This window comes from Ambystoma mexicanum, chromosome 12 (genome assembly GCF_040938575.1).
Source record: "Ambystoma mexicanum isolate Mex_15411 chromosome 12, UKY_AmexF1_1, whole genome shotgun sequence".
In the NCBI taxonomy this organism is placed as follows: Eukaryota; Metazoa; Chordata; class Amphibia; order Caudata; family Ambystomatidae; genus Ambystoma; species Ambystoma mexicanum.
In genome coordinates, this window is record NC_090936.1 from 337,395,920 (window position 1) to 337,468,008 (window position 72,089).

Sequence of the window (72,089 nt, forward strand, 5' to 3'; positions counted from 1 at the left end):
AGACCCGTCCTATACTATGAGATGTTATATCTCAATGCTTCTAATACCAAACCTGAGACTGTCCTATAACATGAGATGTGATATCCAAGTCCTTCCCAATCCAATCCTGAGACCCTTCCGATAGCATGAGATATGATATCTCAATGCTTCTAATACCAAACCACAGAACCGTCCTATAACTTGAGATGTGATATCCAAATCCTTCCCCTTCCAAACCTGAGACCCTTTCTTTATCATGAGATGTGATATCCAACTCCTTCCCATTCCAATCCTGAGACCCTTCCTATAGCATGATATGTGATATCCAACTTCCTCCCATTCCAATCCTGAGACCCGTCCTATACAATGAGATATGATATCTCAATGCTTCTAAAACCAAACCTGAGACTGTCCTATAACATGAGATGCGATATCTCAATGCTTCTAATAACAAACCTGAGACCCTTCCTATAACATGAGATGTGATATCCAAATCCTTCCCATTCCAATCCTGAGACCCTTCCTATAACATGAGATGTGATATCCAACTCCTTCCCAATCCAATCCTGATACCCTTCCGATAGCATTAGATATGATATCTCAATGCTTCTAATACCAAACCACAGACCTGTCCTATAAATTGAGATGCGATATCCAAATCCTTCCCCTTCCAAACCTGAGACCCTTCCTTTAGCATGAGCTGTGATATCCAACTCCTTCCCATTGCGATCCTGAGACCCGTCCTATACCATGAGATATGATATCTCAATGCTTCTAATACCAAACCTGAGACTGTCCTATAACATGAGATGTGATATCTCAATGCTTCTAATAACAAACCTGAGAGCCTTCCTATAACATGAGATGCGATATCCAACTCCTTCCCATTCCAATCCTGAGACCCTTCCGATAGCATGAGATATGATATCTCAATGCTTCTAATACCAAACCAGAGACTGTCCTATAACATGAGATGCGATATCTCAATGCTTCTAATAACAAACCTGAGACCCTTCCTATAACATGAGATGTGATATCCAAATCCTTCCCATTCCAATCCTGAGACCCTTCCGATAGCATGAGATATAATATCTCAATGCTTCTAATACCAAACCTGAGACTGTCCTATAACATGAGATGCGATATCTCAATGCTTCTAATAACAAACCTGAGACCCTTCCTATAACATGAGATGTGATATCCAAATCCTTCCCATTCCAATCCTGAGACCCTTCCTAGAACATGAGATGTGATATCTCAATGCTTCTAATAACAAACCTGAGACCCTTCCTATAACATGAGATGTGATATCCAAATCCTTCCCATTCCAATCCTGAGACCCTTCCTATACCATGAGATATGATATCTCAATGCTTCTAATACCAAACCTGAGACTGTCCTATAACATGAGATGTGATATCTCAATGCTTCTAATAACAAACCTGAGAGCCTTCCTATAACATGAGATGCGATATCCAACTCCTTCCCATTCCAATCCTGAGACCCTTCCGATAGCATGAGATATGATATCTCAATGCTTCTAATACCAAACCTGAGACTGTCCTATAACATGAGATGCGATATCTCAATGCTTCTAATAACAAACCTGAGACCCTTCCTATAACATGAGATGTGATATCCAAATCCTTCCCATTCCAATCCTGAGACCCTTCCGATAGTATGAGATATGATATCTCAATGCTTCTAATACCAAACCTGAGACTGTCCTATAACATGAGATGCGATATCTCAATGCTTCTAATAACAAACCTGAGAACCTTCCTATAACATGAGATGTGATATCCAAATCCTTCCCATTCCAATCCTGAGACCCTTCCTATAGCATGAGATGTGATATCCAACTCCTTCCCATTCCAATCCTGAGACCCGTCCTATACCATGAGATATATCTCAATGCTTCTAATACCAAACCTGAGACCCTTCCTATAACATGAGATGTGATATCCAAATCTTTCCCATTCCAATCCTGAGACCCTTCCTATAACATGAGATGTGATATCCAACTCCTTCCCAATCCAATCCTGAGACCCTTATGATAGCATGAGATATGATATCTCAATGCTTCTAATATCAAACCTGAGACCCTCCCTATAGCATGAGATGTGATATACAACTCCTTCCCATTCCAATCCTGAGACCCTTCCTATAACATGAGATGCGATATCTCAATGCTTCTAATAACAAACCTGAGACCCTTCCTATTACATGAGATGTGATATCCAAGTCATTCCCATTCCAATCTTGAGACCCTTCCTATAACATGCAATGTGATATCCAACTCCTTCCCAATCCAATCCTGAGACCCTTCCGATAGCATGAGATATGATATCTCAATGCTTCTAATACCAAACCACACAACCGTCCTATAACTTGAGATGTGATATCCAAATCCTTCCCCTTCCAAACCTGAGACCCTTTCTTTATCATGAGATGTGATATCCAACTCCTCCCCATTCCAATCCTGAGACCCTTCCTATAGCATGATATGTGATATCCAACTCCTTCCCATTCCAATCCTGAGACCCGTCCTATACAATGAGATATGATATCTCAATGCTTCTAATACCAAACCTGAGACTGTCCTATAACATGAGATGCGATATCTCAATACTTCTAATAACAAACCTGAGACCCTTCCTATAACATGAGATGTGATATCCAAATCCTTCCCATTCCAATCCTGAGACCCTTCCTATAACATGAGATGTGATATCCAACTCCTTCCCAATCCAATCCTGAGACCCTTCCGATAGCATGAGATATGATATCTCAATGCTTCTAATACCAAACCACAGACCCGTCCTATAAATTGAGATGTGATATCCAAATCCTTCCCCTTCCAAACCTGAGACCCTTCCTTTAGCATGAGATGTGATATCCAACTCCTTCCCATTCCAATCCTGAGGCCCGTCCTATAATATGAGATGATATCTCAATGCTTCTAATACCAAACCTGAGACTGTCCTATAACATGAGATGTGATATCTCAATGCTTCTAATAACAAACCTGAGAGCCTTCCTATAACATGAGATGTGATATCCAACTCCTTCGCAATCCAATCCTGAGACCCTTCCGATAGCATGAGATATGATATCTCAATGCTTCTTATACCAAACCACAGACCCGTCCTATAACTTGAGATGTGATATCCAAATCCTTCCCCTTCCAAACCTGAGACCCTTCCTTTAGCATGAGATGTGATATCCAACTCCTTCCCATTCCAACCCTGAGACCCTTCCTATAGCATGAGATGTGATATCCCAATGCTTCTACCAAACCTGAGACCCTTCCTTTAGCATGAGATGTGATATCCAACTCCTTCCCATTCCAATCCTGAGACCCTTCCTATAACATGAGATGTGATATCTCAATGCTTCTAATAACAAACCTGAGACCCTTCCTATAACATGAGATGTGATATCTCAATGCTTCTAATACCAAACCTGAGACCCTCCCTATAGCGTGAGATGTGATATCAAAGTCCTTCCCATTCCAATCCTGATACCCTTCCTATAACATGAGATGTGATATCCAACTCTTCCCATCCAATCCTGAGACCCTTCCTATAACATGAGATGTTATATCCAACTCCTTCCCAATCCAATCCTGAGACCCTTCCGATAGCATGAGATGTGATATCAAAGTCCTTCCCATTCCAATCCTGAAACCCTTCCTATAACATGAGCTGTGATATCCAACTCCTTCCAATTCCAACCTGTGACCCTTCCTATAGCATGAGATGCGATATCCAACTCCTTCCCATTCCAATCCTGAGACCCTTTCGATAGCATGAGATATGATATCTCAATGCTTCTAATACCAAACCTGAGACTGTCCTATAACATGAGATGCGATATCTCAATGCTTCTAATAACAAACCTGAGACCCTTCCTATAACATGAGATGTGATATCCAAATCCTTCCCATTCCAATCCTGAGACCCTTCCGATAGCATGAGATATGATATCTCAATGCTTCTAATACCAAACCTGAGACTGTCCTATAACATGAGATGCGATATCTCAATGCTTCTAATAACAAACCTGAGACCCTTCCTATAACATGAGATGTGATATCCAAATCCTTCCCATTCCAATCCTGAGACCCTTCCTAGAACATGAGATGCGATATCTCAATGCTTCTAATAACAAACCTGAGACCCTTCCTATAACATGAGATGTGATATCCAAATCCTTCCCATTCCAATCCTGAGACCCTTCCTATAGCATGAGATGTGATATCCAACTCCTTCCCATTCCAATCCTGAGACCCGTCCTATACCATGAGATATATCTCAATGCTTCTAATACCAAACCTGAGACTGTCCTATAACATGAGATGCGATATCTCAATGCTTCTAATAACAAACCTGAGACCCTTCCTATAACATGAGATGTGATATCCAAATCTTTCCCATTCCAATCCTGAGACCCTTCCTATAACATGAGATGTGATATCCAACTCTTCCCATCCAATCCTGAGACCCTTCCTATAACATGAGATGTTATATCCAACTCCTTCCCAATCCAATTCCGAGACCCTTCTGATAGCATGAGATGTGATATCTTAATGCTTCTAGCAAACCTGAGACCTTCCCATGGCATGAGATGTGATATCAAACTCCTTCCCATTCCAATCCTGAGACCCGTCCTATACTATGAGATGTTATATCTCAATGCTTCTAATACCAAACCTGAGACTGTCCTATAACATGAGATGTGATATCTCAATGCTTCTAATAACAAACTTGAGACCCTTCCTAGAACATGAGATGTGATATCCAAGTCCTTCCCAATCCAGTCCTGAGACCCTTCCGATAGCATGAGATATGATATCTCAATGCTTCTAATACCAAACCACAGAACCGTCCTATAACTTGAGATGTGATATCCAAATCCTTCCCCTTCCAAACCTGAGACCCTTTCTTTATCATGAGATGTGATATCCAACTCCTTCCCATTCCAATCCTGAGACCCTTCCTATAGCATGATATGTGATATCCAACTTCCTCCCATTCCAATCCTGAGACCCGTCCTATACAATGAGATATGATATCTCAATGCTTCTAATACCAAACCTGAGACTGTCCTATAACATGAGATGCGATATCTCAATGCTTCTAATAACAAACCTGAGACCCTTCCTATAACATGAGATGTGATATCCAAATCCTTCCCATTCCAATCCTGAGACCCTTCCTATAACATGAGATGTGATATCCAACTCCTTCCCAATCCAATCCTGATACCCTTCCGATAGCATTAGATATGATATCTCAATGCTTCTAATACCAAACCACAGACCTGTCCTATAAATTGAGATGCGATATCCAAATCCTTCCCCTTCCAAACCTGAGACCCTTCCTTTAGCATGAGCTGTGATATCCAACTCCTTCCCATTGCAATCCTGAGACCCGTCCTATACCATGAGATATGATATCTCAATGCTTCTAATACCAAACCTGAGACTGTCCTATAACATGAGATGTGATATCTCAATGCTTCTAATAACAAACCTGAGAGCCTTCCTATAACATGAGATGCGATATCCAACTCCTTCCCATTCCAATCCTGAGACCCTTCCGATAGCATGAGATATGATATCTCAATGCTTCTAATACCAAACCTGAGACTGTCCTATAACATGAGATGCGATATCTCAATGCTTCTAATAACAAACCTGAGACCCTTCCTATAACATGAGATGTGATATCCAAATCCTTCCCATTCCAATCCTGAGACCCTTCCGATAGCATGAGATATGATATCTCAATGCTTCTAATACCAAACCTGAAACTGTCCTATAACATGAGATGCGATATCTCAATGCTTCTAATAACAAACCTGAGACTCTTCCTATAACATGAGATGTGATATCCAAATCCTTCCCATTCCAATCCTGAGACCCTTCCTAGAACATGAGATGTGATATCTCAATGCTTCTAATACCAAACCTGAGACTGTCCTATAACATGAGATGTGATATCTCAATGCTTCTAATAACAAACCTGAGACCCTTCCTATAACATGAGATGTGATATCTCAATGCTTCTAATACCAAACCTGAGACCCTCCCTATAGCGTGAGATGTGATATCAAAGTCCTTCCCATTCCAATCCTGATACCCTTCCTATAACATGAGATGTGATATCCAACTCTTCCCATCCAATCCTGAGACCCTTCCTATAACATGAGATGTTATATCCAACTCCTTCCCAATCCAATTCTGAGACCCTTCCGATAGCATGAGATGTGATATCTTAATGCTTCTAGCAAACCTGAGACCTTCCCATGGCATGAGATGTGATATCAAACTCCTTCCCATTCCAATCCTGAGACCCGTCCTATACTATGAGATGTTATATCTCAATGCTTCCAATACCAAACCTGAGACTGTCCTATAACATGAGATGTGATATCCAAGTCCTTCCCAATCCAATCCTGAGACCCTTCCGATAGCATGAGATATGATATCTCAATGCTTCTAATACCAAACCACAGAACCGTCCTATAACTTGAGATGTGATATCCAAATCCTTCCCCTTCCAAACCTGAGACCCTTTCTTTATCATGAGATGTGATAACCAACTCCTTCCCATTCCAATCCTGAGACCCTTCCTATAGCATGATATGTGATATCCAACTTCCTCCCATTCCAATCCTGAGACCCGTCCTATACAATGAGATATGATATCTCAATGCTTCTAAAACCAAACCTGAGACTGTCCTATAACATGAGATGCGATATCTCAATGCTTCTAATAACAAACCTGAGACCCTTCCTATAACATGAGATGTGATATCCAAATCCTTCCCATTCCAATCCTGAGACCCTTCCTATAACATGAGATGTGATATCCAACTCCTTCCCAATCCAATCCTGATACCCTTCCGATAGCATTAGATATGATATCTCAATGCTTCTAATACCAAACCACAGACCTGTCCTATAAATTGAGATGCGATATCCAAATCCTTCCCCTTCCAAACCTGAGACCCTTCCTTTAGCATGAGCTGTGATATCCAACTCCTTCCCATTGCAATCCTGAGACCCGTCCTATACCATGAGATATGATGTCTCAATGCTTCTAATACCAAACCTGAGACTGTCCTATAACATGAGATGTGATATCTCAATGCTTCTAATAACAAACCTGAGAGCCTTCCTATAACATGAGATGCGATATCCAACTCCTTCCCATTCCAATCCTGAGACCCTTCCGATAGCATGAGATATGATATCTCAATGCTTCTAATACCAAACCAGAGACTGTCCTATAACATGAGATGCAATATCTCAATGCTTCTAATAACAAACCTGAGACCCTTCCTATAACATGAGATGTGATATCCAAATCCTTCCCATTCCAATCCTGAGACCCTTCCGATAGCATGAGATATGATATCTCAATGCTTCTAATACCAAACCTGAGACTGTCCTATAACATGAGATGCGATATCTCAATGCTTCTAATAACAAACCTGAGACCCTTCCTATAACATGAGATGTGATATCCAAATCCTTCCCATTCCAATCCTGAGACCCTTCCTAGAACATGAGATGTGATATCTCAATGCTTCTAATAACAAACCTGAGACCCTTCCTATAACATGAGATGTGATATCCAAATCCTTCCCATTCCAATCCTGAGACCCTTCCTATACCATGAGATATGATATCTCAATGCTTCTAATACCAAACCTGAGACTGTCCTATAACATGAGATGTGATATCTCAATGCTTCTAATAGCAAACCTGAGAGCCTTCCTATAACATGAGATGCGATATCCAACTCCTTCCCATTCCAATCCTGAGACCCTTCCGATAGCATGAGATATGATATCTCAATGCTTCTAATACCAAACCTGAGACTGTCCTATAACATGAGATGCGATATCTCAATGCTTCTAATAACAAACCTGAGACCCTTCCTATAACATGAGATGTGATATCCAAATCCTTCCCATTCCAATCCTGAGACCCTTCCGATAGCATGAGATATGATATCTCAATGCTTCTAATACCAAACCTGAGACTGTCCTATAACATGAGATGCGATATCTCAATGCTTCTAATAACAAACCTGAGAACCTTCCTATAACATGAGATGTGATATCCAAATCCTTCCCATTCCAATCCTGAGACCCTTCCTATAGCATGAGATGTGATATCCAACTCCTTCCCATTCCAATCCTGAGACCCGTCCTATACCATGAGATATATCTCAATGCTTCTAATACCAAACCTGAGACCCTTCCTATAACATGAGATGTGATATCCAAATCTTTCCCATTCCAATCCTGAGACCCTTCCTATAACATGAGATGTGATATCCAACTCCTTCCCAATCCAATCCTGAGACCCTTATGATAGCATGAGATATGATAGCTCAATGCTTCTAATATCAAACCTGAGACCCTCCCTATAGCATGAGATGTGATATACAACTCCTTCCCATTCCAATCCTGAGACCCTTCCTATAACATGAGATGCGATATCTCAATGCTTCTAATAACAAACCTGAGACCCTTCCTATTACATGAGATGTGATATCCAAGTCATTCCCATTCCAATCTTGAGACCCTTCCTATAACATGCAATGTGATATCCAACTCCTTCCCAATCCAATCCTGAGACCCTTCCGATAGCATGAGATATGATATCTCAATGCTTCTAATACCAAACCACACAACCGTCCTATAACTTGAGATGTGATATCCAAATCCTTCCCCTTCCAAACCTGAGACCCTTTCTTTATCATGAGATGTGATATCCAACTCCTTCCCATTCCAATCCTGAGACCCTTCCTATAGCATGATATGTGATATCCAACTCCTTCCCATTCCAATCCTGAGACCCGTCCTATACAATGAGATATGATATCTCAATGCTTCTAATACCAAACCTGAGACTGTCCTATAACATGAGATGCGATATCTCAATACTTCTAATAACAAACCTGAGACCCTTCCTATAACATGAGATGTGATATCCAAATCCTTCCCATTCCAATCCTGAGACCCTTCCTATAACATGAGATGTGATATCCAACTCCTTCCCAATCCAATCCTGAGACCCTTCCGATAGCATGAGATATGATATCTCAATGCTTCTAATACCAAACCACAGACCCGTCCTATAAATTGAGATGTGATATCCAAATCCTTCCCCTTCCAAACCTGAGACCCTTCCTTTAGCATGAGATGTGATATCCAACTCCTTCCCATTCCCATCCTGAGGCCCGTCCTATACCATGAGATGATATCTCAATGCTTCTAATTCCAAACCTGAGACTGTCCTATAACATGAGATGTGATATCTCAATGCTTCTAATAACAAACCTGAGAGCCTTCCTATAACATGAGATGTGATATCCAACTCCTTCGCAATCCAATCCTGAGACCCTTCCGATAGCATGAGATATGATATCTCAATGCTTCTTATACCAAACCACAGACCCGTCCTATAACTTGAGATGTGATATCCAAATCCTTCCCCTTCCAAACCTGAGACCCTTCCTTTAGCATGAGATGTGATATCCAACTCCTTCCCATTCCAATCCTGAGACCCTTCCTATAGCATGAGATGTGATATCCCAATGCTTCTACCAAACCTGAGACCCTTGCTATAGCATGAGAGGTGATATCCAACTCTTCCCATCCAATCCTGAGACCCGTCCTATACCATGAGATGTTATATCTCAATGCTTCTAATACCAAACCTGAGACTGTCCTATAACATGAGATGTGATATCTCAATGCTTCTAATAACAAACCTGAGACCCTTCCTATAACATGAGATGTGATATCTCAATGCTTCTAATACCAAACCTGAGACCCTCCCTATAGCGTGAGATGTGATATCAAAGTCCTTCCCATTCCAATCCTGATACCCTTCCTATAACATGAGATGTGATATCCAACTCTTCCCATCCAATCCTGAGACCCTTCCTATAACATGAGATGTTATATCCAACTCCTTCCCAATCCAATCCTGAGACCCTTCCAATAGCATGAGATGTGATATCAAAGTCCTTCCCATTCCAATCCTGAAACCCTTCCTATAACATGAGCTGTGATATCCAACTCCTTCCAATTCCAACCTGTGACCCTTCCTATAGCATGAGATGCGATATCCAACTCCTTCCCATTCCAATCCTGAGACCCTTCCGATAGCATGAGATATGATATCTCAATGCTTCTAATACCAAACCTGAGACTGTCCTATAACATGAGATGCGATATCTCAATGCTTCTAATAACAAACCTGAGACCCTTCCTATAACATGAGATGTGATATCCAAATCCTTCCCATTCCAATCCTGAGACCCTTCCGATAGCATGAGATATGATATCTCAATGCTTCTAATACCAAACCTGAGACTGTCCTATAACATGAGATGCAATATCTCAATGCTTCTAATAACAAACCTGAGACCCTTCCTATAACATGAGATGTGATATCCAAATCCTTCCCATTCCAATCCTGAGACCCTTCCTAGAACATGAGATGCGATATCTCAATGCTTCTAATAACAAACCTGAGACCCTTCCTATAACATGAGATGTGATATCCAAATCCTTCCCATTCCAATCCTGAGACCCTTCCTATAGCATGAGATGTGATATCCAACTCCTTCCCATTCCAATCCTGAGACCCGTCCTATACCATGAGATATATCTCAATGCTTCTAATACCAAACCTGAGACTGTCCTATAACATGAGATGCGATATCTCAATGCTTCTAATAACAAACCTGAGACCCTTCCTATAACATGAGATGTGATATCCAAATCTTTCCCATTCCAATCCCGAGACCCTTCCTATAACAAGAGATGTGATATCCAACTCCTTCCCAATCCAATCCTGAGACCCTTATGATAGCATGAGATATGATATCTCAATGCTTCTAATATCAAACCTGAGACCCTCCCTATAGCATGAGATGTGATATACAACTCCTTCCCATTCCAATCCTGAGACCCTTCCTATAACATGAGATGCGATATCTCAATGCTTCTAATAACAAACCTGAGACCCTTCCTATTACATGAGATGTGATATCCAAGTCCTTCCCATTCCAATCTTGAGACCCTTCCTATAACATGCTATGTGATATCCAACTCCTTCCCAATCCAATCCTGAGACCCTTCCGATAGCATGAGATATGATATCTCAATGCTTCTAATACCAAACCACAGAACCGTCCTATAACTTGAGATGTGATATCCAAATCCTTCCCCTTCCAAACCTGAGACCCTTTCTTTATCATGAGATGTGATATCCAACTCCTTCCCATTCCAATCCTGAGACCCTTCCTATAGCATGATATGTGATATCCAACTCCTTCCGATTCCAATCCTGAGACCCGTCCTATACAATGAGATATGACATCTCAATGCTTCTAATACCAAACCTGAGACTGTCCTATAACATGAGATGCGATATCTCAATACTTCTAATAACAAACCTGAGACCCTTCCTATAACATGAGATGTGATATCCAAATCCTTCCCATTCCAATCCTGAGACCCTTCCTATAACATGAGATGTGATATCCAACTCCTTCCCAATCCAATCCTGAGACCCTTCCGATAGCATGAGATATGATATCTCAATGCTTCTAATACCAAACCACAGACCCGTCCTATAAATTGAGATGTGATATCCAAATCCTTCCCCTTCCAAACCTGAGACCCTTCCTTTAGCATGAGATGTGATATCCAACTCCTTCCCATTCCAATCCTGAGGCCCGTCCTATACCATGAGATGATATCTCAATGCTTCTAATACCAAACCTGAGACTGTCCTATAACATGAGATGTGATATCTCAATGCTTCTAATAACAAACCTGAGAGCCTTCCTATAACATGAGATGTGATATCCAACTCCTTCGCAATCCAATCCTGAGACCATTCTGATAGCATGAGATATGATATCTCAATGCTTCTAATACCAAACCACAGACCCGTCCTATAACTTGAGATGTGATATCCAAATCCTTCCCCTTCCAAACCTGAGACCTTCCTTTAGCATGAGATGTGATATCCAACTCCTTCCCATTCCAATCCTGAGACCCTTCCTATAGCATGAGATGTGATATCCCAATGCTTCTACCAAACCTGAGACCCTTACTATAGCATGTGAGGTGATATCCAACTCTTCCCATCCAATCCTGAGACCCGTCCTATACCATGAGATGTTATATCTCAATGCTTCTAATACCAAACCTGAGACTGTCCTATAACATGAGATGTGATATCTCAATGCTTCTAATAACAAACCTGAGACCCTTCCTATAACATGAGATGTGATATCTCAATGCTTCTAATACCAAACCTGAGACCCTCCCTATAGCGTGAGATGTGATATCAAAGTCCTTCCCATTCCAATCCTGATACCCTTCCTATAACATGAGATGTGATATCCAACTCTTCCCATACAATCCTGAGACCCTTCCTATAACATGAGATGTTATATCCAACTCCTTCCCAATCCAATTCTGAGACCCTTCCGATATCATGAGATGTGATATCAAAGTCCTTCCCATTCCAATCCTGAAACCCTTCCTATAACATGAGCTGTGATATCCAACTCCTTCCAATTCCAACCTGTGACCCTTCCTATAGCATGAGATGCGATATCCAACTCCTTCCCAATCCAATCCTGAGACCCTTCCGATAGCATGAGATGTGATATCTTAATGCTTCTAGCAAACCTGAGACCTTCCCATGGCATGAGATGTGATATCAAACTCCTTCCCATTCCAATCCTGAGACCCGTCCTATACTATGAGATGTTATATCTCAATGCTTCTAATAACAAACCTGAGACTCTTCCTATAACATGAGATGTGATATCCAAGTCTTTCCCATTCCAATCCTGAGACCCTTCCGATAGCATGAGATATGATATCTCAATGCTTCTAATACCAAACCACAGACCCGTCCTATAACTTGATGTTAGGAAAGATTTCGTTATTGTAGGGAACTTTCCTTCCATGTGGCAACCCCTAAACTTTTTGCTATTGTTTTCAACCTGTTTTCTTGACTTTGCCAGAGAAGTGCAGCCTTCTGCTGTACTCCTCTGGGCTTTCGCTCCTTTCTTACGGGGAAACTGACATGCCCTTAAGACAGTCAGTACCGGGGAACGCTGTTTCCCGTAGTTTCTTTTATCGTGTCGCCATTTTAGTGCAACACGACACAAGAGGGCACTGTAAGCTAAGTTACAGCTCTCTTGGGTCTCTAGCCTTCTACAGACCCTAGACACTCTTGTAGGATGGTTTTTGGATCGGTGCAAGTCATTCAGGGACTGGGCTGGTGGCAGCGATCATTTGGTTTATTTTGAGCTCCTTTTGCCGTTCTAAGCACCTTTTTGCCGCGAACACAAAAGGGTGGCCCGGCTACCCAAAATGGCCGGACCACGAGGCTCCTTTGTCTCGTCCACTGTCCGTCTTGCTCCCTTTACCTTCCCCCGGGTCAGGCGACCCGGGGCCTTCCTTATTTGGGCATGTAGTTTCCCGCGAAACACGGTTGCTTTCGCGGGCTTCTACATGTCGTTGGAGTGCCCCCAGGATGTGGGCTGGGCTGTCTGGTCCCAATACACATCCTGGGTGCCAGAGAGTCTAGGGTGGTGTGAATGCCTGGGACCACTGTGGTCCGTGATTGGTCCACGTATGGTATGTGTGTTGATGAGCGGATCTCCCATTGGCTCCCCTCCGTTTTGGCGCGAAGGGAACCGTGGATAAGAGGGAGCTGGAAACACCACTACCATGTCGATCTCCTGAGTTCTTACGAACCCAGGGATACAGGAGCCAAGTATCCTGCGAACACGAGGCTGGACCGAGGAATCACTGGTGACCCCCTGAAGAACTTCTGCTCCTCATTGCTGTCGTCCGGTGAAGCCCTTTCCACCTAAGATCGAACAAGAAGGCCTGTACTGGCGCTTCGACCTATTGGAATAGCAGGACCAGCTATTCCCGGCACCTTCATCAACTCCTGCTGTAAGCCTTCGGAAGTGTCTCTGGGCCATCCAGTTGACTGACCAGCTTACTAAGGAGGTCTGCTCTGTAATCGCTGACAGGTTGGGTGGTATTCTGAGTCCGGGGCATGCTCACACGCTTCGTTTGCTTAGCAGTCCTAAGCTAGAGGTGAGCGGTGCTCGTTTGGCTTGAATACACCCGGCCGTTCCGTTGCCCTGCTGTGGCGACAAAACTGTGCTTGTTTCTTCGATCGGGACGTCTTTTTACTCTGCACGACGACGAGACGTTCCCTGCTCTTCAGAACCTGCCAGAAGCTGCATCTATCGAGGAGAAGCTCGGGCCTGCTTGCTTCGGGGACCGGTGAGTAGATTAGCTAGGATCTGGTCGCCCTCCTGCAGTGCCCCTTGCTTTTCCCCGCTGTGAATACAGCACCCCTTGTCCGTACTCGCGCCCTGCTTCTGCCTCACAGTGGAGGCTGCGCTAGAGTCGCGGACCGTGTTCTCCTTCATTAGAGCTCCCTACAGAGCTGTTCAACGTCCTCCGAAGAGCTTCACCTTCTGCCCATTGGCACCGGCGTGTGCAGGTACTTTTGAGCGCTAGGCTCCACTCTTCGTAGGGATTGGACTACCATCTAGTTAGGGGCCTCAGAAGGCGGACATATCACACGCATTGGTTCGCACTGCCTGTTTTCCTTCCCCTGCAGGTGGATAACATATTTCGTGCTGCTAATGCTGTGAAACTGTGTATTCTGTATATATATTGGGTGGATAGTGTATGTGTTGGTTTAATATCGTTGTATGTTGCTGCTTTTACTGTGGTCATTAGTTTTGAGGCCTTATAATAAATGTGTATCTATTTTTGATATAAACAACTGTTTGGAGTAGTTTGTAAGCGCTCTTGCTTTGTGTGCTCATTGCGGGCTTTCAGTCACCCTCACCCCTCTTGAGACCTAGTCTTGACCGCCGCGATCGCTACCTTGATTGGTCTGGCTTGTCCAGAGGTTACCCTGTTCCAAGTAATTAGGTTGGCCTTCTGAACCTCTGCGCCACCAGGACAGAGTTCAGAAATCCGTCTTAACAAATTGGTGTACAGCGGTGGGATACGACTGAAGGTATCCAGTGTTGCGCACGAGCTAAGGCGTTTTCAGGTTATTCCAACCAGGACACGCAGTAAAGTATTGAATATAACGTTAAAAAGGCCATAGTCCTATCGACAGTATGGAAACGAATACTTTATTAACCTTAAATGCTTCGAAATCTGAAACATTGAAGAAGATGTGTGCGGAGAGAGGGGTTTCCTCTCAAGGCACTAAATTGGAAATGATCCAGAGAATCGTGGCGTGGCAAGAAGCGCAGCTTGACGCTATAACTTCCGAGGACAGTGCAGAAGGTGGTGGGGCTGCTCTCACTGGCAGAACCGACGGTTCTGCCGCTGCACTGATCCATCACGACCACGAGGACAGGGAGGATGTAATGTCTAACGTTTCCTCTGCCAGTGTTGATGGGGAGGCTATGCTTGAATTCAAGAAGCAAGAGCTGCGGTTTAGGCAGCAGGAGCTTGAATTCAGCATAGCCAAACTGAAAATCGACCAGGCAGAAAAACAAAAAGACAGGGATCACCAGTTGGAACTGGCCAAGCTTCAGTTCGCAAATGGGTCCAAGGGTCCTGGACATGGTTCTGGGGCTTCCTCTCATCCACGGTTTCCAAAAGATCTGCTCAGTGTGTATGAGGAACGAAATGACATTATGGACTGGTTAAATGCGTTTGAGTATGCATGCGAGGTTCAAGAGGTTGATAATGCGGATAAGATTGCATGGTTACTCAGCAGACTGCCCCATTCTGGTTCCAGTGCCATTATGGAAATGTCGAAGGCTGAGCGCGCTGATTTTGCAATGTTGAAGCAGACTCTCATTTTAAAGTTTGGGAAGACTCCGACCCAATATTTGAAAAGGTTTAGAGAGTATAAGAAAAAGGAAGGTGGTACTTGGGTGTCGTATGTAGCTGAGTCCCTGAAAAACTTGACTGGCTGGGTTGAAGGTTATAAGGTTTCTACCTTCGAAGGCATGATCAATCTGGTCATGCTGGAACACATTTTTGCTTCTTCTTCCCCGGAGCTTAAGCAGCATTTGGCCGATTCGAAGGAGATAGATCCTAAGAAGCTGGCCATTGCAGCAGATTTATGGGTGTCACATCGAGTGTCCCATAAGGACAAAACTCATCCTGGTAAGCAGGAGGAAGGGAAAAAGTCCAAAGATGTGGAGGGTGGGGAATCTGCTAAATCTTCTTCCCATAAGGGCCACAAAAAGAAAAATAAGGGTAAGCCATCCGAGAACTCACAGGGTAGTGGAGGTTCGCCTCCGAAACAGAACTCTGGTTATAATAAGCCTCCCTACGTAAACAGACCCAATGGGGCTTGTTTTTCTTGTGGAGCAACTGACCATGTGAAGGGGGATCCCCGTTGTAAGGTTAGACCTTTGGGGGTCCACTCCGCTAATCTGGCCTTCTCCTCCTACGAGGAAGAAGAGATTACAGGAGCATCCTTCTCCTCAGACTCATTTCCCAGCGGAATAGAGGCTGAGGTAGTTTTAGTGTCCCTGGGTTCCTGGGAGCCTAAAGTCGCAGAGGCGTATGCTAGGATTCCGGATAATACCAAGCACTACTTTAAAGACAGTGTGCTGATCAATGGAGTGGATACTCCAGCTCTTAGGGATAGTGGGTGCAGTCGAACTGTAGTGGATTCTACCTTGGTAGACTCAGAGGAAGTTGCCAGAGCTACTCTGATGCCCACTAAGTTGGCTGACGGCCCCCTCCGTATGTTTCCCGTGATCCCTGTTAATCTAACTTTAAATGGTACAGCAGTTAGGATTCCAGTGAGCATTCAGAGAAACGTCCCGGGAAAGGTCTTGTTGGGCAATGATCTCAGAGCTCTAGGGCTCGTAGGAGACACTGCCGAAAGACCCTACACACGGTCTCAAGCACGGGCAGCATTGGCCAAGTCCAATACGCCGCCCCAGCCGAAGGGGAAACCCAAGGCGAAAGGAGTCAACAAGTCCCGACGGGGGAAAGAGAATATTCCCCCGAACTCGCCTACCACTGCGGTGGAGGGAGTTGGTCAATCGCCCGAGCCTGACGAGGAGGTGGCGATGCCTGAAGTGTTCGACCCCAACGACCATCCTGAACTAAAAGACTTGTTAGTTGAAGGAGGTCCTGATAGGGACGACTTCAGTAAGGGCCAACGTGAGTGCCCATCTCTGGAAGGCCTAAGGAGACAGGCCTGCTCCCAGCTTGAGGGTGAACCTCCTGGGAAGCATCGGATTTATTGGGAAGGTGGACTCCTGTACAGTGAGCCCACAGAGTCTACAGAAGGAGACCATAGGAGGTTGGTGGTTCCCCTTTCTGTTAGACCCTTCCTCCTGCAGTTGGCGCATGAAGTTCCCCTTGCTGGTCACCTTGGAATGAAGAGGACCAAGCAAAGGTTATCTATGCACTTCTACTGGCCCAAGATGGGGGTGCAAGTAGAAAGTCACTGCAGGAGTTGTGCCTCCTGCCAGTTGTCTGGTAAGGTTGGCGCGACAATCCAAGCTCCGTTGGTACCGCTCCCAGTTGTGGGGGTACCATTTGAAAGGGTAGGGATCGACATCGTTGGTCCCCTTGACCCGCAAACATCCTCAGGCAATAGGTTTATCCTGGTGCTGGTCGACCATGCAACCAGGTATCCTGAGGCCATCCCATTAAAGACTGTAACTGCCAAGTCAGTTGCAAAAGCGTTACTCGGCATATTTACTAGGGTTGGCTTCCCTAAAGAAGTTGTGTCAGATCGTGGCAGCAACTTTATGTCGAAGTATATGCAGGCTATGTGGAAAGAATGTGGGGTCACCTACAAGTTCTCTTCTGCATACCACCCCCAGACCAATGGTCTGGTGGAGCGTTTCAACAGAACGCTAAAGAGCATGATTGGGGCTCTGGAGGAGCCCCAGAGGAGGAAATGGGACCTTCTTTTACCATGCTTGTTGTTTGCCTACAGAGAGGTACCACAGGAGGGTGTTGGCTTCAGCCCCTTCGAACTTCTGTTCGGTCATCCCGTACGGGGACCCTTAGCCATCGTCAAAGAGGGATGGGAGATGCCCACTCCCCCTGTTACTACCAATGTAGTTGACTATGTGCTAGGGCTCAGAAAACGGATGGTACTCCTGATGGGCTTGGCTAGTGAAAAGTTGAAGGCAGGACAAGCGCTGGTGAAACATTGGTACGACCAGAAAGCTTCCTTAATTCACTTTACCCCTGGTCAGCAAGTCCTGATCATGAACCCTATAAGGCCTCGCGCTTTACAGGACAAATGGTCAGGCCCTTACACAGTGGTGGAGCCCCTGGGTGAGGTGAACTATTTAGTGGACCTTGGAAGGCCTGGACAGGCTCCAAAAGTGTTCCACGTAAATAGGCTGAAGGCTTTCGTCCCAAGAGTCGAAATCGCAGCACTGCTACTGGCGTCAGACGTTGAGGAAGAGGAGTCAGAACCTCTTCCCGACCTGTTCCAAAGCGGTCCTTCAGATAGCTCCGTTGAGGGTGTCCGAGTGGCCCCTCACCTGACTTCTGATCAGCAGGCTGAGGTGAAAAGTTTGCTTAGGCAGTTTTCCCCCCTGTTTTCACAGTCGCCTGGTTTGACACCTTGGTGCAAACATAACATTGACACAGGAGACAGTGTACCTACCAAAAGTAGGGGATACAGGATGTCGGATAAAGTACGGTCTTATATTAAGACCGAGGTCAACAAGATGTTAGACCTTGGGGTGATTGAACCCTCTAGTAGTCCTTGGTCCAGTCCTGTGGTTCTGGTTCCAAAAGCAGGCACTTCTGAATTGAGGTTCTGCGTGGATTACAGGGCTCTGAATGCTGTCACCAAGACAGACGCTCACCCCTTGCCTCGAACTGACGAGCTGGTGGATACCTTGGGTGCCTCCAAGTACCTCAGCACGTTTGACCTGACTGCGGGCTATTGGCAAATAGCTTTAGCAGAACATGCCAAGGAGAAGACAGCATTTTCAACTCCCGACGGGCTTTACCAATTCCGGGTAATGCCGTTCGGATTGAAGAATGCACCTGCCACTTTCCAGAGGCTTGTGAATCATGTGTTGAATGGGTTGGACGAATTCTGTCTTGCATATCTGGACGATATAGCAGTTTTCAGTGCCACCTGGGAAGACCATGTGAAACACCTCGGGATTGTGCTCCAGGCTCTTCAGAAAGCCCACTTGACCATAAAGGCGAGTAAATGCCAGATTGGACAAGGCTCAGTGGTTTACCTTGGGCATGAAGTAGGTGGAGGAAGGATACAGCCTCTCCCCAGTAAAGTACAAGCAGTACAAGACTGGCCTACCCCCACTACACAAACCCAAGTGAGAGCCTTCTTAGGACTCACGGGTTATTACCGCAATTTTATGGCAGACTATGGCACCATAGCTGCTCCTCTGACTGCCCTCACAACTCCGAAGAAACCCAAGAAGGTAACTTGGACTGACGAGTGTGAGAAGGCCTTCAATGGCTTGAAAGACTCCTTGTGCCAGGCCCCTGTGCTCAGGGCCCCTGATTATCAAAGACCTTTTATCGTGCAGACGGATGCCTCTGACACTGGGATAGGAGCTGTACTATCACAAGTAGATGAGAAGGGTAAGGAACACCCTATCGGTTTTATTAGTCGCCAGCTTAAGGACAGAGAGCTCAGATGGTCCACGGTAGAGAAAGAATGTTTCTCTGTTGTGTGGGCCCTAAGGAAGCTGCGGCCCTACCTCTATGGGACCCACTTCACTGTGCAGACTGACCATAAGCCGTTAAAGTGGCTAATGAACATGAAGGGGGAGAATCCAAAGTTGCTTAGGTGGTCCATAAGTCTACAAGGCTTCGACTTCACTATTGAGCATAGGCCAGGTGTCCAACATAGCAATGCTGATGGGTTGTCCAGAATGTTTTACCGACCTGAACAAGAGACTCATCCAGGGGTGGATTAGTTCCCCCTGTCCATAGTCTGGGAGGGGCGAGTGTTAGGAAAGATTTCGTTATTGTAGGGAACTTTCCTTCCATGTGGCAACCCCTAAACTTTTTGCTATTGTTTTCAACCTGTTTTCTTGACTTTGCCAGAGAAGTGCAGCCTTCTGCTGTACTCCTCTGGGCTTTCGCTCCTTTCTTACGGGGAAACTGACATGCCCTTAAGACAGTCAGTACCGGGGAACGCTGTTTCCCGTAGTTTCTTTTATCGTGTCGCCATTTTAGTGCAACACGACACAAGAGGGCACTGTAAGCTAAGTTACAGCTCTCTTGGGTCTCTAGCCTTCTACAGACCCTAGACACTCTTGTAGGATGGTTTTTGGATCGGTGCAAGTCATTCAGGGACTGGGCTGGTGGCAGCGATCATTTGGTTTATTTTGAGCTCCTTTTGCCGTTCTAAGCACCTTTTTGCCGCGAACACAAAAGGGTGGCCCGGCTACCCAAAATGGCCGGACCACGAGGCTCCTTTGTCTCGTCCACTGTCCGTCTTGCTCCCTTTACCTTCCCCCGGGTCAGGCGACCCGGGGCCTTCCTTATTTGGGCATGTAGTTTCCCGCGAAACACGGTTGCTTTCGCGGGCTTCTACATGTCGTTGGAGTGCCCCCAGGATGTGGGCTGGGCTGTCTGGTCCCAATACACATCCTGGGTGCCAGAGAGTCTAGGGTGGTGTGAATGCCTGGGACCACTGTGGTCCGTGATTGGTCCACGTATGGTATGTGTGTTGATGAGCGGATCTCCCATTGGCTCCCCTCCGTTTTGGCGCGAAGGGAACCGTGGATAAGAGGGAGCTGGAAACACCACTACCATGTCGATCTCCTGAGTTCTTACGAACCCAGGGATACAGGAGCCAAGTATCCTGCGAACACGAGGCTGGACCGAGGAATCACTGGTGACCCCCTGAAGAACTTCTGCTCCTCATTGCTGTCGTCCGGTGAAGCCCTTTCCACCTAAGATCGAACAAGAAGGCCTGTACTGGCGCTTCGACCTATTGGAATAGCAGGACCAGCTATTCCCGGCACCTTCATCAACTCCTGCTGTAAGCCTTCGGAAGTGTCTCTGGGCCATCCAGTTGACTGACCAGCTTACTAAGGAGGTCTGCTCTGTAATCGCTGACAGGTTGGGTGGTATTCTGAGTCCGGGGCATGCTCACACGCTTCGTTTGCTTAGCAGTCCTAAGCTAGAGGTGAGCGGTGCTCGTTTGGCTTGAATACACCCGGCCGTTCCGTTGCCCTGCTGTGGCGACAAAACTGTGCTTGTTTCTTCGATCGGGACGTCTTTTTACTCTGCACGACGACGAGACGTTCCCTGCTCTTCAGAACCTGCCAGAAGCTGCATCTATCGAGGAGAAGCTCGGGCCTGCTTGCTTCGGGGACCGGTGAGTAGATTAGCTAGGATCTGGTCGCCCTCCTGCAGTGCCCCTTGCTTTTCCCCGCTGTGAATACAGCACCCCTTGTCCGTACTCGCGCCCTGCTTCTGCCTCACAGTGGAGGCTGCGCTAGAGTCGCGGACCGTGTTCTCCTTCATTAGAGCTCCCTACAGAGCTGTTCAACGTCCTCCGAAGAGCTTCACCTTCTGCCCATTGGCACCGGCGTGTGCAGGTACTTTTGAGCGCTAGGCTCCACTCTTCGTAGGGATTGGACTACCATCTAGTTAGGGGCCTCAGAAGGCGGACATATCACACGCATTGGTTCGCACTGCCTGTTTTCCTTCCCCTGCAGGTGGATAACATATTTCGTGCTGCTAATGCTGTGAAACTGTGTATTCTGTATATATATTGGGTGGATAGTGTATGTGTTGGTTTAATATCGTTGTATGTTGCTGCTTTTACTGTGGTCATTAGTTTTGAGGCCTTATAATAAATGTGTATCTATTTTTGATATAAACAACTGTTTGGAGTAGTTTGTAAGCGCTCTTGCTTTGTGTGCTCATTGCGGGCTTTCAGTCACCCTCACCCCTCTTGAGACCTAGTCTTGACCGCCGCGATCGCTACCTTGATTGGTCTGGCTTGTCCAGAGGTTACCCTGTTCCAAGTAATTAGGTTGGCCTTCTGAACCTCTGCGCCACCAGGACAGAGTTCAGAAATCCGTCTTAACACTTGAGATGTGATATCCAAATCCTTCCCCTTCCAAACCTGAGACCCTTCCTTTAGCATGAGATGTGATATCCAACTCCTTCCCATTCCAATCCTGAGACCCTTCCTATGGCATGAGATGTGATATCCAACTCTTCCCATCCAATCCTGAGACCCGTCCTATAACATGAGATGTGATATCCAACTCCTTCCCAATCCAATCCTGAGACCCTTCCGATAGCATGAGATATTATATCTCAATGCTTCTAATATCATACCTGAGACCCTCCCTATAGCATGAGATGAGATATCCAATTCCTTCCCATTCCAATCCTGAGACCCTTCCGATAGCATGAGATGTGATATCCAACTCCTTCCAATTCCAACCTGTGACTCTTCCGATAGCATGAGATGTGATATCTCAATGCTTCTAATACCAAACCTGAGACCCTTCCTATAACATGAGATGTGATATCCAACTCCTTCCCAATCCAATCCTGAGACCCTTCTGATAGCATGAGATGTGATATCTCAATGCTTCTAATACCAAACCTGAGACCCTCCCTATAGCGAGATGTGATATAAAAGTCCTTCCCATTCCAATCCTGATACCCTTCCTATAACATGAGATGTGATATCCAACTCCTTCCAATTCCAACCTGTGACCCTTCCTATAGCATGAGATGGGATATCCAACTCCTTCCCAATCCAATCCTGAGACCCTTCCGATAGCATGAGATGTGATATCCTAATGCTTCCACCAAACCTGAGACCTTCCTAAGGCATGAGATGTGATATCAAACTCCTTCCCATTCCAATCCTGAGACCCGTCCTATACCATGAGATATTATATCTCAATGCTTCTAATACCAAATATGAGACTGTCCATGACAGTCTCAGGTTATAACATGAGATGTGATATCTCAATGCTTCTAATAACAAACCTGAGACCCTTCCTATAACGTAAGAGGTGATGTCCAAGTCCTTCCCATTCCAATCCTGAGCCCCTTCCTATAACATGAGATGTGATATCCAACTCCTTCCCAATCCAATCCTGAGACCCTTCCGAGAGCATGAAATGTGATATCCCAATGCTTCTACCAAACCTGAGACCTTTCCGATAGCATGAGATGTGATATCCAACTCCTTCCCATTCCAATCATGAGGCCCTTCCTATAGCATGAGATGTGATATCCCAATGCTTCTACCAAACCTGAGACCTTTCCAATAGCATGAGATGTGATATCCAACTCCTTCCCATTCCAATCCTGAGACCCTTCATATGGCATGAGATGTGATATCCAACTCTTCCCATCCAATCCTGAGACCCTTCCTATAACATGAGATGTGATATCCAACTCCTTCCCAATCCAATCCTGAGACCCTTCCGATAGCATGAGATGTGATATCTCAATGCTTCTAATACCAAACCACAGACCCGTCCTATAAATTGAGATGTGATATCCAAATCCTTACCTTCCAAACCTGAGACCCTTCCTTTAGCATGAGATGTGATATCCAACTCCTTCCCATTCCAATCCTGAGACCCGTCCTATACCATGAGATATGATATCTTAATGCTTCTAATACCAAACCTGAGACTGTCCTATAACATGAGATGTGATATCTCAATGCTTCTAATAACAAACCTGAGAGCCTTCCTATAACATATCCAACTCTTCCCCAATCCAATCCTGAGACCCTTCCGATAACATGAGATGTGATATCCAACTCCTTCGCAATCCAATCCTCACACCCTTCCGATAGCATGAGATATGATATCTCAATGCTTCTAATACCAAACCACAGACCCGTCCTATAGCTTGAGATGTGATATCCAACTCTTCCCATCCAATCCTGAGACCCGTCCTATACCATGAGATGTTATATCTCAATGCTTCTAATACCAAACCTGAGACTGTCCTATAACATGAGATGTGATATCTCAATGCTTCTAATAACAAACCTGAGACCCTTCCTATAACATGAGATGTGATATCTCAATGCTTCTAATACCAAACCTGAGACCCTCCCTATAGCGTGAGATGTGATATCAAAGTCCTTCCCATTCCCATCCTGATACCCTTCCTATAACATGAGATGTGATATCCAACACTTCCCATCCAATCCTGAGACCCTTCCTATAACATGAGATGTTATATCCAACTCCTTCCCAATCCAATCCTGAGACCCTTCCGATAGCATGAGATGTGATATCAAAGTCCTTCCCATTCCAATCCTGATACCCTTCCTATAACATGAGCTGTGATATCCAACTCCTTCCAATTCAAACCTGTGACCCTTCCTATAGCATGAGATGCGATATCCAACTCCTTCCCAATCCAATCCTGAGACCCTTCCGATAGCATGAGATGTGATACCTTAATGCTTCTAGCAAACCTGAGACCTTCCCATGGCATGAGATGTGATATCAAACTCCTTCCCATTCCAATCCTGAGACCCGTCCTATACTATGAGATGTTACATCTCAATGCTTCTAATACCAAACCTGAGACTGTCCTATAACATGAGATGTGATATCTCAATGCTTCTAATAACAAACCTGAGACCCTTCCTATAACATGAGATGTGATATCCAAGTCCTTCCCATTCAAATCTTGAGACCCTTCCTATAACATGAGATGTGATATCCAACTCCTTCCCAATCCAATCCTGAGACCCTTCCGATAGCATGAGATATGATATCTCAATGCTTCTAATACCAAACCACAGACCAGTCCTATAACTTGAGATGTGATATCCAAATCCTTCCCCTTCCAAACCTGAGACCCTTCCTTTATCATGAGATGTGATATCCAACTCCATCCCATTCCAATCCTGAGACCCGTCCTATAGCATGATATATGATATCCAACTCCTTCCCATTCCAATCCTGAGACCCGTCCTATACAATGAGATATGATATCTCAATGCTTCTATGACCAAACCTGAGACTGTCCTATGACATGAGATGCGATATCTCAATGCTTCTAATAACAAACCTGAGACCCTTCCTATAACATGAGATGTGATATCCAAATCCTTCCCATTCCAATCCTGAGACCCTTCCTATAACATGAGATGTGATATCCAACTCCTTCCCAATCCAATCCTGATACCCTTCCGATAGCATGAGATGTGATATCTCAATGCTTCTAATAACAAACCTGAGACCCTTCCTATAACATGAGATGTGATATCCAAATCCTTCCCATTCCAATCCTGAGACCCTTCCTATAACATGAGATGTGATATCCAACTTCTTCCCAATCCAATCCTGAGACCCTTCCGATAGCATGAGATATGATATCTCAATGCTTCTAATACCAAACCACAGACCCGTCCTATAAATTGAGATGTGATATCCAAATCCTTCCCCTTCCAACCCTGAGACCCTTCCTTTAGCATGAGATGTGATATCCAACTCCTTCCCATTCCAATCCTGAGGCCCGTCCTATACCATGAGATGATATCTCAATGCTTCTAATACCAAACCTGAGACTGTCCTATAACATGAGATGTGATATCTCAATGCTTCTAATAACAAACCTGAGAGCCTTCCTATAACATGAGATGTGATATCCAACTCCTTCGCAATCCAATCCTGAGACCCTTCCGATAGCATGAGATATGATATCTCAATGCTTCTAATACCAAACCACAGACCTGTCCTATAACTTGAGATGTGATATCCAAATCCTTCCCCTTCCAAACCTGAGACCCTTCCTTTAGCATGAGATGTGATATCCAACTCCTTCCCATTCCAATCCTGAGACCCGTCCTATACCATGAGATATATCTCAATGCTTCTAATACCAAACCTGAGACTGTCCTATAACATGAGATGCGATATCTCAATGCTTCTAATAACAAACCTGAGACCCTTCCTATAACATGAGATGTGATATCCAAATCTTTCCCATTCCAATCCTGAGACCCTTCCTATAACATGAGATGTGATATCCAACTCCTTCCCAATCCAATCCTGAGACCCTTATGATAGCATGAGATATGATATCTCAATGCTTCTAATATCAAACCTGAGACCCTCCCTATAGCATGAGATGTGATATACAACTCCTTCCCATTCCAATCCTGAGACCCTTCCTATAACATGAGATGCGATATCTCAATGCTTCTAATAACAAACCTGAGACCCTTCCTATTACATGAGATGTGATATCCAAGTCCTTCCCATTCCAATCTTGAGACCCTTCCTATAACATGCTATGTGATATCCAACTCCTTCCCAATCCAATCCTGAGACCCTTCCGATAGCATGAGATATGATATCTCAATGCTTCTAATACCAAACCACAGAACCGTCCTATAACTTGAGATGTGATATCCAAATCCTTCCCCTTCCAAACCTGAGACCCTTTCTTTATCATGAGATGTGATATCCAACTCCTTCCCATTCCAATCCTGAGACCCTTCCTATAGCATGAGATATGATATCTCAATGCTTCTAATACCAAACCACAGACCAGTCCTATAACTTGAGATGTGATATCCAAATCCTTCCCCTTCCAAACCTGAGACCCTTCCTTTATCATGAGATGTGATATCCAACTCCATCCCATTCCAATCCTGAGACCCGTCCTATAGCATGATATATGATATCCAACTCCTTCCCATTCCAATCCTGAGACCCGTCCTATACAATGAGATATGATATCTCAATGCTTCTATGACCAAACCTGAGACTGTCCTATGACATGAGATGCGATATCTCAATGCTTCTAATAACAAACCTGAGACCCTTCCTATAACATGAGATGTGATATCCAAATCCTTCCCATTCCAATCCTGAGACCCTTCCTATAACATGAGATGTGATATCCAACTCCTTCCCAATCCAATCCTGATACCCTTCCGATAGCATGAGATGTGATATCTCAATGCTTCTAATAACAAACCTGAGACCCTTCCTATAACATGAGATGTGATATCCAAATCCTTCCCATTCCAATCCTGAGACCCTTCCTATAACATGAGATGTGATATCCAACTTCTTCCCAATCCAATCCTGAGACCCTTCCGATAGCATGAGATATGATATCTCAATGCTTCTAATACCAAACCACAGACCCGTCCTATAAATTGAGATGTGATATCCAAATCCTTCCCCTTCCAAACCTGAGACCCTTCCTTTAGCATGAGATGTGATATCCAACTCCTTCCCATTCCAATCCTGAGGCCCGTCCTATACCATGAGATGATATCTCAATGCTTCTAATACCAAACCTGAGACTGTCCTATAACATGAGATGTGATATCTCAATGCTTCTAATAACAAACCTGAGAGCCTTCCTATAACATGAGATGTGATATCCAACTCCTTCGCAATCCAATCCTGAGACCCTTCCGATAGCATGAGATATGATATCTCAATGCTTCTAATACCAAACCACAGACCCGTCCTATAACTTGAGATGTGATATCCAAATCCTTCCCCTTCCAAACCTGAGACCCTTCCATTAGCATGAGATGTGATATCCAACTCCTTCCCATTCCAATCCTGAGACCCGTCCTATACCATGAGATATATCTCAATGCTTCTAATACCAAACCTGAGACTGTCCTATAACATGAGATGCGATATCTCAATGCTTCTAATAACAAACCTGAGACCCTTCCTATAACATGAGATGTGATATCCAAATCTTTCCCATTCCAATCCTGAGACCCTTCCTATAACATGAGATGTGATATCCAACTCCTTCCCAATCCAATCCTGAGACCCTTATGATAGCATGAGATATGATATCTCAATGCTTCTAATATCAAACCTGAGACCCTCCCTATAGCATGAGATGTGATATACAACTCCTTCCCATTCCAATCCTGAGACCCTTCCTATAACATGAGATGCGATATCTCAATGCTTCTAATAACAAACCTGAGACCCTTCCTATTACATGAGATGTGATATCCAAGTCCTTCCCATTCCAATCTTGAGACCCTTCCTATAACATGCTATGTGATATCCAACTCCTTCCCAATCCAATCCTGAGACCCTTCCGATAGCATGAGATATGATATCTCAATGCTTCTAATACCAAACCACAGAACCGTCCTATAACTTGAGATGTGATATCCAAATCCTTCCCCTTCCAAACCTGAGACCCTTTCTTTATCATGAGATGTGATATCCAACTCCTTCCCATTCCAATCCTGAGACCCTTCCTATAGCATGATATGTGATATCCAACTCCTTCCCATTCCAATCCTGAGACCCGTCCTATACAATGAGATATGACATCTCAATGCTTCTAATACCAAACCTGAGACTGTCCTATAACATGAGATGCGATATCTCAATACTTCTAATAACAAACCTGAGACCCTTCCTATAACATGAGATGTGATATCCAAATCCTTCCCATTCCAATCCTGAGACCCTTCCTATAACATGAGATGTGATATCCAACTCCTTCCCAATCCAATCCTGAGACCCTTCCGATAGCATGAGATATGATATCTCAATGCTTCTAATACCAAACCACAGACCCGTCCTATAAATTGAGATGTGATATCCAAATCCTTCCCCTTCCAAACCTGAGACCCTTCCTTTAGCATGAGATGTGATATCCAACTCCTTCCCATTCCAATCCTGAGGCCCGTCCTATACCATGAGATGATATCTCAATGCTTCTAATACCAAACCTGAGACTGTCCTATAACATGAGATGTGATATCTCAATGCTTCTAATAACAAACCTGAGAGCCTTCCTATAACATGAGATGTGATATCCAACTCCTTCGCAATCCAATCCTGAGACCATTCTGATAGCATGAGATATGATATCTCAATGCTTCTAATACCAAACCACAGACCCGTCCTATAACTTGAGATGTGATATCCAAATCCTTCCCCTTCCAAACCTGAGACCCTTCCTTTAGCATGAGATGTGATATCCAACTCCTTCCCATTCCAATCCTGAGACCCTTCCTATAGCATGAGATGTGATATCCCAATGCTTCTACCAAACCTGAGACCCTTACTATAGCATGAGAGGTGATATCCAACTCTTCCCATCCAATCCTGAGACCCGTCCTATACCATGAGATGTTATATCTCAATGCTTCTAATACCAAACCTGAGACTGTCCTATAACATGAGATGTGATATCTCAATGCTTCTAATAACAAACCTGAGACCCTTCCTATAACATGAGATGTGATATCTCAATGCTTCTAATACCAAACCTGAGACCCTCCCTATAGCGTGAGATGTGATATCAAAGTCCTTCCCATTCCAATCCAGATACCCTTCCTATAACATGAGATGTGATATCCAACTCTTCCCATCCAATCCTGAGACCCTTCCTATAACATGAGATGTTATATCCAAATCCTTCCCAATCCAATTCTGAGACCCTTCCGATAGCATGAGATGTGATATCAAAGTCCTTCCCATTCCAATCCTGAAACCCTTCCTATAACATGAGCTGTGATATCCAACTCCTTCCAATTCCAACCTGTGACCCTTCCTATAGCATGAGATGCGATATGCAACTCCTTCCCAATCCAATCCTGAGACCCTTCCGATAGCATGAGATGTGATATCTTAATGCTTCTAGCAAACCTGAGACCTTCCCATGGCATGAGATGTGATATCAAACTCCTTTCCATTCCAATCCTGAGACCCGTCCTATACTATGAGATGTTATATCTCAATGCTTCTAATAACAAACCTGAGACTGTCCATGACAGTCTCAGGTTATAACATGAGATGTGATATCTCAATGCTTCTAATAACAAACCTGAGACCCTTCCTATAACGTAAGATGTGATGTCCAAGTCCTTCCCATTCCAATCCTGAGCCCCTTCCTATAACATGAGATGTGATATCCAACTCCTTCCCAATCCAATCCTGAGACCCTTCCGAGAGCATGAGATGTGATATCCCAATGCTTCTACCAAACCTGAGACCTTTCCGATAGCATGAGATGTGATATCCAACTCCTTCCCATTCCAATCATGAGGCCCTTCCTATAGCATGAGATGTGATATCCCAATGCTTCTAACAAACCTGAGACCTTTCCGATAGCATGAGATGTGATATCCAACTCCTTCCCATTCCAATCCTGAGACCCTTCCTATGGCATGAGATGTGATATCCAACTCTTCCCATCCAATCCTGAGACCCTTCCCATAACATGAGATGTGATATCCAACTCCTTCCCAATCCAATCCTGAGACCCTTCCGATAGCATGAGATGTGATATCTCAATGTTTCTAATACCAAACCACAGACCCGTCCTATAAATTGAGATGTGATATCCAAATCCTTCCCCTTCCAAACCTGAGACCCTTTCTTTAGCATGAGATGTGATATCCAACTCCTTCCCATTCCAATCCTGAGACCCATCCTATACCATGAGATATGATATCTTAATGCTTCTAATACCAAACCTGAGACTGTCCTATAACATGAGATGTGATATCTCAATGCTTCTAATAACAAACCTGAGAGCCTTCCTATAACATGAGATGTTATATCCAACTCTTTCCCAATCCAATCCTGAGACCCTTCCGATAACACGAGATGTGATATCCAACTCCTTCGCAATCCAATCCTCAGACCCTTCCGATAGCATGAGATATGATATCTCAATGCTTCTAATACCAAACAACAGACCCGTCCTATAGCTTGAGATGTGATATCCAACTCTTCCCATCCAATCCTGAGACCCGTCCTATACCATGAGATGTTATATCTCAATGCTTCTAATACCAAACCTGAGACTGTCCTATAACATGAGATGTGATATCTCAATGCTTCTAATAACAAACCTGAGAGCCTTCCTATAACATGAGATGTTATATCCAACTCTTTCCCAATCCAATCCTGAGACCCTTCCGATAACACGAGATGTGATATCCAACTCCTTCGCAATCCAATCCTCAGACCCTTCCGATAGCATGAGATATGATATCTCAATGCTTCTAATACCAAACCACAGACCCGTCCTATAGCTTGAGATGTGATATCCAACTCTTCCCATCCAATCCTGAGACCCTTCCTATAACATGAGATGTTATATCCAACTCCTTCCCAATCCAATCCTGAGACCCTTCCGATAGCATGAGATGTGATATCAAAGTCCTTCCCATTCCAATCCTGATACCCTACCTATAACATGAGCTGTGATATCCAACTCCTTCCAATTCAAACCTGTGACCCTTCCTATAGCATGAGATGTGACATCCAAGTCCTTCCCATTCAAATCTTGAGACCCTTCCTATAACATGAGATGTGATATCCAACTCCTTCCCAATCCAATCCTGAGACCCTTCCGATAGCATGAGATATGATATCTCAATGCTTCTAATACCAAACCACAGACCAGTCCTATAACTTGAGATGTGATATCCAAATCCTTCCCCTTCCAAACCTGAGACCCTTCCTTTATCATGAGATGTGATATCCAACTCCTTCCCATTCCAATCCTGAGACCCGTCCTATAGCATGATATATGATATCCAACTCCTTCCCATTCCAATCCTGAGACCCGTCCTATACAATGAGATATGATATCTTAATGCTTCTATGACCAAACCTGAGACTGTCCTATGACATGAGATGCGATATCTCAATGCTTCTAATAACAACCTGAGACCCTTCCTATAACATGAGATGTGATATCCAAATCCTTCCCATTCCAATCCTGAGACCCTTCCTATAACATGAGATGTGATATCCAACTCCTTCCCAATCCAATCCTGATACCCTTCCGATAGCATGAGATGTGATATCTCAATGCTTCTAATAACAAACCTGAGAGCCTTCCTATAACATATGTGATATCCAACTCCTTCCCAATACAATCCTGAGACCCTTCCGATAGCATGAGATATGATATCTCAATGCTTCTAATACCAAACCACAGACCCGTCCTATAACTTGAGATGTGATATCTCAATGCTTCTAATAACAAACCTGAGACTCTTCCTATAACATGAGATATGATATCCAAGTCCTTCCCATTCCAATCCTGAGACCCTTCCGATAGCATGAGATATGATATCTCAATGCTTCTAATACCAAACCACAGACACGTCCTATAACTTGAGATGTGATATCCAACTCTTCCCATCCAATCCTAAGACCCGTCCTATAACATGAGATGTGATATCCAACTCCTTCCCAATCCAATCCTGAGACCCTTCCGATAGCATGAGATATGATATCTCAATGCTTCTAATATCAAACCTGAGACCCTCCGTATAGCATGAGATGAGATATCCAATTCCTTCCCATTCCAATCCTGAGACCCTTCTGATAGCATGAGATGTGATATCCAACTCCTTCCAATTCCAACCTGTGACTCTTCCGATAGCATGAGATGTGATATCTCAATGCTTCTAATACCAAACCTGAGACCCTTCCTATAACATGAGATGTGATATCCAACTCCTTCCCAATCCAATCCTGAGACCCTTCTGATAGCATGAGATGTGATATCTCAATGCTTCTAATACCAAACCTGAGACCCTCCCTATAGCGAGATGTGATATAAAAGTCCTTCCCATTCCAATCCTGATACCCTTTCTATAACATGAGATGTGATATCCAACTCCTTCCAATTCCAACCTGTGACCCTTCCTATAGCATGAGATGGGATATCCAACTCCTTCCCAATCCAATCCTGAGACCCTTCCGATAGCATGCAATGTGATATCCTAATGCTTCCACCAAACCTGAGACCTTCCTAAGGCATGAGATGTGATATCAAACTCCTTCCCATTCCAATCCTGAGACCCGTCCTATACCATGAGATGTTATATCTCAATGCTTCTAATACCAAACCTGAGACTGACCATGACAGTCTCAGGTTATAACATGAGATGTGATATCTCAATGCTTCTAATAACAAACCTGAGACCCTTCCTATAACGTAAGATGTGATGTCCAAGTCCCTCCCATTCCAATCCTGAGCCCCTTCCTATAACATGAGATGTGATATCCAACTCCTTCCTAATCCAATCCTGAGACCCTTCCGAGAGCATGAGATGTGATATCCCAATGCTTCTACCAAACCTGAGACCTTTCCGATAGCATGAGATGTGATATCCAACTCCTTCCCATTCCAATCATGAGGCCCTTCCTATAGCATGAGATGTGATATCCCAATGCTTCTACCAAACCTGAGACCTTTCCGATAGCATGAGATGTGATATCCAACTCCTTCCCATTCCAATCCTGAGACCCTTCCGATAGCATGAGATATGATATCTCAATGCTTCTAATACCAAACCACAGACCAGTCCTATAACTTGAGATGTGATATCCAAATCCTTCCCCTTCCAAACCTGAGACCCTTCCTTTGTCATGAGATGTGATATCCACCTCCTTCCCATTCCAATCCTGAGACCCGTCCTATAGCATGATATATGATATCCAACTCCTTCCCATTCCAATCCTGAGACCCGTCCTATACAATGAGATATGATATCTCAATGCTTCTATGACCAAACCTGAGACTGTCCTATGACATGAGATGCGATATCTCAATGCTTCTAATAACAAACCTGAGACCCTTCCTATAACATGAGATGTGATATCCAAATCCTTCCCATTCCAATCCTGAGACCCTTCCTATAACATGAGATGTGATATCCAACTCCTTCCCAATCCAATCCTGATACCCTTCCGATAGCATGAGATGTGATATCAAAGTCCTTCGCATTCCAATCCTGAAACCCTTCCTATAACATGAGCTGTGATATCCAACTCCTTCCAATTCCAACCTGTGACCCTTCCTATAGCATGAGATGCGATATCCAACTCCTTCCCAATCCAATCCTGAGACCCTTCCGATAGCATGAGATGTGATATCTTAATGCTTCTAGCAAACCTGAGACCTTCCCATGGCATGAGATGTGATATCAAACTCCTTCCCATTCCAATCCTGAGACCCGTCCTATACTATGAGATGTTATATCTCAATGCTTCTAATACCAAACCTGAGACTGTCCTATAACATGAGATGTGATATCTCAATGCTTCTAATAACAAACCTGAGACCCTTCCTATAACATGAGATGCGATATCTCAATGCTTCTAATAACAAACCTGAGACCCTTCCTATTACATGAGATGTGATATCCAAGTCCTTCCCATTCCAATCTTGAGACCTTTCCTATAACATGCAATGTGATATCCAACTCCTTCCCATTCCAACCTGAGACCCTTCCTATAGCATGAGATGGGATATCCAACTCCTTCCCCTTCCAAACCTTAGACACTTCCTTTATCATGAGATGTGATATCCAACTCCTTCCCATTCCATCCCTGAGACCCTTCCGATATCATGAGATGTGATATCTCAATGCTTCTAATATCAAACTTGAGACCCTCCTTATAGCATGAGATGTGATATCCAAGTCCTTCCCATTCCAATCCTGATACCCTTCCGATAGCATGAGATATGATATCTCAATGCTTCTAATACCAAACCACAGACCCGTCCTATAAATTGAGATGCGATATCCAAATCCTTCCCCTTCCAAACCTGAGACCCTTCCTTTAGCATGAGATGTGATATCCAACTCCTTCCCAATCCAATCCTGAGACCCTTCCGATAGCATGAGATATGATATCTCAATGCTTCTAATACCAAACCTGAGACTGTCCTATAACATGAGATGCAATATCTCAATGCTTCTAATAACAAACCTGAGACCCTTCCTATAACATGAGATGTGATATCCAAATCCTTCCCATTCCAATCCTGAGACCCTTCCGATAGCATGAGATATGATATCTCAATGCTTCCAATACCAAACCTGAAACTGTCCTATAACATGAGATGCGATATCTCAATGCTTCTAATAACAAACCTGAGACCCTTCCTATAACATGAGATGTGATATCCAAATCCTTCCAATTCCAATCCTGAGACCTTGCCTAGAACATGAGATGTGATTTCTCAATGCTTCTAATAACAAACCTGAGACCCTTCCTATATCATGAGATGTGATATCCAACTCCTTCCCATTCCAATCCTTGAGACCCGTCCTATACCATGAGATATGATATCTCAATGCTTCTAATACCAAACCTGAGACTGTCCTATAACATGAGATGCGATATCTCAATGCTTCTAATAACAAACCTGAGACCCTTCCTATAACATGAGATGTGATATCCAAATCCTTCCCATTCCAATCCTGAGACCCTTCCTATAACATGAGATGTGATATCCAAATCCTTCCCATTCCAATCCTGAGACCCTTCCGATAGCATGAGATATGATATCTCAATGCTTCTAATACCAAACCTGAGACTGTCCTATAACATGAGATGCGATATCTCAATGCTTCTAATAACAAACCTGAGAACCTTCCTATAACATGAGATGTGATATCCAAATCCTTCCCATTCCAATCCTGAGACCCTTCCTATAACATGAGATGTGATGTCCAACTCCTTCCCAATCCAATCCTGAGACCCTTCTGATAGCATGAGATATGATATCTCAATGCTTCTAATATCAAACCTGAGACCCTCCCTATAGCCTGAGATGTGATATACAACTGCTTCCCATTCCAATCCTGAGACCCTTCCTATAACATGAGATGCGATATCTCAATGCTTCTAATATCAAACCTGAGACCCTCCCTATAGCCTGAGATGTGATATACAACTCCTTCCCATTCCAATCTTGAGACCCTTCCTATAACATGCGATGTGATATCCAACTCCTTCCCAATCCAATCCTGAGACCCTTCCGATAGCATGAGATATGATATCTCAATGCTTCTAATACCAAACCACAGAACCGCCCTATAACTTGAGATGTGATATCCAAATCCTTCCCCTTCCAAACCCGAGACCCTTTCTTTATCATGAGATGTGATATCCAACTCCTTCCCATTCCAATCCTGAGACCCTTCCAAAGCATGATATGTGATATCCAACTCCTTCCCATTCCAATCCTGAGACCCGTCCTATACAATGAGATATGATAATCTCAATGCTTCTAATACCAAACCTGAGACTGTCCTATAACATGAGATGTGATATCCAAATCCTTCCCATTCCAATCCTGAGACCCTTCCTATAACATGAGATGTGATATCCAACTCCTTCCCAATCCAATCCTGAGACCCTTCCGATAGCATGAGATATGATATCTCAATGCTTCTAATACCAAGCCACAGACCCGTCCTATAAATTGAGATGTGATATCCAAATCCTTCCCCTTCCAAACCTGAGACCCTTCCTTTAGCATGAGATGTGATATCCAACTCCTTCCCATTCCAATCATGAGGCCCGTCCTATACCATGAGATGATATCTCAATGCTTCTAATACCAAACCTGAGACTGTCCTATAACATGAGATGTGATATCTCAATGCTTCTAATAACAAACCTGAGAGCCTTCCTATAACATGAGATGTGATATCCAACTCCTTCGCAATCCAATCCTGAGACCCTTCCGATAGCATGAGATATGATATCTCAATGCTTCTAATACCAAACCACGGACCCGTCCTATAACTTGAGATGTGATATCCAAATCCTTCCCCTTCCAAACCTGAGACCCTTCTTTAGCATGAGATGTGATATCCAACTCCTTCCCATTCCAATCCTGAGACCCTTCCTATAGCATGAGATGTGATATCCCAATGCTTCTACCAAACCTGAGATCCTTACTATAGCATGAGAGGTGATATCCAACTCTTCCCATCCAATCCTGAGACCCGTCCTATACCATGAGATGTTATATCTCAATGCTTCTAATACCAAACCTGAGACTGTCCTATAACATGAGATGTGATATCTCAATGCTTCTAATAACAAACCTGAGACCCTTCCTATAACATGAGATGTGATATCTCAATGCTTCTAATACCAAACCTGAGACCCTCCCTATAGCGTGAGATGTGATATCAAAGTCCTTCCCATTCCAATCCTGATACCCTTCCTATGACATGAGATGTGATATCCAACTCTTCCCATCCAATCCTGAGACCCTTCCTATAACATGAGATGTTATATCCAACTCCTTCCCAATCCAATCCTGAGACCCTTCCGATAGCATGAGATGTGATATCAAAGTCCTTCCCATTCCAATCCTGAAACCCTTCCTATAACATGAGCTGTGATATCCAACTCCTTCCAATTCCAACCTGTGACCCTTCCTATAGCATGAGATGCGATATCCAACTCCTTCCCATTCCAATCCTGAGACCCTTCCGATAGCATGAGATATGATATCTCAATGCTTCTAATACCAAACCTGAGACTGTCCTATAACATGAGATGCGATATCTCAATGCTTCTAATAACAAACCTGAGACCCTTCCTATAACATGAGATGTGATATCCAAATCCTTCCCATTCCAATCCTGAGACCCTTCCGATAGCATGAGATATGATATCTCAATGCTTCTAATACCAAACCGGAGACTGTCCTATAACATGAGATGCGATATCTCAATGCTTCTAATAACAAACCTGAGACCCTTCCTATAACATGAGATGTGATATCCAAATCCTTCCCATTCCAATCCTGAGACCCTTCCTAGAACATGAGATGTGATATCTCAATGCTTCTAATAACAAACCTGAGACCCTTCCTATAACATGAGATGTGATATCCAAATCCTTCCCATTCCAATCCTGAGACCCTTCCTATAGCATGAGATGTGATATCCAACTCCTTCCCATTCCAATCCTGAGACCCGTCCTATACCATGAGATATATCTCAATGCTTCTAATACCAAACCTGAGACTCTCCTATAACATGAGATGCGATATCTCAATGCTTCTAATAACAAACCTGAGACCCTTCCTATAACATGAGATGTGATATCCAAATCCTTCCCATTCCAATCCTGAGACCCTTCCTATAACATGAGATGTGATATCCAACTCCTTCCCAATCCAATCCTGAGACCCTTATGATAGCATGAGATATGATATCTCAATGCTTCTAATATCAAACCTGAGACCCTCCCTATAGCATTAGATGTGATATACAACTCCTTCCCATTCCAATCCTGAGACCCTTCCTATAACATGAGATGCGATATCTCAATGCTTCTAATAACAAACCTGAGACCCTTCCTATTACATGAGATGTGATATCCAAGTCCTTCCCATTCCAATCTTGAGACCTTTCCTATAACATGCGATGTGATATCCAACTCCTTCCCAATCCAATCCTGAGACCCTTCCGATAGCATGAGATATGATATCTCAATGCTTCTAATACCAAACCACAGAACCGTCCCATAACTTGAGATGTGATATCCAAATCCTTCCCCTTCCAAACCTGAGACCCTTTCTTCATCATGAAATGTGATATCCAACTCCTTCCCATTCCAATCCTGAGACCCTTCCTATAGCATGATATGTGATATCCAACTCCTTCCCATTCCAATCCTGAGACCCGTCCTATACAATGAGATATGATATCTCAATGCTTCTAATACCAAACCTGAGACTGTCCTATAACATGAGATGCGATATCTCAATACTTCTAATAACAAACCTGAGACCCTTCCTATAACATGAGATGTGATATCCAAATCCTTCCCATTCCAATCCTGAGACCCTTCCTATAACATGAGATGTGATATCCAACTCCTTCCCAATCCAATCCTGAGACCCTTCCGATAGCATGAGATATGATATCTCAATGCTTCTAATACCAAACCACAGACCCGTCCTATTAATTGAGATGTGATATCCAAATCCTTCCCCTTCCAAACCTGAGACCCTTCCTTTAGCATGAGATGTGATATCCAACTCCTTCCCATTCCAATCCTGAGGCCCGTCCTATACCATGAGATGATATCTCAATGCTTCTAATACCAAACCTGAGACTGTCGTATAACATGAGATGTGATATCTCAATGCTTCTAATAACAAACCTGAGAGCCTTCCTATAACATGAGATGTGATATCCAACTCCTTCGCAATCCAATCCTGAGACCCTTCCGATAGCATGAGATATGATATCTCAATGCTTCTAATACCAAAACACAGACACGTCCTATAACTTGAGATGTGATATCCAAATCCTTCCCCTTCCAAACCTGAGACCCTTCCTTTAGCATGAGATGTGATATCCAACTCCTTCCCATTCCAATCCTGAGACCCTTCCTATAGCATGAGATGTGATATCCCAATGCTTCTACCAAACCTGAGACCCTTACTATAGCATGAGAGGTGATATCCAACTCTTCCCATCCAATCCTGAGACCCGTCCTATACCATGAGATGTTATATCTCAATGCTTCTAATACCAAACCTGAGACTGTCCTATAACATGAGATGTGATATCTCAATGCTTCTAATAACAAACCTGAGACCCTTCCTATAACATGAGATGTGATATCTCAATGCTTCTAATACCAAACCTGAGACCCTCCCTATAGCGTGAGATGTGATATCAAAGTCCTTCCCATTCCAATCCTGATACCCTTCCTATAACATGAGATGTGATATCCAACTCTTCCCATCCAATCCTGAGACCCTTCCTATAACATGAGATGTTATATCCAACTCCTTCCCAATCCAATTCTGAGACCCTTCCGATAGCATGAGATGTGATATCAAAGTCCTTCCCATTCCAATCCTGAAACCCTTCCTATAGCATGAGCTGTGATATCCAACTCCTTCCAATTCCAACCTGTGACCCTTCCTATAGCATGAGATGCGATATCCAACTCCTTCCCAATCCAATCCTGAGACCCTTCCGATAGCATGAGATGTGATATCTTAATGCTTCTAGCAAACCTGAGACCTTCCCATGGCATGAGATGTGATATCAAACTCCTTCCCATTCCAATCCTGAGACCCGTCCTATACTATGAGATTTTATATCTCAATGCTTCTAATACCAAACCTGAGACTGTCCTATAACATGAGATGTGATATCTCAATGCTTCTAATAACAAACCTGAGACCCTTCCTATAACATGAGATGTGATATCCAAGTCCTTCCCAATCCAATCCTGAGACCCTTCCGATAGCATGAGATATGATATCTCAATGCTTCTAATACCAAACCACAGAACCGTCCTATAACTTGAGATGTGATATCGAAATCCTTCCCCTTCCAAACCTGAGACCCTTTCTTTATCATGAGATGTGATATCCAACTCCTTCCCATTCCAATCCTGAGACCCGTCCTATACTATGAGATGTTATATCTCAATTCTTCTAATACCAAACCTGAGACTGTCCTATAACATGAGATGCGATATCTCAATGCTTCTAATAACAAACCTGAGACCCTTCCTATAACATGAGATGTGATATCCAAATCCTTCCCATTCCAATCCTGAGACCCTTCCTATAACATGAGATGTGATATCCAACTCCTTCCCAATCCAATCCTGATACCCTTCCGATAGCATTAGATATGATATCTCAATGCTTCTAATACCAAACCACAGACTGTCCTATAACATGAGATGTGATATCTCAATGCTTCTAATAACAAACCTGCGAGCCTTCCTATAACATGAGATGTGATATCCAACTCCTTCCCAATCCAATCCTGAGACCCTTCCGATAGCATGAGATATGATATCTCAATGCTTCTAATACCAAACCACAGAACCGTCCTATAACTTGAGATGTGATATCTAAATCCTTCCCCTTCCAAACCTGAGACCCTTTCTTTATCTTGAGATGTGATATCCAACTCCTTCCCATTGCAATCCTGAGACCCGTCCTATACCATGAGATATGATATCTCAATGCTTCTAATACCAAACCTGAGACTGTCCTATAACATGAGATGTGATATCTCAATGCTTCTAATAACAAACCTGCGAGCCTTCCTATAACATGAGATGTGATATCCAACTCCTTCCCAATCCAATCCTGAGACCCTTCCGATAGCATGAGATATGATATCTCAATGCTTCTAATACCAAACCACAGAACCGTCCTATAACTTGAGATGTGATATCTAAATCCTTCCCCTTCCAAACCTGAGACCCTTTCTTTATCTTGAGATGTGATATCCAACTCCTTCCCATTCCAATCCTGAGACCCGTCCTATACAATGAGATATGATATCTCAATGCTTCTAATACCAAACCTGAGACTGTCCTATAACATGAGATGCGATATCTCAATGCTTCTAATAACAAACCTGAGACCCTTCCTATAACATGAGATGTGATATCCAAATCCTTCCCATTCCAATCCTGAGACCCTTCCTATAACATGAGATGTGATATCCAACTCCTTCCCAATCCAATCCTGATACCCTTCCGATAGCATTAGATATGATATCTCAATGCTTCTAATACCAAACCACAGACCCGTCCTATAAATTGAGATGCGATATCCAAATCCTTCCCCTTCCAAACCTGAGACCCTTCCTTTAGCATGAGCTGTGATATCCAACTCCTTCCCATTGCAATCCTGAGACCCGTCCTATACCATGAGATATGATATCTCAATGCTTCTAATACCAAACCTGAGACTGTCCTATAACATGAGATGTGATATCTCAATGCTTCTAATAACAAACCTGCGAGCCTTCCTATAACATGAGATGTGATATCCAACTCCTTCCCAATCCAATCCTGAGACCCTTCCGATAGCATGAGATATGATATCTCCATGCTTCAAATACCAAACCACAGACCCGTCCTATAACTTGAGATGTGATATCCAAATCCTTCCCCTTCCAAACCTGAGACCCTTCCTTTAGCATGAGATGTGTTATCCAACTCCTTCCCATTCCAATCCTGAGACCCTTCCTATAGCATGAGATGTGATATCCCAATGCTTCTACCAAACCTGAGACCCTTACTATAGCATGAGAGGTGATATCCAACTCTTCCCATCCAATCCTGAGACCCGTCCTATACCATGAGATGTTATATCTCAATGCTTCTAATACCAAACCTGAGACTGTCCTATAACATGAGATGTGATATCTCAATGCTTCTAATAACAAACCTGAGACCCTTCCTATAACATGAGATGTGATATCTCAATGCTTCTAATACCAAACCTGAGACCCTCCCTATAGCGCAGCGGTATTCAAACTGTGGGGCGTGACCCCCCAGGGGTCCGCGGGTGCATCCCTGGGGGGCCCTGAGAGCTCAGCATGAAATTCTAAAAAAAATTATTTTTTTTGTCTTTTTTTTTTCGATTGGAAGAACAGGGCAGGGGTGGCTCACATGGGCGGGCTGAAGCATGAAACTGTCTCAGGCAACAATTGAAAAGTGGCCCGCAGTTGTAAATGGATATTCATTCCTTTAGTCGCAGACTGGGCCTCATTACAACTATGGCGGTACGGTAACAACAGTGCCGGTAAGCTACCGGCACCATTGCTACCTTACCGCCATAGTAAGAGTTGTGCTCGCGGGTGCCTGACAGCCCACCAGGTCTGACCTGGCAGGCCGTGCGGCACCCACGAGCACAGCTTGTCGGAGCTCTCCATTCCCATTGAGCTCTATGTTTTAGAAGAAGACCACTCTGCTGGGGATTAGTAGAGACCAAGGGATTGAAACAAAGCTCACTCTGCTGGTGCTCAGTGGGAATGGGGATCTACCGGTACCGGCACCCGCGAAAGGGCAATTATCAGGTCCGCCTAACTCGGCATGACCCGGTAATTGCCCATTCGCGGGCGCCGGACCCTGATGCAACTCTGGTGGCAGCCGTGCCGGTATTACCGGCACAGCTACCGCCAAGGTTGTAATGAGGCCCACTGTTTCAATAGTACCCAAGGGGGTTCTTTGTGTTAAAATGTAAGTAAGTTGTGATATATTCAGCAACAATGGTCAAAATTACTAACTGCATAGTTAAGTAACTCATCAAACTGGTCCACATTGGCCAAAATGGTGGCCCATTTTGACTGGCCCACACTAGCATTTTACATTTTTGGTACAGGCATTGCCCTATAGGCCAGTCCGAGCCTGGCGGCTCATCCATAATGGCGAGGGGGTGCCCACCCAGTGGCCCCTCACCAATTATGGAGGAGCTAAGGAGCCAGCCCAGTGAAACAGTGAGCACTCCCTCAGCTGCTTTTTCCAGATGATGGAGTGCTCCTGGGCTGGCTGAACTGTCAAAGGGAAACGCTGTTTCCATTTGAAAGTTCAGTTTAGTTCCCAAGCCACACATGCTCACTGAGACATGCAAGTGCTGGGGTGTTTTGCTTCGCCAGCATTGCATAGCTCATTGGAAATGCTGGCTGGGGCACTGCATGTCTGTATGTCCGAGGGGGAGCTCCTGCGCCTTGCACATATGGACAGAGCAGCCTGTAGCAGGGTGTTTCAGCACCCACACACAGGCCAATGCAGAAGTAAAGTTTATGTTCATTGTTTTTATTTAAACATGTGTATGGATGCTTGTATGCTTATAGTGAGTGGATGGTGATGAATGATAGAGTGATTGCTGTATGAATGTGCAGCACCTTGCATACACACATAATCATGTTGATTCTGTTAGGCCCAGTGGGGCCCAGGGGACAGGGGTGGTATCTTTTTACTGGACATCTATCATAGATGTCCAGTAAAAAATGTCATGCCTGCCCCCTGTGCCCCCCAGCACCAATTGCAAACTGTTTGGCTAGTTACCCATTTTTTTGGTTAAAAGTATGCTCTACAATGCAACATTTTAACCCATTATTTAAATAGAATTCACAGGGGAAACCACCCCAGAACCACCCTTTATTGGTTCAGGCTCCCTCACTATGCTCAGTCACTATGGCATTTTTGGGGGAAATAGTTATGCCCCTCCACTTAATAAAATCACCAGCCGCCACTGGCCCTCAGACTGTGTTGGGAACCGGATGGGGGGGCCCAGGGACTATGGTGGGAGCACAATGGGAGGGAACCATGGGATAGTGGTGGGAGCAGAGTGGGGAGAGCCCAGGGTGTGTGATGAGGTTGGGAGAGACCAGGGACTGGGTAGGAGTGTGATGAGGTAGCCCAGCGACTGTGATTGGAGCAGGTGACGGCGCGCAATATAGACTGTCCATTTGGCATTTCTGGGGGGTCCCAACCGGCCCAAATTTTTCTCAGGGGGGCCCCGGCTAAAAAAGTTTGAAGACCACTGCTATAGCGTGAGATGTGATATCAAAGTCCTTCCCATTCCAATCCTGATACCCTTCCTATAACATGAGATGTGATATCCAACTCTTCCCATCCAATCCTGAGACCCTTCCTATAACATGAGATGTTATATCCAACTCCTTCCCAATCCAATCCTGAGACCCTTCCGATAGCATGAGATGTGATATCAAAGTCCTTCCCATTCCAATCCTGAAACCCTTCCTATAACATGAGCTGTGATATCCAACTCCTTCCAATTCCAACCTGTGACCCTTCCTATAGCATGAGATGCGATATCCAACTCCTTCCCATTCCAATCCTGAGACCCTTCCGATAGCATGAGATATGATATCTCAATGCTTCTAATACCAAACCTGAGACTGTCCTATAACATGAGATGCGATATCTCAATGCTTCTAATAACAAACCTGAGACCCTTCCTATAACATGAGATGTGATATCTCAATGCTTCTAATAACAAACCTGAGACCCTTCCTATAACATGAGATGTGATATCCAAATCCTTCCCATTCCAATCCTGAGACCCTTCCTATAGCATGAGATGTGATATCCAACTCCTTCCCATTCCAATCCTGAGACCCGTCCTATACCATGAGATATATCTCAATGCTTCTAATACCAAACCTGAGACTGTCCTATAACATGAGATGCGATATCTCAATGCTTCTAAAAACAAACCTGAGACCCTTCCTATAACATGAGATGTGATATCCAAATCCTTCCCATTCCAATCCTGAGACCCTTCCTATAACATGAGATGTGATATCCAACTCCTTCCCAATCCAATCCTGAGACCCTTATGATAGCATGAGATATGATATCTCAATGCTTCTAATATCAAACCTGAGACCCTCCCAATAGCATGAGATGTGATATACAACTCCTTCCCATTCCAATCTTGAGACCCTTCCTATAACATGAGATGCGATATCTCAATGCTTCTAATAACAAACCTGAGACCCTTCCTATTACATGAGATGTGATATCTAAGTCCTTCCCATTCCAATCTTGAGACCTTTCCTATAACATGCGATGTGATATCCAACTCCTTCCCAATCCAATCCTGAGACCCTTCCGATAGCATGAGATATGATATCTCAATGCTTCTAATACCAAACCACAGAACCGTCCTATAACTTGAGATGTGATATCCAAATCCTTCCCCTTCCAAACCTGAGACCCTTTCTTTATCATGAAATGTGATATCCAACTCCTTCCCATTCCAATCCTGAGACCCTTCCTATAGCATGATATGTGATATCCAACTCCTTCCCATTCCAATCCTGAGACCTGTCCTATACAATGAGATATGATATCTCAATGCTTCTAATACCAAACCTGAGACTGTCCTATAACATGAGATGCGATATCTCAATACTTCTAATAACAAACCTGAGACCCTTCCTATAACATGAGATGTGATATCCAAATCCTTCCCATTCCAATCCTGAGACCCTTCCTATAACATGAGATGTGATATCCAACTCCTTCCCAATCCAATCCTGAGACCCTTCCGATAGCATGAGATATGATATCTCAATGCTTCTAATACCAAACCACAGACCCGTCCTATTAATTGAGATGTGATATCCAAATCCTTCCCCTTCCAAACCTGAGACCCTTCCTTTAGCATGAGATGTGATATCCAACTCCTTCCCATTCCAATCCTGAGGCACGTCCTATACCATGAGATGATATCTCAATGCTTCTAATACCAAACCTGAGACTGTCCTATAACATGAGATGTGATATCTCAATGCTTCTAATAACAAACCTGAGAGCCTTCCTATAACATGAGATGTGATATCCAACTCCTTCGCAATCCAATCCTGAGACCCTTCCGATAGCATGAGATATGATATCTCAATGCTTCTAACACCAAACCACAGACCCGTCCTATAACTTGAGATGTGATATCCAAATCCTTCCCCTTCCAAACCTGAGACCCTTCCTTTAGCATGAGATGTGATATCCAACTCCTTCCCATTCCAATCCTGAGACCCTTCCTATAGCATGAGATGTGATATCCCAATGCTTCTACCAAACCTGAGACCCTTACTATAGCATGAGAGGTGATATCCAACTCTTCCCATCCAATCCTGAGACCCGTCCTATACCATGAGATGTTATATCTCAATGCTTCTAATACCAAACCTGAGACTGTCCTATAACATGAGATGTGATATCTCAATGCTTCTAATAACAAACCTGAGACCCTTCCTATAACATGAGATGTGATATCCAAGTCCTTCCCAATCCAATCCTGAGACCCTTCCGATAGCATGAGATATGATATCTCAATGCTTCTAATACCAAACCACAGAACCGTCCTATAACTTGAGATGTGATATCCAAATCCTTCCCCTTCCAAACCTGAGACCCTTTCTTTATCATGAGATGTGATATCCAACTCCTTCCCATTCCAATCCTGAGACCCGTCCTATACAATGAGATATGATATCTCAATGCTTCTAATACCAAACCTGAGACTGTCCTATAACATGAGATGCGATATCTCAATGCTTCTAATAACAAACCTGAGACCCTTCCTATAACATGAGATGTGATATCCAAATCCTTCCCTTTCCAATCCTGAGACCCTTCCTATAACATGAGATGTGATATCCAACTCCTTCCCAATCCAATCCTGATACCCTTCCGATAGCATTAGATATGATATCTCAATGCTTCTAATACCAAACCACAGACCCGTCCTATAACTTGAGATGTGATATCCAACTCCTTCGCAATCCAATCCTGAGACCCTTCCGATAGCATGAGATATGATATCTCAATGCTCCTAATACCAAACCACAGACCCGTCCTATAACTTGAGATGTGATATCCAAATCCTTCCCGTTCCAAACCTGAGACCCTTCCTTTAGCATGAGATGTGATATCCAACAACTTCCCATTCCAATCCTGAGACCCCTCCTATAGCATGAGATGTGATATCCCAATGCTTCTACCAAACCTGAGACCCTTACTATAGCATGAGAGGTGATATCCAACTCTTCCCATCCAATCCTGAGACCCGTCCTATACCATGAGATGTTATATCTCAATGCTTCTAATACCAAACCTGAGACTGTCCTATAACATGAGATGTGATATCTCAATGCTTCTAATAACAAACCTGAGACCCTTCCTATAACATGAGATGTGATATCTCAATGCTTATAATACCAAACCTGAGACCCTCCCTATAGCGTGAGATGTGATATCAAAGTCCTTCCCATTCCAATCCTGATACCCTTCCTATAACACGAGATGTGATATCCAACTCTTCCCATCAAATCCTGAGACCCTTCCTATAACATGAGATGTTATATCCAACTCCTTCCCAATCCAATTCTGAGACCCTTCCGATAGCATGAAATGTGATATCAAAGTCCTTCCCATTCCAATCCTGAAACCCTTCCTATAACATGAGCTGTGATATCCAACTCCTTCCAATTCCAACCTGTGACCCTTCCTATAGCATGAGATGTGATATCAAACTCCTTCCCATTCCAATCCTGAGACCCGTCCTATACTATGAGATGTTATATCTCAATGCTTCTAATACCAAACCTGAGACTGTCCTATAACATGAGATGTGATATCTCAATGCTTCTAATAACAAACCTGAGACCCTTCCTATAACATGAGATGTGATATCCAAGTCCTTCCCAATCCAATCCTGAGACCCTTCCGATAGCATGAGATATGATATCTCAATGCTTCTAATACCAAACCACAGAACCGTCCTATAACTTGAGATGTGATATCCAAATCCTTCCCCTTCCAAACCTGAGACCCTTTCTTTATCATGAGATGTGATATCCAACTCCTTCCCATTCCAATCCTGAGACCCGTCCTATACAATGAGATATGATATCTCAATGCTTCTAATACCAAACCTGAGACTGTCCTATAACATGAGATGCAATATCTCAATGCTTCTAATAACAAACCTGAGACCCTTCCTATAACATGAGATGTGATATCCAAATCCTTCCCATTCCAATCCTGAGACCCTTCCTATAACATGAGATGTGATATCCAACTCCTTCCCAATCCAATCCTGATACCCTTCCGATAGCATTAGATATGATATCTCAATGCTTCTAATACCAAACCACAGACCCGTCCTATAAATTGAGATGCGATATCCAAATCCTTCCCCTTCCAAACCTGAGACCCTTCCTTTAGCATGAGCTGTGATATCCAACTCCTTCCCATTGCAATCCTGAGACCCGTCCTATACCATGAGATATGATATCTCAATGCTTCTAATACCAAACCTGAGACTGTCCTATAACATGAGATGTGATATCTCAATGCTTCTAATAACAAACCTGCGAGCCTTCCTATAACATGAGATGTGATATCCAACTCCTTCCCAATCCAATCCTGAGACCCTTCCGATAGCATGAGATATGATATCTCCATGCTTCAAATACCAAACCACAGACCCGTCCTATAACTTGAGATGTGATATCCAATTCCTTCCCCTTCCAAACCTGAGACCCTTCCTTTAGCATGAGATGTGATATCCAACTCCTTCCCATTCCAATCCTGAGACCCTTCCTATAGCATGAGATGTGATATCCCAATGCTTCTACCAAACCTGAGACCCTTACTATAGCATGAGAGGTGATATCCAACTCTTCCCATCCAATCCTGAGACCCGTCCTATACCATGAGATGTTATATCTCAATGCTTCTAATACCAAACCTGAGACTGTCCTATAACATGAGATGTGATATCTCAATGCTTCTAATAACAAACCTGAGACCCTTCCTATAACATGAGATGTGATATCTCAATGCTTCTAATACCAAACCTGAGACCCTCCCTATAGCGTGAGATGTGATATCAAAGTCCTTCCCATTCCAATCCTGAGACCCTTCCTATAACATGAGATGTTATATCCAACTCCTTCCCAATCCAATCCTGAGACCCTTCCGATAGCATGAGATGTGATATCAAAGTCCTTCCCATTCCAATCCTGAAACCCTTCCTATAACATGAGCTGTGATATCCAACTCCTTCCAATTCCAACCTGTGACCCTTCCTATAGCATGAGATGCGATATTCAACTCCTTCCCATTCCAATCCTGAGACCCTTCCGATAGCATGAGATATGATATCTCAATGCTTCTAATACCAAACCTGAGACTGTCCTATAACATGAGATGCGATATCTCAATGCTTCTAATAACAAACCTGAGACCCTTCCTATAACATGAGATGTGATATCCAAATCCTTCCCATTCCAATCCTGAGACCCTTCCGATAGCATGAGATATGATATCTCAATGCTTCTAATACCAAACCTGAGACTGTCCTATAACATGAGATGCGATATCTCAATGCTTCTAATAACAAACCTGAGACCCTTCCTATAACATGAGATGTGATATCCAAATCCTTCCCATTCCAATCCTGAGACCCTTCCTAGAACATGAGATGTGATATCTCAATGCTTCTAATAACAAACCTGAGACCCTTCTATAACATGAGATGTGATATCCAAATCCTTCCCATTCCAATCCTGAGACCCTTCCTATAGCATGAGATGTGATATCCAACTCCTTCCCATTCCAATCCTGAGACCCGTCCTATACCATGAGATATATCTCAATGCTTCTAATACCAAACCTGAGACTGTCCTATAACATGAGATGCGATATCTCAATGCTTCTAATAACAAACCTGACACCCTTCCTATAACATGAGATGTGATATCCAAATCCTTCCCATTCCAATCCTGAGACCCTTCCTCTAACATGAGATGTGATATCCAACTCCTTCCCAATCCAATCCTGAGACCCTTATGATAGCATGAGATATGATATCTCAATGCTTCTAATATCAAACCTGAGACCCTCCCTATAGCATGAGATGTGATATTCAACTCCTTCCCATTCCAATCCTGAGACCCTTCCTATAGCATGATATGTGATATCCAACTCCTTCCCATTCCAATCCTGAGACCCGTCCTATACCATGAGATATATCTCAATGCTTCTAATACCAAACCTGAGACTGTCCTATAACATGAGATGCGATATCTCAATGCTTCTAATAACAAACCTGAGACCCTTCCTATAACATGAGATGTGATATCCAAATCCTTCCCATTCCAATCCTGAGACCCTTCCTCTAACATGAGATGTGATATCCAACTCCTTCCCAATCCAATCCTGAGACCCTTATGATAGCATGAGATATGATATCTCAATGCTTCTAATATCAAACCTGAGACCCTCCCTATAGCATGAGATGTGATATTCAACTCCTTCCCATTCCAATCCTGAGACCCTTCCTATAGCATGATATGTGATATCCAACTCCTTCCCATTCCAATCCTGAGACCCGTCCTATACAATGAGATATGATATCTCAATGCTTCTAATACCAAACCTGAGACTGTCCTATAACATGAGATGCGATATCTCAATACTTCTAATAACAAACCTGAGACCCTTCCTATAACATGAGATGTGATATCCAAATCCTTCCCATTCCAATCCTGAGACCCTTCCTATAACATGAGATGTGATATCCAACTCCTTCCCAATTCAATCCTGATACCCTTCCGATAGCATTAGATATGATATCTCAATGCTTCTAATACCAAACCACAGACCCGTCCTATAAATTGAGATGTGATATCCAAATCCTTCCCCTTCCAAACCTGAGACCCTTCCTTTAGCATGAGATGTTATATCCAACTCCTTCCCAATCCAATTCTGAGACCCTTCCGATAGCATGAGATGTAATATCCAACTCCTTCCCATTCCAATCCTGAGGCCCGTCCTATACCATGAGATGATATCTCAATGCTTCTAATACCAAACCTGAGACTGTCCTATAACATGAGATGTGATATCTCAATGCTTCTAATAACAAACCTGAGAGCCTTCCTATAACATGAGATGTGATATCCAACTCCTTCGCAATCCAATTCTGAGACCCTTCTGATAGCATGAGATATGATATCTCAATGCTTCTAATACCAAACCACAGACCCGTCCTATAACTTGAGATGTGATATCCAAATCCTTCCCCTTCCAAACCTGAGACCCTTCCTTTAGCATGAGATGTGATATCCAACTCCTTCCCATTCCAATCCTGAGACCCTTCCTATAGCATGAGATGTGATATCCCAATGCTTCTACCAAACCTGAGACCCTTACTATAGCATGAGAGGTGATATCCAACTCTTCCCATCCAATCCTGAGACCCGTCCTATACCATGAGATGTTATATCTCAATGCTTCTAATACCAAACCTGAGACTGTCCTATAACATGAGATGTGATATCTCAATGCTTCTAATAACAAACCTGAGACCCTCCCTATAGCGTGAGATGTGATATCAAAGTCCTTCCCATTCCAATCCTGATACCCTTCCTATAACATGAGATGTGATATCCAACTCTTCCCATCCAATCCTGAGACCCTTCCTATAACATGAGATGTTATATCCAACTCCTTCCCAATCCAATTCTGAGACCCTTCCGATAGCATGAGATGTGATATCCAACTCCTTCCGATTCCAACCTGTGACCCTTCCTATAGCATGAGATGTGATATCTTAATGCTTCTAGCAAACCTGAGACCTTCCCATGGCATGAGATGTGATATCAAACTCCTTCCCATTGCAATCCTGAGACCCGTCCTATACTATGAGATGTTATATCTCAATGCTTCTAATAACAAACCTGAGACCCTTCCTATAACATGAGATGTGATATCCAAGTCCTTCCCAATCCAAACCTGGGACCCTTCCGATAGCATGAGATATGATATCTCAATGCTTCTAATACCAAACCACAGAACCGTCCTATAACTTGAGATGTGATATCCAAATCCTTCCCATTCCAATCCTGAGACCCTTCCTATAACATGAGATGTGATATCCAAATCCTTCCCATTCCAATCCTGAGACCCTTCCGATAGCATGAGATATGATATCTCAATGCTTCTAATACCAAACCTGAGACTGTCCTATAACATGAGATGCGATATCTCAATGCTTCTAATAACAAACCTGAGACCCTTCCTATAACATGAGATGTGATATCCAAATCCTTCCCATTCCAATCCTGAGACCCTTCCTAGAACATGAGATGTGATATCTCAATGCTTCTAATAACAAACCTGAGACCCTTCTATAACATGAGATGTGATATCCAAATCCTTCCCATTCCAATCCTGAGACCCTTCCTATAGCATGAGATGTGATATCCAACTCCTTCCCATTCCAATCCTGAGACCCGTCCTATACCATGAGATATATCTCAATGCTTCTAATACCAAACCTGAGACTGTCCTATAACATGAGATGCGATATCTCAATGCTTCTAATAACAAACCTGAGACCCTTCCTATAACATGAGATGTGATATCCAAATCCTTCCCATTCCAATCCTGAAACCCTTCCTATAACATGAGATGTGATATCCAACTCCTTCCCAATCCAATCCTGAGACCCTTATGATAGCATGAGATATGATATCTCAATGCTTCTAATATCAAACCTGAGACCCTCCCTATAGCATGAGATGTGATATTCAACTCCTTCCCATTCCAATCCTGAGACCCTTCCTATAGCATGATATGTGATATCCAACTCCTTCCTATTCCAATCCTGAGACCCGTCCTATACAATGAGATATGATATCTCAATGCTTCTAATACCAAACCTGAGACTGTCCTATAACATGAGATGCGATATCTCAATGCTTCTAATAACAAACCTGAGACCCTTCCTATAACATGAGATGTGATATCCAAATCCTTCCCATTCCAATCCTGAGACCCTTCCTATAACATGAGATGTGATATCCAACTCCTTCCCAATTCAATCCTGATACCCTTCCGATAGCATTAGATATGATATCTCAATGCTTCTAATACCAAACCACAGACCCGTCCTATAAATTGAGATGTGATATCCAAATCCTTCCCCTTCCAAACCTGAGACCCTTCCTTTAGCATGAGATGTTATATCCAACTCCTTCCCAATCCAATTCTGAGACCCTTCCGATAGCATGAGATGTAATATCCAACTCCTTCCCATTCCAATCCTGAGGCCCGTCCTATACCATGAGATGATATCTCAATGCTTCTAATACCAAACCTGAGACTGTCCTATAACATGAGATGTGATATCTCAATGCTTCTAATAACAAACCTGAGAGCCTTCCTATAACATGAGATGTGATATCCAACTCCTTCGCAATCCAATTCTGAGACCCTTCTGATAGCATGAGATATGATATCTCAATGCTTCTAATACCAAACCACAGACCCGTCCTATAACTTGAGATGTGATATCCAAATCCTTCCCCTTCCAAACCTGAGACCCTTCCTTTAGCATGAGATGTGATATCCAACTCCTTCCCATTCCAATCCTGAGACCCTTCCTATAGCATGAGATGTGATATCCCAATGCTTCTACCAAACCTGAGACCCTTACTATAGCATGAGAGGTGATATCCAACTCTTCCCATCCAATCCTGAGACCCGTCCTATACCATGAGATGTTATATCTCAATGCTTCTAATACCAAACCTGAGACTGTCCTATAACATGAGATGTGATATCTCAATGCTTCTAATAACAAACCTGAGACCCTCCCTATAGCGTGAGATGTGATATCAAAGTCCTTCCCATTCCAATCCTGATACCCTTCCTATAACATGAGATGTGATATCCAACTCTTCCCATCCAATCCTGAGACCCTTCCTATAACATGAGATGTTATATCCAACTCCTTCCCAATCCAATTCTGAGACCCTTCCGATAGCATGAGATGTGATATCCAACTCCTTCCGATTCCAACCTGTGACCCTTCCTATAGCATGAGATGTGATATCTTAATGCTTCTAGCAAACCTGAGACCTTCCCATGGCATGAGATGTGATATCAAACTCCTTCCCATTGCAATCCTGAGACCCGTCCTATACTATGAGATGTTATATCTCAATGCTTCTAATAACAAACCTGAGACCCTTCCTATAACATGAGATGTGATATCCAAGTCCTTCCCAATCCAAACCTGGGACCCTTCCGATAGCATGAGATATGATATCTCAATGCTTCTAATACCAAACCACAGAACCGTCCTATAACTTGAGATGTGATATCCAAATCCTTCCCATTCCAATCCTGAGACCCTTCCTATAACATGAGATGTGATATCCAAATCCTTCCCATTCCAATCCTGAGACCCTTCCGATAGCATGAGATATGATATCTCAATGCTTCTAATACCAAACCTGAGACTGTCCTATAACATGAGATGCGATATCTCAATGCTTCTAATAACAAACCTGAGACCCTTCCTATAACATGAGATGTGATATCCAAATCCTTCCCATTCCAATCCTGAGACCCTTCCTAGAACATGAGATGTGATATCTCAATGCTTCTAATAACAAACCTGAGACCCTTCTATAACATGAGATGTGATATCCAAATCCTTCCCATTCCAATCCTGAGACCCTTCCTATAGCATGAGATGTGATATCCAACTCCTTCCCATTCCAATCCTGAGACCCGTCCTATACCATGAGATATATCTCAATGCTTCTAATACCAAACCTGAGACTGTCCTATAACATGAGATGCGATATCTCAATGCTTCTAATAACAAACCTGAGACCCTTCCTATAACATGAGATGTGATATCCAAATCCTTCCCATTCCAATCCTGAAACCCTTCCTATAACATGAGATGTGATATCCAACTCCTTCCCAATCCAATCCTGAGACCCTTATGATAGCATGAGATATGATATCTCAATGCTTCTAATATCAAACCTGAGACCCTCCCTATAGCATGAGATGTGATATTCAACTCCTTCCCATTCCAATCCTGAGACCCTTCCTATAGCATGATATGTGATATCCAACTCCTTCCTATTCCAATCCTGAGACCCGTCCTATACAATGAGATATGATATCTCAATGCTTCTAATACCAAACCTGAGACTGTCCTATAACATGAGATGCGATATCTCAATGCTTCTAATAACAAACCTGAGACCCTTCCTATAACATGAGATGTGATATCCAAATCCTTCCCATTCCAATCCTGAGACCCTTCCTACAACATGAGATGTGATATCCAACTCCTTCCCAATCCAATCCTGATACCCTTCCGATAGCATTAGATATGATATCTCAATGCTTCTAATACCAAACCACAGACCCGTCCTATAAATTGGGATGCGATATCCAAATCCTTCCCCTTCCAAACCTGAGACCCTTCCTTTAGCATGAGCTGTGATATCCAACTCCTTCCCATTGCAATCCTGAGACCCGTCCTATACCATGAGATATGATATCTCAATGCTTCTAATACCAAACTTGAGACTGTCCTATAACATGAGATGTGATATCTCAATGCTTCTAATAACAAACCTGAGAGCCTTCCTATAACATGAGATGTGATATCCAACTCCTTCCCAATCCAATCCTGAGACCCTTCCGATAGCATGAGATATGATATCTCAATGCTTCTAATACCAAACCACAGACCCGTCCTATAACTTGAGATGTGATATCCAACTACTTCCCAATCCAATCCTGAGACCCTTCCGATAGCATGAGATGTGATATCTCAATGCTTCTAATATCAAACCTGAGACCCTCCCTATAGCATGAGATGTGATATCCAAGTCCTTCCCATTCCAATCTTGAGACCCTTCCTATAACATGAGATGTTATATCCAACTCCTTCCCCTTCCAAACCTGAGACCCTTCCTTTATCATGAGATGTGATATCCAACTCCTTCCCATTCCAATCCTGAGACCCTTCCTATAGCATGATATGTGATATCCAACTCCTTCCCATTCCAATCCTGAGACCCGTCCTCCACAATGAGATATGATATCTCAATGCTTCTAATACCAAACCTGAGACGGTCCTATAACATGAGATGCGATATCTCAATGCTTCTAATAACAAACCTGAGACCCTTCCTATAACATGAGATGTGATATCCAAGTCCTTCCCATTCCAATCTTGAGACCCTTCCTATAACATGAGATGTGATATCCAACTCCTTCCCATTCCAAACCTGAGACCCTTCCTTTATCATGAGATGTGATATCCAACTCCTTCCCATTCCTGAGACCCTTCCTATAGCATGATATGTGATATCCAACTCCTTCCCATTCCAATCCTGAGACCCGTCCTCTACAATGAGATATGATATCTCAATGCTTCTAATACCAAACCTGAGACTGTCCTATAACATGAGATGCGATATCTCAATGCTTCTAATAACAAACCTGAGACCCTTCCTATAACATGAGATGTGATATCCAAGTCCTTGCCATTCCAATCTTGAGACCCTTCCTATAACATGAGATGTGATATCCAACTCCTTCCCATTCCAATCCTGAGACCTTTCCGATAGCATGAGATGTGATATCAAAGTCCTTCCCATTCCAATCCTGAAACCCTTCCTATAACATGAGCTGTGATATCCATCTCCTTCCAATTCCAGCCTGTGACCCTTCCTATAGCATGAGATGCGATATCCAACTCCTTCCCAATCCAATCCTGAGACCCTTCCGATAGCATGAGATGTGATATCTTAATGCTTCTAGCAAACCTGAGACCTTCCCATGGCATGAGATGTGATATCAAACTCCTTCCCATTCCAATCCTGAGACCCGTCCTATACTATGAGATGTTATATCTCAATGCTTCTAATAACAAACCTGAGACTGTCCTATAACATGAGATGCGATATCTCAATGCTTCTAATAACAAACCTGAGACCCTTCCTATAACATGAGATGTGATATCCAAGTCCTTCCCATTCCAATCTTGAGACCCTTCCTATAACATGAGATGTGATATCCAAGTCCTTCCCAATCCAATCCTGAGACCCTTCCGATAGCGTGAGATATGATATCTCAATGCTTCTAATACCAAACCACAGACCCGTCCTATAACTTGAGATGTGATATCCAAATCCTTCCCCTTCCAAACCTGAGACCCTTCCTTTAGCATGAGATGTGATATCCAACTCCTTCCCATTCCAATCCTGAGACCCTTCCTATAGCATGAGATGTGATATCCCAATGCTTCTACCAAACCTGAGACCCTTACTATAGCATGAGAGGTGATATCCAACTCTTCCCATCCAATCCTGAGACCCGTCCTATACCATGAGATGTTATATCTCAATGCTTCTAATACCAAACCTGAGACTGTCCTATAACATGAGATGTGATATCTCAATGCTTCTAATAACACACCTGAGACCCTCCCTATAGCGTGAGATGTGATATCAAAGTCCTTCCCATTCCAATCCTGATACCCTTCCTATAACATGAGATGTGATATCCAACTCTTCCCATCCAATCCTGAGACCCTTCCTATAACATGAGATGTTATATCCAACTCCTTCCCAATCCAATTCTGAGACCCTTCCGATAGCATGAGATGTGATATCCAACTCCTTCCAATTCCAACCTGTGACCCTTCCTATAGCATGAGATGTGATATCTTAATGCTTCTAGCAAACCTGAGACCTTCCCATGGCATGAGATGTGATATCAAACTCCTTCCCATTCCAATCCTGAGACCCGTCCTATACTATGAGATGTTATATCTCAATGCTTCTAATAACAAACCTGAGACCCTTCCTATAACATGAGATGTGATATCCAAGTCCTTCCCAATCCAAACCTGGGACCCTTCCGATAGCATGAGATATGATATCTCAATGCTTCTAATACCAAACCACAGAACCGTCCTATAACTTGAGATGTGATATCCAAATCCTTCCCATTCCAATCCTGAGACCCTTCCTATAACATGAGATGTGATATCCAAATCCTTCCCATTCCAATCCTGAGACCCTTCCGATAGCATGAGATATGATATCTCAATGCTTCTAATACCAAACCTGAGACTGTCCTATAACATGAGATGCGATATCTCAATGCTTCTAATAACAAACCTGAGACCCTTCCTATAACATGAGATGTGATATCCAAATCCTTCCCATTCCAATCCTGAGACCCTTCCTAGAACATGAGATGTGATATCTCAATGCTTCTAATAACAAACCTGAGACCCTTCTATAACATGAGATGTGATATCCAAATCCTTCCCATTCCAATCCTGAGACCCTTCCTATAGCATGAGATGTGATATCCAACTCCTTCCCATTCCAATCCTGACACCCGTCCTATACCATGAGATATATCTCAATGCTTCTAATACCAAACCTGAGACTGTCCTATAACATGAGATGCGATATCTCAATGCTTCTAATAACAAACCTGAGACCCTTCCTATAACATGAGATGTGATATCCAAATCCTTCCCATTCCAATCCTGAAACCCTTCCTATAACATGAGATGTGATATCCAACTCCTTCCCAATCCAATCCTGAGACCCTTATGATAGCATGAGATATGATATCTCAATGCTTCTAATATCAAACCTGAGACCCTCCCTATAGCATGAGATGTGATATTCAACTCCTTCCCATTCCAATCCTGAGACCCTTCCTATAGCATGATATGTGATATCCAACTCCTTCCTATTCCAATCCTGAGACCCGTCCTATACAATGAGATATGATATCTCAATGCTTCTAATACCAAACCTGAGACTGTCCTATAACATGAGATGCGATATCTCAATGCTTCTAATAACAAACCTGAGACCCTTCCTATAACATGAGATGTGATATCCAAATCCTTCCCATTCCAATCCTGAGACCCTTCCTACAACATGAGATGTGATATCCAACTCCTTCCCAATCCAATCCTGATACCCTTCCGATAGCATTAGATATGATATCTCAATGCTTCTAATACCAAACCACAGACCCGTCCTATAAATTGGGATGCGATATCCAAATCCTTCCCCTTCCAAACCTGAGACCCTTCCTTTAGCATGAGCTGTGATATCCAACTCCTTCCCATTGCAATCCTGAGACCCGTCCTATACCATGAGATATGATATCTCAATGCTTCTAATACCAAACCTGAGACTGTCCTATAACATGAGATGTGATATCTCAATGCTTCTAATAACAAACCTGAGAGCCTTCCTATAACATGAGATGTGATATCCAACTCCTTCCCAATCCAATCCTGAGACCCTTCCGATAGCATGAGATATGATATCTCAATGCTTCTAATACCAAACCACAGACCCGTCCTATAACTTGAGATGTGATATCCAACTACTTCCCATTCCAATCCTGAGACCCTTCCGATAGCATGAGATGTGATATCTCAATGCTTCTAATATCAAACCTGAGACCCTCCCTATAGCATGAGATGTGATATCCAAGTCCTTCCCATTCCAATCTTGAGACCCTTCCTATAACATGAGATGTTATATCCAACTCCTTCCCCTTCCAAACCTGAGACCCTTCCTTTATCATGAGATGTGATATCCAACTCCTTCCCATTCCAATCCTGAGACCCTTCCTATAGCATGATATGTGATATCCAACTCCTTCCCATTCCAATCCTGAGACCCGTCCTCTACAATGAGATATGATATCTCAATGCTTCTAATACCAAACCTGAGACGGTCCTATAACATGAGATGCGATATCTCAATGCTTCTAATAACAAACCTGAGACCCTTCCTATAACATGAGATGTGATATCCAAGTCCTTCCCATTCCAATCTTGAGACCCTTCCTATAACATGAGATGTGATATCCAACTCCTTCCCATTCCAAACCTGAGACCCTTCCTTTATCATGAGATGTGATATCCAACTCCTTCCCATTCCTGAGACCCTTCCTATAGCATGATATGTGATATCCAACTCCTTCCCATTCCAATCCTGAGACCCGTCCTCTACAATGAGATATGATATCTCAATGCTTCTAATACCAAACCTGAGACTGTCCTATAACATGAGATGCGATATCTCAATGCTTCTAATAACAAACCTGAGACCCTTCCTATAACATGAGATGTGATATCCAAGTCCTTCCCATTCCAATCTTGAGACCCTTCCTATAACATGAGATGTGATATCCAACTCCTTCCCATTCCAATCCTGAGACCTTTCCGATAGCATGAGATGTGATATCAAAGTCCTTCCCATTCCAATCCTGAAACCCTTCCTATAACATGAGCTGTGATATCCAACTCCTTCCAATTCCAGCCTGTGACCCTTCCTATAGCATGAGATGCGATATCCAACTCCTTCCCAATCCAATCCTGAGACCCTTCCGATAGCATGAGATGTGATATCTTAATGCTTCTAGCAAACCTGAGACCTTCCCATGGCATGAGATGTGATATCAAACTCCTTCCCATTCCAATCCTGAGACCCGTCCTATACTATGAGATGTTATATCTCAATGCTTCTAATAACAAACCTGAGACTGTCCTATAACATGAGATGCGATATCTCAATGCTTCTAATAACAAACCTGAGACCCTTCCTATAACATGAGATGTGATATCCAAGTCCTTCCCATTCCAATCTTGAGACCCTTCCTATAACATGAGATGTGATATCCAAGTCCTTCCCAATCCAATCCTGAGACCCTTCCGATAGCATGAGATATGATATCTCAATGCTTCTAATACCAAACCACAGAACCGTCCTATAACTTGAGATGTGATATCCAAATCCTTCCCCTTCCAAACCTGAGACCCTTTCTTTATCATGAGATGTGATATCCAACTCCTTCCCACTCCAATCCTGAGACCCTTCCTATAGCATGATATGTGATATCCAACTCCTTCCCATTCCAATCCTGAGACCCGTCCTATACCATGAGATATGATATCTCAATGCTTCTAATACCAAACCTGAGACTGTCCTATAACATGAGATGTGATATCTCAATGCTTCTAATAACAAACCTGAGAGCCTTCCTATAACATGAGATGTGATATCCACCTCCTTCCCAATCCAATCCTGAGACCCTTCCGATAGCATGAGATATGATATCTCAATGCTTCTAATACCAAACCACAGACCCGTCCTATAACTTGAGATGTGATATCCAACTACTTCCCAATCCAATCCTGAGACCCTTCCTATAACATGAGATGTGATATCCAAATCCTTCCCATTCCAATCCTGAGACCCTTCCTATAACATGAGATGTGATATCCAACTCCTTCCCAATCCAATCCTGATACCCTTCCGATAGCATTAGATATGATATCTCAATGCTTCTAATACCAAACCACAGACCCGTCCTATAAATTGAGATGCGATATCCAAATCCTTCCCCTTCCAAACCTGAGACCCTTCCTTTAGCATGAGCTGTGATATCCAACTCCTTCCCATTGCAATCCTGAGACCCGTCCTATACCATGAGATATGATATCTCAATGCTTCTAATACCAAACCTGAGACTGTCCTATAACATGAGATGTGATATCTCAATGCTTCTAATAACAAACCTGAGAGCCTTCCTATAACATGAGATGTGATATCCAACTCCTTCCCAATCCAATCCTGAGACCCTTCCGATAGCATGAAATATGATATCTCAATGCTTCTAATACCAAACCACAGACCCGTCCTATAACTTGAGAAGTGATATCCAACTACTTCCCAATCCAATCCTGAGACCCTTCCGATAGCATGAGATGTGATATCTCAATGCTTCTAATATCAAATCTGAGACCCTCCCTATAGCATGCATGAGATGTGATATCCAAGTCCTTCCCATTCCAATCTTGAGACCCTTCCTATAACATGAGATGTGATATCCAACTCCTTCCCCTTCCAAACCTGAGACCCTTCCTTTATCATGAGATGTGATATCCAACTCCTTCCCATTCCAATCCTGAGACCCTTCCTATAGCATGATATGTGATATCCAACTCCTTCCCATTCCAATCCTGAGACCCGTCCTCTACAATGAGATATGATATCTCAATGCTTCGAATACGAAACCTCAGACTGTCCTATAACATGAGATGCGATATCTCAATGCTTCTAATAACAAACCTGAGACCCTTCCTATAACATGAGATGTGATATCCAAGTCCTTCCCATTCCAATCTTGAGACCCTTCCTATAACATGAGATGTGATATCCTACTCCTTCGCAATCCAATCCTGAGACCCTTCCGATAGCATGAGATATGATATCTCAATGCTTCTAATACCAAACCACAGACCCGTCCTATAACTTGAGATGTGATATCCAACTCCTTCCCATTCCGATCCTGAGACCCTTCCTATAGCATGAGATGTGATATCCAAATGCTTCTACCAAACCTGAGACCCTTCCTATAGCATGAGATGTGATATCCATCTCTTCCCATCCAATCCTGAGACCCGTCCTATACCATGAGATGTTACATCTCAATGCTTCTAATACCAAACCTGAGACTGTCCTATAACATGAGATGTGATATCTCAATGCTTCTAATAACAAACCTGAGACCCTTCCTATAACATGAGATGTGATATCTCAATGCTTCTAATACCAAACCAGAGACCCTCCCTATAGCGTGAGATGTGATATCAAAGTCCTTCCCATTCCAATCCTGATACCCTTCCTATAACATGAGATGTGATATCCAACTCTTCCCATCCAATCCTGAGACCCTTCCTATAACATGAGATGTTATATCCAAATCCTTCCCGATCCAATCCTGAGACCCTTCCGATAGCATGATATGTGATATCTCAATGCTTCTAATACCAAACCTGAGACCCCCCCTATAGCGTGAGATGTGATATCAAAGTCCTTCCCATTCCAATACTGATACCCTTCCTATAACATGAGCTGTGATATCCAACTCCTTCCAATTCCAACCTGTGACCCTTCCTATAGCATGAGATGCGATATCCAACTCCTTCCCAATCCAATCCTGAGACCCTTCCGATAGCATGAGATGTGATATCTTAATGCTTCTAGCAAACCTGAGACCTTCCCATGGCATGAGATGTGATATCAAACTCCTCCCCATCCAATCCTGAGACCCGTCCTATACTATGAGATGTTATATCTCAATGCTTCTAAAACCAAACCTGAGACTGTCCTATAACATGAGATGTGATATCTCAATGCTTCTAATAACAAACCTGAGACCCTTCCTATAATATGAGATGTGATATCCAAGTCCTTCCCATTCCAATCTTGAGACCCTTCCTATAACATGAGATGTGATATCCAACTCCTTCCCAATCCAATCCTGAGACCCTTCCGATAGCATGAGATATGATATCTCAATGCTTCTAATACCAAACCACAGACCCGTCCTATAACTTGAGATGTGATATCCAAATCCTTCCCCTTCCAAACCTGAGACCCTTCCTTTAGCATGAGATGTGATATCCAACTCCTTCCCATTCCAATCCTGAGACCCTTCCGATAGCATGAGATATGATATCTCAATGCTTCTAATACCAAACCTGAGACTGTCCTATAACATGAGATGTGATATCTCAATGCTTCTAATAACAAACCTGAGACCCTTCCTATAACATGAGATGTGATATCCAAATCCTTCCCATTCCAATCCTGAGACCCTTCCTATAACATGAGATGTGATATCCAAATCCTTCCCATTCCAATCCTGAGACCCTTCCGATAGCATGAGATATGATATCTCAATGCTTCTAATACCAACCCACAGACCCGTCCTATAAATTGAGATGTGATATCCAAATCCTTCCCCTTCCAAACCTGAGAACCTGCCTTTAGCATGAGATGTGATATCCAACTCCTTCCCATTCCAATCCTGAGACCCGTCCTATACCATGAGATATGATATCTCAATGCTTCTAATACCAAACCTGAGACTGTCCTATAACATGAGATGTGATATCTCAATGCTTCTAATAACAAACCTGAGAGCCTTCCTATAACATGAGATGTTATATCCAACTCTTTCCCAATCCAATCCTGAGACCCTTCCGATAACATGAGATGTGATATCCAACTCCTTCGCAATCCAATCCTGAGACCCTTCTGATAGCATGAGATATGATATCTCAATGCTTCTAATACCAAACCACAGACCCGTCCTATAGCTTGAGATGTGATATCCAACTCTTCCCATCCAATCCTGAGACCCGTCCTATACCATGAGATGTTATATCTCAATGCTTCTAATACCAAACCTGAGACTGTCCTATGACATGAGATGTGATATCTCAATGCTTCTAATAACAAACCTGAGACCCTTCCTATAACATGAGATGTGATATCTCAATGCTTCTAATACCAAACCTGAGACCCTCCCTATAGCGTGAGATGTGATATCAAAGTCCTTCCCATTCCCATCCTGATACCCTTCCTATAACATGAGATGTGATATCCAACTCTTCCCATCCAATCCTGAGACCCTTCCTATAACATGAGATGTTATATCCAACTCCTTCCCAATCCAATCCTGAGACCCTTCCGATAGCATGAGATGTGATATCAAAGTCCTTCCCATTCCAATCCTGATACCCTTCCTATAACATGAGCTGTGATATCCAACTCCTTCCAATTCAAACCTGTGACCCTTCCTATAGCATGAGATGAGATATCCACTTCCTTCCCAATCCAATCCTGAGACCCTTCCGATAGCATGAGATGTGACATCTTAATGCTTCTAGCAAACCTGAGACCTTCCCATGGCATGAGATGTGATATCAAACTCCTTCCCATTCCAATCCTGAGACCCGTCCTATACTATGAGATGTTACATCTCAATGCTTCTAATACCAAACCTGAGACTGTCCTATAACATGAGATGTGATATCTCAATGCTTCTAATACCAAACCTGAGACAGTCCTATAACATGAGATGCAATATCTCAATGCTTCTAATAACAAACCTGAGACCCTTCCTATAACATGAGATGTGATATCCAAGTCCTTCCCATTCCAATCTTGAGACCCTTCCTATAACATGAGATGTGATATCCAACTCCTTCCCATTCCAAACCTGAGACCCTTCCTTTATCATGAGATGTGATATCCAACTCCTTCCCATTCCTGAGACCCTTCCTATAGCATGATATGTGATATCCAACTCCTTCCCATTCCAATCCTGAGACCCGTCCTCTACAATGAGATATGATATCTCAATGCTTCTAATACCAAACCTGAGACTGTCCTATAACATGAGATGCGATATCTCAATGCTTCTAATAACAAACCTGAGACCCTTCCTATACCATGAGATGTGATATCCAAGTCCTTCCCATTCCAATCTTGAGACCCTTCCTATAACATGAGATGTGATATCCAACTCCTTCCCATTCCAATCCTGAGACCTTTCCGATAGCATGAGATGTGATATCAAAGTCCTTCCCATTCCAATCCTGAAACCCTTCCTATAACATGAGCTGTGATATCCAACTCCTTCCAATTCCAGCCTGTGACCCTTCCTATAGCATGAGATGCGATATCCAACTCCTTCCCAATCCAATCCTGAGACCCTTCCGATAGCATGAGATGTGATATCTTAATGCTTCTAGCAAACCTGAGACCTTCCCATGGCATGAGATGTGATATCAAACTCCTTCCCATTCCAATCCTGAGACCCGTCCTATACTATGAGATGTTATATCTCAATGCTTCTAATAACAAACCTGAGACCCTTCCTATAACATGAGATGTGATATCCAAGTCCTTCCCAATCCAATCCTGAGACCCTTCCGATAGCATGAGATATGATATCTCAATGCTTCTAATACCAAACCACAGAACCGTCCTATAACTTGAGATGTGATATCCAAATCCTTCCCCTTCCAAACCTGAGACCCTTTCTTTATCATGAGATGTGATATCCAACTCCTTCCCATTCCAATCCTGAGACCCTTCCTATAGCATGATATGTGATATCCAACTCCTTCCCATTCCAATCCTGAGACCCGTCCTATACCATGAGATATGATATCTCAATGCTTCTAATACCAAACCTGAGACTGTCCTATAACATGAGATGTGATATCTCAATGCTTCTAATAACAAACCTGAGAGCCTTCCTATAACATGAGATGTGATATCCAACTCCTTCCCAATCCAATCCTGAGACCCTTCCAATAGCATGAGATATGATATCTCAATGCTTCTAATACCAAACCACAGACCCGTCCTATAACTTGAGATGTGATATCCAACTACTTCCCAATCCAATCCTGAGACCCTTCCGATAGCATGAGATGTGATATCTCAATGCTTCTAATATCAAACCTGAGACCCTCCCTATAGCATGAGATGTGATATCCAAGTCCTTCCCATTCCAATCTTGAGACCCTTCCTATAACATGAGATGTGATATCCAACTCCTTCCCCTTCCAAACCTGAGACCCTTCCTTTATCATGAGATGTGATATCCAACCCCTTCCCATTCCAATCCTGAGACCCTTCCTATAGCATGATATGTGATATCCAACTCCTTCCCATTCCAATCCTGAGACCCGTCCTCTACAATGAGATATGATATCTCAATGCTTCTAATACCAAACCTGAGACTGTCCTATAACATGAGATGCGATATCTCAATGCTTCTAATAACAAACCTGAGACCCTTCCTATAACATGAGATGTGATATCCAAGTCCTTCCCATTCCAATCTTGATACCCTTCCTATAACATGAGATGTGATATTCAATTCCTTCCCATTCCAATCCTGAGACCCTTCCTATAGCATGAGATGTGATATCCCAATGCTTCTACCAAACCTGAGACCCTTACTATAGCATGAGAGGTGATATCCAACTCTTCCCATCCAATCCTGAGACCCGTCCTATACCATGAGATGTTATATCTCAATGCTTCTAATACCAAACCTGAGACTGTCCTATAACATGAGATGTGATATCTCAATGCTTCTAATAACAAACCTGAGACCCTTCCTATAACATAAGATGTGATATCTCAATGCTTCTAATACCAAACCTGAGACCCTCCCTATAGCGTGAGATGTGATATCAAAGTCCTTCCCATTCCAATCCTGATACCCTTCCTATAACATGAGATGTGATATCCAACTCTTCCCATCCAATCCTGAGACCCTTCCTATAACATGAGATGTTATATCCAACTCCTTCCCAATCCAATTCTGAGACCCTTCCGATAGCATGAGATGTGATATCAAAGTCCTTCCCATTCCAATCCTGAGACCCGTCCTATACTATGAGATGTTATATCTCAATGCTTCTAATAACAAACCTGAGACCCTTCCTATAACATGAGATGTGATATCCAAGTCCTTCCCAATCCAATCCTGAGACCCTTCCGATAGCATGAGATGTGATATCTCAATGCTTCTAATACCAAACCACAGAACCGTCCTATAACTTGAGATGTGATATCCAAATCCTTCCCCTTCCAAACCTGAGACCCTTTCTTTATCATGAGATGTGATATCCAACTCCTTCCCATTCCAATCCTGAGACCCTTCCTATAGCATGATATGTGATATCCAACTCCTTCCCATTCCAATCCTGAGACCCGTCCTATACAATGAGATATGATATCTCAATGCTTCTAATACCAAACCACAGACCCGTCCTATAAATTGAGATGCGATATCCAAATCCTTCCCCTTCCAAACCTGAGACCCTTCCTTTAGCATGAGCTGTGATATCCAACTCCTTCCCATTGCAATCCTGAGACCCGTCCTATACCATGAGATATGATATCTCAATGCTTCTAATACCAAACCTGAGACTGTCCTATAACATGAGATGTGATATCTCAATGCTTCTAATAACAAACCTGAGAGCCTTCCTATAACATGAGATGTGATATCCAACTCCTTCCCAATCCAATCCTGAGACCCTTCCGATAGCATGAAATATGATATCTCAATGCTTCTAATACCAAACCACAGACCCGTCCTATAACTTGAGAAGTGATATCCAACTACTTCCCAATCCAATCCTGAGACCCTTCCGATAGCATGAGATGTGATATCTCAATGCTTCTAATATCAAACCTGAGACCCTCCCTATAGCATGAGATGTGATATCCAAGTCCTTTCCATGCCAATCTTGAGACCCTTCCTATAACATGAGATGTGATATCCAACTCCTTCCCCTTCCAAACCTGAGACCCTTCCTTTATCATGAGATGTGATATCCAACTCCTTCCCATTCCAATCCTGAGACCCTTCCTATAGCATGATATGTGATTTCCAACTCCTTCCCATTCCAATCCTGAGACCCGTCCTCTACAATGAGATATGATATCTCAATGCTTCGAATACGAAACCTCAGACTGTCCTATAACATGAGATGCGATATCTCAATGCTTCTAATAACAAACCTGAGACCCTTCCTATAACATGAGATGTGATATCCAAGTCCTTCCCATTCCAATCTTGAGACCCTTCCTATAACATGAGATGTGATATCCTACTCCTTCGCAATCCAATCCTGAGACCCTTCCGATAGCATGAGATATGATATCTCAATGCTTCTAATACCAAACCACAGACCCGTCCTATAACTTGAGATGTGATATCCAACTCCTTCCCATTCCGATCCTGAGACCCTTCCTATAGCATGAGATGTGATATCCAAATGCTTCTACCAAACCTGAGACCCTTCCTATAGCATCAGATGTGATATCCATCTCTTCCCATCCAATCCTGAGACCCGTCCTATACCATGAGATGTTACATCTCAATGCTTCTAATACCAAACCTGAGACTGTCCTATAACATGAGATGTGATATCTCAATGCTTCTAATAACAAACCTGAGACCCTTCCTATAACATGAGATGTGATATCTCAATGCTTCTAATACCAAACCAGAGACCCTCCCTATAGCGTGAGATGTGATATCAAAGTCCTTCCCATTCCAATCCTGATACCCTTCCTATAACATGAGATGTGATATCCAACTCTTCCCATCCAATCCTGAGACCCTTCCTATAACATGAGATGTTATATCCAAATCCTTCCCGATCCAATCCTGAGACCCTTCCGATAGCATGATATGTGATATCTCAATGCTTCTAATACCAAACCTGAGACCCCCCCTATAGCGTGAGATGTGACATCAAAGTCCTTCCCATTCCAATACTGATACCCTTCCTATAACATGAGCTGTGATATCCAACTCCTTCCAATTCCAACCTGTGACCCTTCCTATAGCATGAGATGCGATATCCAACTCCTTCCCAATCCAATCCTGAGACCCTTCCGATAGCATGAGATGTGATATTTAATGCTTCTAGTAAACCTGAGACCTTCCCATGGCATGAGATGTGATATCAAACTCCTCCCCATCCAATCCTGAGACCCGTCCTATACTATGAGATGTTATATCTCAATGCTTCTAAAACCAAACCTGAGACTGTCCTATAACATGAGATGTGATATCTCAATGCTTCTAATAACAAACCTGAGACCCTTCCTATAATATGAGATGTGATATCCAAGTCCTTCCCATTCCAATCTTGAGACCCTTCCTATAACATGAGATGTGATATCCAACTCCTTCCCAATCCAATCCTGAGACCCTTCCGATAGCATGAGATATGATATCTCAATGCTTCTAATACCAAACCACAGACCCGTCCTATAACTTGAGATGTGATATCCAAATCCTTCCCCTTCCAAACCTGAGACCCTTCCTTTAGCATGAGATGTGATATCCAACTCCTTCCCATTCCAATCCTGAGACCCTTCCGATAGCATGAGATATGATATCTCAATGCTTCTAATACCAAACCTGAGACTGTCCTATAACATGAGATGTGATATCTCAATGCTTCTAACAAACCTGAGACCCTTCCTATAACATGAGATGTGATATCCAAATCCTTCCCATTCCAATCCTGAGACCCTTCCTATAACATGAGATGTGATATCCAAATCCTTCCCATTCCAATCCTGAGACCCTTCCGATAGCATGAGATATGATATCTCAATGCTTCTAATACCAAACCTGAGACTGTCCTATAACATGAGATGCAATATCTCAATGCTTCTAATAACAAACCTGAGACCCTTCCTATAACATGAGAAGTGATATCCAAATCCTTCCCATTTCAATCCGGAGACCCTTCCTATAACATGAGATGTGATATCCAACTCCTTCCCACTCCAATCCTGAGACCCTTCCGATAGCATGAGATATGATATCTCAATGCTTCTAATACCAAACCACAGACCCGTCCTATAAATTGAGATGTGATATCCAAATCCTTCCCCTTCCAAACCTGAGACCCTGCCTTTAGCATGAGATGTGATATCCAACTCCTTCCCATTCCAATCCTGAGACCCGTCCTATACCATGAGATATGATATCTCAATGCTTCTAATACCAAACCTGAGACTGTCCTATAACATGAGATGTGATATCTCAATGCTTCTAATAACAAACCTGAGAGCCTTCCTATAACATGAGATGTTATATCCAACTCTTTCCCAATCCAATCCTGAGACCCTTCCGATAACATGAGATGTGATATCCAACTCCTTCGCAATCCAATCCTGAGACCCTTCCGATAGCATGAGATATGATATCTCAATGCTTCTAATACCAAACCACAGACCCGTCCTATAGCTTGAGATGTGATATCCAACTCTTCCCATCCAATCCTGAGACCCGTCCTATACCATGAGATGTTATATCTCAATGCTTCTAATACCAAACCTGAGACTGTCCTATAACATGAGATGTGATATCTCAATGCTTCCCATCCAATCCTGAGACCCTTCCTATAACATGAGATGTTATATCCAACTCCTTCCCAATCCAATCCTGAGACCCTTCCGATAGCATGAGATGTGATATCAAAGTCCTTCCCATTCCCATCCTGATACCCTTCCTATAACATGAGATGTGATATCCAACTCTTCCCATCCAATCCTGAGACCCTTCCTATAAAATGAGATGTTATATCCAACTCCTTCCCAATCCAATCCTGAGACCCTTCCGATAGCATGAGATGTGATATCAAAGTCCTTCCCATTCCAATCCTGATACCCTTCCTATAACATGAGCTGTGATATCCAACTCCTTCCAATTCAAACCTGTGACCCTTCCTATAGCATGAGATGAGATATCCACTTCCTTCCCAATCCAATCCTGAGACCCTTCCGATAGCATGAGATGTGATATCTTAATGCTTCTAGCAAACCTGAGACCTTCCCATGGCATGAGATGTGATATCAAACTCCTTCCCATTCCAATCCTGAGACCCGTCCTATACTATGAGATGTTACATCTCAATGCTTCTAATACCAAACCTGAGACTGTCCTATAACATGAGATGTGATATCTCAATGCTTCTAATAACAAACCTGAGACCCTTCCTATAACATGAGATGTGATATCCAAGTCCTTCCCATTCAAATCTTGAGACCCTTCCTATAACATGAGATGTGATATCCAACTCCTTCCCAATCCAATCCTGAGACCCTTCCGATAGCATGAGATATGATATCTCAATGCTTCTAATACCAAACCACAGACCAGTCCTATAACTTGAGATGTGATATCCAAATCCTTCCCCTTCCAAACCTGAGACCCTTCCTTTATCATGAGATGTGATATCCAACTCCTTCCCATTCCAATCCTGAGACCCGTCCTACAGCATGATATATGATATCCAACTCCTTCCCATTCCAATCCTGAGACCCGTCCTATACAATGAGATATGATATCTCAATGCTTCTATGACCAAACCTGAGACTGTCCTATGACATGAGATGCGATATCTCAATGCTTCTAATAACAAACCTGAGACCCTTCCTATAACATGAGATGTGATATCCAAATCCTTCCCATTCCAATCCTGAGACCCTTCCTATAACATGAGATGTGATATCCAACTCCTTCCCAATCCAATCCTGATACCCTTCCGATAGCATGATATGTGATATCTCAATGCTTCTAATAACAAACCTGAGAGCCTTCCTATAACATATGTGATATCCAACTCCTTCCCAATACAATCCTGAGACCCTTCCGATAGCATGAGAT